At 37.6% G+C, this 53,303-nt stretch overlaps 1 protein-coding gene across 5 annotated transcripts; it reads right to left on the bottom strand.

Annotated features, from left to right (window-relative positions):
• Window positions 1–12,797: 12,797 nt before the first annotated feature.
• Window positions 12,798–50,205, bottom strand: LOC117410908 (sushi domain-containing protein 4-like). Of its 5 annotated transcripts, none has more exons than XM_059025290.1 (9): window positions 50,098–50,205; window positions 49,531–49,694; window positions 44,094–44,297; window positions 41,512–41,691; window positions 31,205–31,393; window positions 20,796–20,987; window positions 17,007–17,151; window positions 15,466–15,851; window positions 12,798–13,411 (listed from the first exon to the last, which is right to left on the bottom strand). In XM_059025290.1, exons 2-9 carry the CDS (start codon window positions 49,661–49,663, stop codon window positions 13,383–13,385), a joined length of 1,458 nt encoding a protein of 485 aa, XP_058881273.1. In that variant the 5' UTR covers window positions 49,664–49,694; window positions 50,098–50,205; the 3' UTR covers window positions 12,798–13,382. The 5 variants fall into 5 exon arrangements, with proteins under 5 accessions (XP_058881273.1, XP_058881272.1, XP_058881274.1 ...); XM_059025289.1 differs by having other exon boundaries at window positions 50,088–50,161; XM_059025291.1 differs by having other exon boundaries at window positions 41,512–41,685; window positions 50,088–50,161.
• Window positions 50,206–53,303: the final 3,098 nt, after the last annotated feature.

Below are 53,303 nucleotides of genomic sequence, written 5' to 3'. Positions count from 1 at the left end.
TTTAGGTGACTAAAGCATAATAGCAGCCAAAAAAAGAAAGATGGACATAAGGAAGTTTTTTTTACAAAAAGTCAAAGTGTAAGTAGGAAGATGTTATTAAAGTAATAAACACAATTGATAATGATTCTCATAGCAAATGTAAAAATAATTTACTAATGAAGTTAGCAGAGTCATACTTTCTCTCTAAACAGCATGCATCAATTTATCATTTTATCAGGTGAATGAAGCAGTGCAACCTGGTAAAAGCAGTACAGAGGCAGGTGAAGCAACAGGGTCGCTGGTGAGGTCTGTAATGGCTTAGTGATAATAAAAGTGAAAGTGTTAGACTCAGTTTTGAGATATATTATTGTTTGAGGCACATTGTGATATAATAGTAGGCTAATGCTGTATAGTAATACTCAGCAAATAAAGTTAGCATAGCCATATATTTTCTCTCTATATGGCATGCATCAATTTATTATTTTATCAGGTGAATGAAGCAATGCACCCAGGTAAGAGCAGCAGCACAGACACAGGAGAGGCAGGCAGAGCACGTGAGCGTGCATGTGCTCATGCTTGTAGCGCCAGGGGTATTGGTAGCTTACAGTAAGGCTGGGATAGGTTATAATTCAAGTTATTAGTAATTCTACAGCAGGGATGTCAAACCAGCTTCCAGGAGGGACACTTTATCATAGTGTTTTAAGTGTATACCAGCCAACTTCATGTCAATCAAATTGTCCTCGATTCATGTCCAGCATTCATTTCAAGCCACCAGAAGTTACCATTTAACAGCTGTCTCCTAAAAAATTTCTTCCCGGGGGGGCACGGCCGAACCCCCCTAGCGACCGCGACTCCACCCCCCTACAAAATTGTGTCCCCACCAATGTTCAAACCAAACCTACGCCCTTGGTCTACAACATTCATGGCCAGTGTGTGATTTCTGCACCGTCCTGTGGCAGGCATGCATTCAGCGCACGAAGCAAGTTCTCATACCTAGCCATGGTCATGTTTTTTTCTGTAATGTATCTGCCTACTTTTGAAAGTCTTGAGTTTATTTTAACTTCTTCTATATTTTTCCTGCTTAGCCAATCTTTGTAGCAGCCTATTAAGAGAGAATAAAGTAAAACAATAAATAAAAAATTAAAAAGACTTTTATTTTAATAATGTTTTAACTTTTTTCTGTTTCTATTTTGGTGGGCTCAAAGTCAATCAATAGTATTAAAACAGGAAGCAAAACAAAAAAAATAACCAAAATAAAAAATAACCAAAAAATAATAAAATAAGGGAATGACATTATATCAGGCCATGCTACTGGAATAACATGCTTAGAGAACCATGGGCTGTGTTGCAATTATTCCAATCTTGCATTGTGTGACATAACATATTGGTTATTTGAAACACAACCCACATCCTTAGAGCATGGTTAATAAAATACTAGTATGTATTTAGCTTTCAGTGCTCTGTACTTATTTGGAGTTAGGGGCTGTCTTAGAGCAGTCTTTGTTGTTGGGTAACCTTTGTCTTCTAGACTTCTGTTCTTTAGAGTAGCAGACCCCCAGATTGACAGTGCTAACTACTTCACGAAGAGTGAGTCTTTTTGATTGAAATTAATTTTTTTCCATTGGTCTGATTTTACCCAAACATCATCTACTATGTGAATCTAAATAATAAGGAGATGACAGCTACAAGTTATGGATGAAAAGATCAAAATCTTTGTTTGTTTTTGCACGTACTACATATTTCTGACCAAATGTGGTTGTAAAACAATTTTTAAACACATCTAAAAACATTATTAGTTATAAATTTACTGCAATCGGAAGTCTGGTTGTCTTGATTGATGAGTCTGAGATGAGTAAGATGCAACAGGCAGCATCTAACAATTGAGAAGTTAAAGTATGACAGCATACCTGACCGTCCTGCACAATATAAAGTGAACGTCCTGCTGTTTCAGTTACAGGAGATGCTGCTGCAGGCACCGCAGTGCTTAATTCCCGGGCTGTGGTGATTCCTGTGTTATGTGGGGAGGCTACATGTGATGTAAAAAGGCAACAATTGATCTATTTTGAACTATTATGAGGTATTAGGGAATACTTGCATATAATTATTTTCCCCCACCTTTTACAAACTATAACTTGTACTGCATTAGAAATGCCATTTATTAATATTAGTTTTTTTATTTGAATAATAATAATAATAATAATAATAATAATAATAATAATAATAATAATAATAATAATAATAATAATAAGCAGGGTAACTAGTATGCATTTGTAGTAACTTTAATTTATTTAACTCAGATTTTCTTTCAACTCAAAACATTTTAATGAAAAATTTTGAAAGAGAAGCTACATATTCTTTTCCAACTAGAAAATAGTTTAGCATTATTAATATATTTATGTTTTTTTTAAAGCTAAGCTTTTCAATACATTGATTATATGATTATGGAAACTACAACTTACCATTTATTTTAGAAACTAAACATTTTTGTAACGAAAGTTGTTGAAAGGCACAGATCAGGGGATGGGTATAAAAAAATATCAAAGGCCTTGAATATCCCTTGGAGCACGGTCAAGATGATTATTAAGAAGTGGAAGGTGTATGGCACCACCAAGACCCGATCAGGCCAGAACCTCCAAACTGGATGACCGAGCAAGAAGGAGATTGATCAGAGAGGCTACCAAGAGGTCAATGGCAACTTTGCAAGAGCTACAGACTATTATGGCCAAAACTGGTCAAAGTGTGCATGTGACAATATCCCAAGCACTTCACAAATCGGGCCTGTATTTTACTCAAGAAAGCCCAACCTTGAATCCCGTTTGAAGTATGCAAAAAAACACTCAGGAGATTCTGTAGCCATGTGGCAAAAAGTTTTGTGGTCTGACGAAACTAAAATGCAACTTTTTGGCCTGAATTCAAAGCGTTATGTTTTGTTATGTGTGGCACAAACCCAACACAGCGCATCACCCAAAGAACACCATCCCTACTGTGAAGCAGACTCACAGCTGTAATTGCTGCCAAAGGTGCTTCCACCAAGTATTAACTCAGGGGGGTGGAGACTTATCCAATTATGATCTTTCAGTTTTGTATTTTTAATATATAATCTTTTTCTCAATAAAAACTTTTTTCCCCTTAACAGTGTGGAGTATGGTGTTTTAGATAAGTGGAAAAAATCATCATTTAAATGCATGAAACTAAGGCACTGACACAACAAAATGTGAAAAAAGTTCAAGGGGGTGTAGACTTTCTATAGGCACTGTATGTACAAGATAATTGGTTTATAATACATATATGCAGTCAAACATGTTTAACAAATAATACAAGGATAGTACACAATGCTTTCTTATGGAATGCTATTTTTTTATTAATGTTTGTGTAACGCTATGTCTTCCCCTCTCCAATCTAAAAACTAAGTGGAAACCCAGTTTAAGAAAGCTGTACGATATCAGTAAATCGCAAAAAAAAAAAAAGAAGACCACCTTCACCACAGCCCTGACCACCACCCCTGTGCTACAGCCCGGCGCCTGGGGGTTGGATCCCTCAACCTGGGTTCCTAGACACCCGACCTTCGTGTTTGGACCTATGGTTGCTGGGCCTTATTCCCAGGGCGCGGCACCACCAGACACAGTTGGCTGCCTGGTCTACTGCTCTGCTCCCCCTGGTAGCCCAGACGTCACTGCACGGTCGCCTGGGCTCACACCTCTCCGAGGGGCTGCAGCCGACTGGTCGCCTGCCTGCGCTCCTGATGCCCCATCCAATATACAGTAGATAAAAAGACTGGCCATAACCTAACTATATACTTACTGTATCTATTACATAAACTACTGGCTTTAAATCTTGAACCCATTGTCCATACTGAAAATATCTCATTACTGTGCAGACCTTTGACTGTTAACATGACATTGTTTCTTTGGTCTACATTTATAATGTCATGTACAGTCAGCACTCAGATATCTGTTATCCAGATACACGTCAGTCTTATTTTACCACCTTTCTATTAAGAATAAAATCAATCCCCATTATATAGGGCCTATATGTAGGGCCACAGAAAATTCACTGTACTTTTTCAAGAAATTCACAAATGACAATAAACAAAAAATTCAATACATTTCACAGATTGCCACGGAAGAAGAAGAAATCGTATGCTACTTTTTATAAATCCAGTGTGGTGCACACACACACACACACACACACACACACACACAAATAATTATCTGGCCTGTGAGCAGAAAACTAGTTATTTGTTGAAGGCCAGCATCGTGCATCTTGTTGCAGTTTCAACACTTGTGGTTTGTCTTTGTGGTGTAAAAACCTGTCCATATGCAGAAACTGCATCCACAGAGTTTGGTGGAATTGACAAAAAGCAGCGTGCAATTTTTTTGCCATGTTTGGGAATCTGATTTCAGACCTCACCCACAAAATCAACAATATTGACATTTTTGTCATTTTCAGCAGCATGGTGCTTCTGAGATTCAATTTCATCTCTACAGCTTGTGAAATCAGGGATTGCATCTAGTGGCAAAGATGTGACATCCAAGACTGACACCATGATAAACATAAGATGTATTATTAGTCATAGTTCTATTATTGTTGCAGACATTTCTACGTAGTTGTCTATAGTTTCTACATGATAAAAGCTGGTGAAGAGTAAGAGTAATGTAAAATCGTGAATTTTCCATGGCCCTACCTATTTGTAACTAATTATCAAGCACTATTTTATGCAATTTTGAATACTGACTTTGGATACTGTTTTAATTTTAGAACCTTTTTTTTTATCTTTTGCTAAATTGCATTACCTTTTAAGTTGTATGCAGGTCTGTGCATGGGTGACATTTTGATTTAATTTTGCTGTTGGGTCGTTAAAGGGGAATTTTACATGCGTGCCGGATTTAAAACTGTCTTACAGTCCACGTGTCATCTATTTTTGTCCCTGTTGCAAAACATGAATGGAATTAGGCGCACAGTCAAATATTGCTCAATATTTCTTAAGCACTTCAGTGTTTGTTTGAACTATGTTCCTGAGATAACCTTTTTGACTATTTTGTAGGGTGACTCATAGTTTCTAGATTTTTGTTTATTAAGCCCTAATCAGATATCCAAGTTGGAATTACACTGTTTACCACTTTCTTCGTTTGTAATATTTTTATAATGTATAGCGTTTACCTCTCGATTCTGTGTGTTTCAAAACCACTTTGTCATATAGTAGATAGACCAATATCAGTTCCAATCTTAGTAGAGATACCAGTATCAATATGAATTATGTAGCTGAGAGCAAAATAAAATGATGCATTTGTGTTTATACAATGATAAGACTTCAGTATATAGTATACATTTACACAGTTTAAATTAGATGAATAACGGTAGACGGCATGCCACTTACTGTAATTTCTATAAGATATTCTTCATTCCCAGTATTCTTATTGGAAAGTCTAATTTTATTACTCGGCTCCTTTTTAGTACTACTCAAGAGGAAATTGTTAGCTCAATTTTTCAAAGCAGCTGTTAGTATTTTTCCAGTAGAACATAAGAATTCTCTGCAATGTGAATGGGAAGTTTGAGGATTTATAAGAGGATACACTGAAAAGTTGAACATTCATGGAGTATTCTATTTAGAAGTACAATCTGTGAATAATTGAAGTTTAAATATTTAACAGCTGAATTCAGAAATACTTAGCATCTGCTTAGCAACATGGTGTGATCTGCCAGTCATTGAGTTGTTGGATTTGAAAAAATGCAAAGTAGATTTCAAAAGGAGATCTGGTAAAATAAATGAAAAAATTAATTTCACTCTAGAGCAGGGGTTCTCAACCAGGGGTCCACAGCCCCCTAGGGGCCCTTGAGGAGGTTTCAAGGGGTCCTCCAAAACTAAACCAGAGAATGTTTTATTTTCCCTGCATGCTTATGACATGCTGAAACCTATTAGCTTGTCATAAGCTTGTGCAGAAATGAACACTTTCTCAGGTGTAATAGAGCTATTTCAGCGGGAGCATGACAGATTACAAAGCAGAGGAAAAATCGTTGGAAACACACACAATAAATACCAGATATGGATACATTTTTTTATTCAACCATCAGTATCAAAACAACAAAACCCACAGAATGATGATACAGATGATACAGGTTAAACCGTAAGGGCTGAAGAACAGCGATTAGGTGGTGTTGTGAGTAAAAAACATAAAGCCATCATTAACCCTACAAAAGTAAGAAAATAGAAAGACAGCTACTTGAATTTCGATTTTATTTGTACTGGAAGTGGAGATATACCTCAACCGCACTGTTAATATGTGCTGTCCAATGAATGTTTGAAACCCTCCAAATTACAGAGACATTTAATTACCAAGCATGAAATACTGTATATAAAAACAAGCAACATTCATGTTTTGAGCAAAAGGCTAAGAAACTCTCTTTCCCAGCCTTCTCTTTGTTTGAGCATCTCACTATCAAGTTCCCTTCTCCCATGTCCCTCACCCTTGCTGTTATCTATCATCCACCAAAGAATAACTGCTTTTATTGCTGAGTTCTCGCAATTCCTCTCCCTAATCTGCACTTCAGGTGATTTCAACATCCATGTCGATTTGCCTTCTTCCCCTCTAGTGACCGACTTTGTCACGCTCCTGGACGGTCTTGGACTCTCACAATCTGTCAACATTCCCACTCACACCTGTGGACACACCCTGGATCTGCTCATCACCGGGGGTCTTGATATCTCCAATCTCTCAGTCACAGATATCTCTCTCTCTCTGACCATTTCTTAATCACTGCCATATTAATCTTCCTGCACTTTCAACTACTACTGATACTGTTATTTCCTTCCATCCCAAAAATCTGCGAAATCTTACAATACTATCGTAACATGTCTCTTCTTCCCCTCCGACTAGTACTGTCTAGTCTTCAGTCAATGCTGTGGTGTCCCTCTACAACGCTTACTAAGATCATCGACACAGTTGCCCCGCTTACAACCAAAATAGTGAAGAAACATCGAAACTGCCCATGGTATACCCTTGAACTTTGACTGCTTAAGTCTGCCTGCCGCAAGTCTGAGCACAAATGGAGGTCGTCAGGACTAACAGTTCACCATGAGATTTGGACCGATCACCTCAGTAGCTACAGACATGCACTCACTGCTGCCAGGGTGAAGTACTTCTCAGAACTCATATCTCTGGGACACGGTAAACCAAATATTCTCTTTAAAACCACTGACCAAATCCTGCATCCTGTGCTGAAGAATAAGTGAAAGTTAGTTCTGTTCAACTATCTAATATTTTGTACTGTGCATATTATTTTTACTTGTAAATGTATGCTGTGACCAAACCTTATTTCAATTAGAATCTTGGTAACCATGGTTTTGTTGCATGTTGAATATGATAAAGGGGCTTCACTAAATTAGACGTTTCTCAATGGCATAAAAGTATTTATTTAATTTTTTTAAAAGCATAAACATCAATTTCACCCATTCTCGGGTAAATTCTTTATAAAATAAACATCGATATTAAATCGCTGATTTGGCAAAAAAAAAAAAAAAAGTTTCCAGCTGTCCGTATATTGGATGAATATGGACAGTTGGAGCCTTGTCACATATTCTAAATCACTCACATAATTTAAAGTATTGGACAGTAGACATCTTGCTTTTACAGTTACAGATATACAGCTGTAACTATGAAACTGAGTAACCAATTACCTGCAAAAAATCCCCAAATAGTAAGTAGACATGCCGATTTGGATAAAGAACAATTAAAAAGATAAATCGGTCTTTATACTCAGTCACCCCCACTTTGCCACTTAAAATAATGTATTTTTAGCAGTTTGTAAACACTACAGAAAGACACTTCTGCACATTATCCACCCCTCTCAGACACAGACCTTTTTGAAATCTGAGACGCCGTTGTATTTGTTTTTATTCCTCCCGTCTGTTCTGCTCAAACAGTTTGTCTGCACGGTCAAAAATAACTCAGTGCCGTCTCAACTCCCCCCCTCTGGTGAAATCAATAAAATTTAACTTAGTGTGTAGTTCAAAGTTATAAATGGGACTACTTTATTGGCGCAAGGATATTTAAGGCAAAAAAAATAATTCGTTTTTTTTTTATTAAACATGATTTCTGCTTTTTCTCTTCAAATCCACTGTTTGACCCGTACTATAAATTATGTACGGATGGTATGTCGGCTCTTATTGCATGCGCATATACAGACGTGCTCAAATTTGTTGGTACCCCTCCACAAAAAACGAAGAATGCACAATTTTCTCTTAAATAACTTGAAACTGACAAAAGTAATTGGCATCCACCATTGTTTATTCCATATTTAATAGAAATCAGACTTTGCTTTAGATTTTTTATTCAACATAATATTGTAAATAATAAAACAAATGAAAATGGCATGGACAAAAATGATGGGACCGCTAACCTAATATTTTGTTGCACAACCTTTAGAGGCAATCACTGCAATCAAACGTTTTCTGTAGCTCTCAATGAGACTTCTGCACCTGTTAACAGGTAGTTTGGCCCACTCTTCCTGAGCAAACTGCTCCAGCTGTCTCAGGTTTGATGGGTGCCTTCTCCAGACTGCAAGTTTCAGCTCTTTCCATAGATGTTCGATAGGATTCAGATCAGGACTCATAGAAGGCCACTTCAGAATAGTCCAATGTTTTGTTCTTATCCATTCTTGGGTGCTTTTAGCTGTGTGTTTTGGGTCATTATCCTGTTGGAAGACCCATGACCTGCGACTGAGACAGAGCTTTCTGACACTGGGCAGTACGTTTCGCTCCAGAATGCCTTGATAGTCTTGAGATTTCATTGTGCCCTGCACAGATTCAAGGCACACTGTGCCAGGCGCAGCAAAGCAGCCCCAAAACATAACCGAGCCGCCTCCATGTTTCACTGTAGGTATGGTGTTCTTTTCTTTGAAAGCTTCATTTTTTCGTCTGTGAACATAGAGCTGATGTGACTTGCCAAAAAGCTCCAGTTTTGACTCATCTGTCCAAAGGACATTCTCCCAGAAGGATTGTGGCTTGTCAATATGCATTTTAGCAAATTCCAGTCTGGCTTTTTTATGTTTTTCTGTCAAAAGTGGAGTCCTCCTGGGTCTTCTTCCATGGAGCCCACTTTCGCTCAAAAAGCGACGGATGGTGTGATCAGAAACTGACGTACCTTCACCTCGGAGTTCAGCTTGTATCTCTTTGGCAGTTATCCTTGGTTCTTTTTCTACCATTCGCAGAAGCTGCTCTAGAGTAGAGCATTGAATATGAAAAGAAGTATTCAACACTAGTTATCTCAACACTTTTTGCATATTATAAACTATAGATTTATACTGTAGGGAGCGAAGTTGAAAGGTTACATAACTGCATGACATGTTATCCCAGAATGTGATATAATGTATGAAATGTAGATAATTTAATAGCTCACTCCCTTCAGTGATATTTATTTAATACACTAATATGATGCATTAAAAACATGGATACATGTTGCTTTCAAATAAATTACTTAATTTTTCTAATTAATAATTTGTAGGAATGTTGTACAGTCAATTCTTAACCTGTCCAGCAGTGCTAACATTTTGTAATTTTAAGAGTGTGGATATTTGTTTTTACATTAGATTTTTCTCTGGTGCATTTTTTTTCCTTTTCTATTACTGTCTTACAAAAGTGTGGTACATAAATAATCGGTATAAAATCAAGAACATATCACAAACTTTCATGCTTTAGTTTTCATTCTCATTACCTTATTAATTTTAAGTGGTTCCATAGCATTCATTGTTCAAATCAAAGCATAAAAAACAGTACTTGCAGTTCAAATCATCATTATTGTGCGGAAATCTACACAATAATTCCGTCTAGGCCCGTTTCTCATGTTTTTACTTTGCTGCACATGAAAGAGACATCGTTTGCTGTATTCAAGCAAAATCAAACTGACTGACCTGGCTGAAGTGTATTCGTGTCACCGCACGAAAGTGAGTGAGACAGTAAGTTCAGGGTCAACCACTTTGATTTTGTGTGAACACAAGTGAGATACATGGCCTTGGTTGAAATGTCAGTGAGTGAAGTTCGTCCAGTTTGCGCGCAATTCCGTATCTGTTTATAAAAACAAACCAAAAAAAACTTTTGTTTTGGCCCCCCTCCCATGACTTTGGGCCCCAGGCAGGTGCCTAGTTTGCCTATGTGTTATTCCGGCCCTGACTGAAGAGTATAAACTCAAAGCACCTTACCTCAGACTTAGCAAAATAAACTTTTTTTTTTTACATTTCAATTAAGGGGACATACAAGAAATAAAAGTTTAATTTGAAGCTACTAAAGGCTGCCACACACGAGACACGATGCGATTTTTTAAATTGGGCAACAAGATGCTTTCGCAACGACATGACCTCACACAAGAAGCAACACAAAGGCGATGCAACAGGTTTGAAAACTGCCAGATCTACTGTATACAACTGTTAAAAATTGCTATTGACAAAACTATGATCAATTATTATTATTATTATTTATTAGCAGACGCCCTTATCCAGGGCGACTTACAATTGTTACAAGATATCACATTATTTTTACATACAATTACATTATTTTTTACATACAATTCCCCATTAATACAGTTGGGTTTTTACTGGAGCAATCTAGGTAAAGTACCTTGCTCAAGGGTATAGCAGCAGTGTCCCCCACTGGGGATTGAACCCACAACCCTCTGGTCAAGAGACCAGAGCCCTAACCACTACTCCACACTGCTGCCCCAATACTGGTACATATTCGACAACATGACGTGGAAATTATGAGTGTCTTCTCCGATAGTATTTCATGGCAATAAATCATACATAGCAGGCTTATCCAGTTCTTTTGAAATGGACCCCCATATATTGTCTTTCATCCCTGTATCTTTCTAATTGCAATGACCTTTGTCATAAAGCTCTGGGTATTTTTCCATGGCAAGTATTATTGTTTCCTCCGTCATTTTAGATACTGCTTCACCCTGCTAGACCACGTGCATTAAAGAGGTTCTCTGATTGGTCAATTCCCTAGTTGTCGCATTACAAAATCGCAGGATTCAATCCTATTTATTACGCGTCGCTCCAGTGTCGCCCTGGTGCTGCTCCCGCATCGCCTGTGATGTGAAAGATACTTAAAAAAAGTATAGGTTCTATTCATTTTGTCGCATCGCGTCTGGTGGGTAGCAGCCTTTACTCTTTTAAATGTTGTGATGGTTAGCAGCTGCTATTTATAAGAGTCTCAAGCGAGTTGAGGGTTTTGCAGATACAGTGTCTCTCTAAAGTATTCACCCCCCTTGGACTTTTCCACATTTTATTGTGTTACAACACGGAATCAAAATGGATTTAATTAGGAGTTTTTGCCACTGATCAACACAAAAGTCTATAATGTCAAAGTAAATAATAAAAGCTACAAATTGTTCTAAATTAATTACAAATACAAAACAGAAAATAATTGATTGCATAAGTATTCACCCCCTTGAGTCAATATTTGGTAGAGGCACCTTTGGCAGCAATTACAGCCATGAGTCTATTTAGATAAGTCTCTACAAGCTTTGCACATCTGGACAGTACAATTTTTGCCCATACTTCTTTGCAAAATTGCTCAAGCTTCGTCAAGTTGGATGGGGACCTTTGGTGAACAGCAATTTTCAACTCTTTCCACATATTCTCAATTAGATTGAGGTCCGGGCTTTGACTGGGCCACTCCAGGACATTGACCTATTTGTTTTTAAGCCACTCCAGTGTGGCTTTGGCTGTATGTTTGGGGTCATTGTCCTGCTGGAAGATTAATCTTCTCCCAAGTCCCAGGTCTCTTGCAGACTTCAGCAGGTTTTCCTCCAGGATTTCTCTGTATTTTGCTGCATCCATTTTGCCCTCTATCTTCACGAGCTTTTCAGGCCCTGACGCAGAGAAGCATCCCCATAGCATGATGCTGCCACCACCATGCTTCACGGTAGGGATGGTGTTCTCAGGATGATGTGCGGTGTTAGGCTTGTGCCAAACATAGCGCTTAGCGCTGAGGCCAAAAAGCTCTATTTTGGTCTCATCAGGCCATAGAATCTTCTTCCACTTGGTCTCAGAGTCTCCCACATGCCTTCTGGCAAACTCTAGCCGAGATTTGATGTGAGTTTTTTTCAACAATGGCTTTCTTTTTGCCACTCTCCCATAAAGGCCAGTTTTGTGAAGCACCCAGGCTATTGTTGCCTTATGCACAGTGTCTCCCAGCTCAGCCGTGGAAGACTGTAACTCCTTTAGAGTTGCCATAGGCTTCTTGGTGGCCTCCCTGACTAGGGCCCTTCTCGCCCGGATACTCCGTTTTTGAGGACGGCCTGTTCTAGACAGATTCACAGTTGTGCCATATTCTCTCCATTTCTTGATAATGGACTTTACTGTGCTCCAGGGGATATTCAATGCCTTGGAAATGTTCTTATATCCTACCCCTGATTGGTGCTTTTGAAGAACCTTATTCCATATTTGCTTTGAATGTTCCTTTGTCTTCATGATGTAGTTTTTGTTAGGAAATGTACTAAGCAACTGTGGGACCTCCCAGAGACAGGTGTATTTAACCTGAAATCATGTGAAACACCTTAATTGCACACAGGTGGACACAGATGGACTCTATTCAACTAATTATGTGACTTCTAAAGACAATTGGTTGCACCAGAGCTTATTTAGGTGCATCATAGGGGGGTGAATACTTATGCAAGCAATTATTTTCTGTTTTATATTTGTAATTAATTTAGAACAATTTGTAGATTTTATTTTTCACTTTGACATTATGGACTTCTTTTGTGTTGATCAGTGGCAAAAATTCCTAATTAAATCCAATTTGATTCCATGTTGTAACACAATAAAATGTGGAAAAGTCCAAGAGGGGTGAATACTTTTGAGAGTCACTGTATACAGTGCTTTACAGTTTTGTTGTGAAATTGAAGATTACTTTCTTTATATAAGGTTTCAATAGACATATTTATATGCAATTATTATTTTTGCACAATGTACATCCTTGGAAATGATGTCTTTAATCTCATAGGTGCGATCCTGGTATGAAAATTGTTACAAAAAAAAACAAAAGAAAAAAAAACAAACACACACACATTACTTCCAAGAATTATTTCAGATTCATGAATTGTTGAAGGTGATCCTCGTTGCATGTGCACATGTGTATTACAAATATGTTAGTTGCTTCCATTTACATCCATGCTTGATGTGCACTGTTCTTGCAGGATGGTGATATCTGTTAAATTTGTCAACCAGCATTTTTAGCAAAAGTCATGAAATGCTGCTGTTGGGAAACAAAGAAAGAGAAAAATAGCCTACAGTGAAAACTGAATAAAAAATGATGATTCCATCTGACCGCAAAAAGTGTGTTCTTAGATTTATGTCCCATAGCCTGGTATACTTTCCTTAACGCAGGCCTTTGTTTAAAGGATGAAAGATTAGCAGTCTTCTTCTACCAGTGGGATTTCTGGAAGGAAATTAATAAAGATACATTCATGTGAATTAGTACACTGTAGTTTAGGGGATTCATCATAAACAGTTTATAACACACCTATACGTGTGTTCTATATTTAAAATAGGTCCTTCAGCTGTGTTGTATTGTTATAAACTGTGTTAATAATCAACACACCTGACTACATACTTTAAGATGCTCATTAAATGGAGCTTTATTTTGAACTATATTCATTTTAAAATGTTAACAGTGACAAATCTTGATACAGTTGGGCTAAATTATTTCATTTATGAGTAAAAATAAACCCAGATGACTCAAAATAAATCAATAGTGCATTTTTTTTAAATTGTACTACTATACTACTGTTGTAATATTTCGTCTTTTTTTATTAACATTATTTTGAAACGTTCACAAAATGCTTAAGTAAATATACATTTAATTAAATTTAATTAAATACAATAATTAAATGGCTTTGGGCTATTCTCTATCAAAAAGAAAAAGCAAGCAAATGTATATCAATTAGAGATTCTTACTTGCAAATATACACTAAAAATAAAAAAGGAGTAACATTTAAAACTAGATTTTTTTCCAAAAAAGTATTTCAAGAGAGTACACTTTACATACTGAAATTGACAGATACATACATTTTATTAAGACCCATAGAATTCAAAATGCCTATAGACATGGTCTCTTGAGATAAATTATTCATACAGCTTGAAAATGGTCCATGTGAATGATCTGCTTGACCTCAAACATGACTCATGGACGGTTTCTCAGTTTGGTTGTTTATGGTGACTCCAGTTGCTGTGGAAGAGTTCACACCGAATTGATTTCAGGATGTGAACAGATCTGGCAATCTGGACTTCAGTCAAAAATCTCTGTCTGCCACCACATGGCATCACTAGAAGCCATGATTTGCAAAACAAACAACAACAAATGTTATCACCTGAAGTCTAAATTGGGGTACCTGTTTTTAAGGGGGGGGGGGCATGTGGTATAGTACAAAAAGCATATCAACAGCTGTCAGCTGTCACAATTTATTGAAGAACACACAAAAGGAATACCTGGGGAATGTCTTACTTTTTTAAAAATGTATTTATTTTTTACTGTTCATGGTGTTATTTTTGCTATAGTTAATGTTTGCTCTTTTATTTTTCTTTTGAGTTGTGTACAAGGACAGTGGTGACATCATTAAAACTTTATCCTAGGCATACATGTTTACCACAGTAAACCTGCATATACATTTTGCAGTTTTTCCTATGGCTATACTGTACATTTAATTTACCATGTTTCTTAGTATACTTTACCATATTAATTTGAGCTTTACAATACTTACCTACGCTATACTTTTATGATGTGAAACCTTTATGAGGGATGTGGCTGTAAATCTTGCAATGCAGTTTCTTAACTATGTCATACTTGCCTTTTAGCAGTCCTATCAACTGATAACACTGTAAACCAAATATTAATTTTTGCAAGTGTGCCTAACATTACAGTGCTGTTTACTAACACATGCAAACCACATGCTATGTGCTGAGTATCTTTAAATTAAAGTTGATATTAGATAATGTAGAAAGAAAACTATATGACAGAAAGCACATCTACTAATACTATTTCTAAATACTAAAGTTTTTTACCCCCTTTCTGGTTAATTAAATCAAGTTTCCATTTGTGAAGCATTTTTTAGTGGGGGTTAAAGTATTTTTCAAAGCACTGGTTAATGTAAAAAGTAACCATGTCACTGCCATATTGTTTAATTTCTGGCCATATCAATAGTACAGACAGGTAGTAGGCCCACATTAAGGGCTGTTCAGATGACTTTTGTTAAGGACTTTTTAAAGCCCATTTTGATTAACTGAATCAAGTTTGCGTTTCATGAAACCTTTTTCAACTGTTTCAGAGATTGTTTATTAGTTTCATTTTCCATTTCAAATCACGGTTTGAGAAAAGAAAATGTTCTGAAACACTCACGCTGCATTTACACAGCTGTTTTCTATGATATATTTGGTTCAATTACCGTGTTAGAGTAAGGATTTGCTTAAAATAATAATTGTCATGTAAAAACTTACCATCTGCAATGTCAATACTTGGACTTGTGGAAGCAGTGTCTGCTGTTGAAGTTATCACATTGGTTCTTTCTGAAAGGTTGTTCAATCCCCCAGGACACATGGATGAAGGACATATACTTTGAAGCTGTTCAGAAGAATCATAGAAACTCTCACAGGCTTCATATTCACTGGATTCTGGTTGTATGGCACGGCTGTTTTCAACATAACCTGGATAGGCAGGAGGACCCTGGTCCTCTGAATGTAGGGATTCCCCTTGACCAGCAGGGGGCGGGAAGCTTGGCGGCATGAAATTACTGCTGTTCACAGCTTCATCATAAGAAGGCAGCATTACTGGGATTCCAGCCACTACTACAAAATTAGGATCATTCGGACCTCGCTGTCCATCTCTGTGGGAAATATCACAAAAAAAAATTGTCGCTGAAATACTAAAAAACTTTATATAGCAGCTCTTGACCCATTGCTTATGCAATATACATGGTTGGATTAAATAAAGTTTGAATATACACATATATACCATATTCCTTCGAATTTAAGATGCACTTTAACCATTTTTTGCTTATCATAAAGCCTGTGTCTTAAATTTGAGTACAGTAGTGATGCATGTATTAAAAAAAATCGCCAACAAACAATGCGACTACCCGAGTACACAAACAGCAATGTGACAGACTGTCGAGATAAGACTAACAAAGATGTCACTGCCCAAGTACACAAGCAGCAATGTGACTTACTGCCAAGAAAAGACAAACCAAAACTACTGCCCAATCTCAAATCATACAGGCAGCCATTTTCAAAGAAGCGTTATTAGCTTCTTGAGGAATTCAAAAGAAAAGCTTTTACAATTTCAGTGTTTCTTACAAACAGACCAGCTTGGACAGATCGGAAATGCTGATCGGATCCCGTATTTTTGGACATGCCAAGCAATACCACAGTTAAACTGAAAGAAAAACAGGTGTGAGTAATCACGACTGGAAAGGAGATGCAGCACAGAACTGTAATGCTCTGTTTGACAGCATACGGCCGCAAACTGCCTCCACATGCGTAATTGAGGTTGAATATTTGTAAATACATATTTATTTGAAGTTTTATTTTTTCCTCAGATGGAAGGGGGGAAATTTGGTCTGCGTCATAAATTTGAAGGAATACGATGCATATATTTTACAGAGAGAGTTATATATTGTATTTTATAAAATGAACATGTCCACTTGCTATTTAATTTGGCTTTATAGCTATATCCACTCATGCATTTTTTTTCAAAATTCATACAACAATGTATTGTATAATATCAAGTGTGAGAGATTAGAATCCATTCAATTTATTAACAGCTATAATGCAGCTAATCTAACTAGCTGGTAGTAAGTAAGCAATTAGCATACAATGTGAAATATGATTCATAATATGTCAGTCATCACCCATCTTATTGCACTCAGGAAAGAAATTGTCTCTGTTAGCATGCATAGTAAAACTGCTTGCCTTATTAACAGTGGTAATAAATAACTCCAACCACCTCTAATCTTTTAAGATCAATGGTACAATAAACGCACCTTGACTGGCAGCGTGCCTTGAACTTTGTTTGAAATACTTTGGCTAGAATGACAAACAGTAATAATAGCAGGACGCTGGTGGCTGTGAATGCAACTACTTTCCATGTGGTCAGGAGGTTTTCCTGTGTGGCTGGCCAGGATAAATCTGTAACAGTAAAGACATTCATCAACTGGTCCGGTAGAAAGAACACTCAATGGATGTTAAAGGTCAACTTTAGTTATACAGAGAAACTTATGATGAATGCTGGTTAACTTCCTGTGAAAGGAATACACTAGGAATGTTACAAAACTAGAAAGAAACATTAGTAGGTAGATTTCATAGTCAATTGTTTTGTACTGTTGCCAGGTTTCTTTGCCTTTCAAATTGATATTGCAAATTTCACAATTGAGTACATTTAGGGGCCTTTATAACAAAGCATTATTTGTGTTATAGTCTTTAGAAAGAATCCTATGACACAAACAGCCTGATTTTCAAAAGAGGCAGAGGGAAAAACAGGTCGCAAAACACCTTTGCAACTCCAGATAAGTTGCAAAATGTATTTTCAACAGTCGTATAAGTCAGAACAGTCAAAATTTTAGGTTTCACACTTTTTTGAAAATACACTTGCATTACAGCTTTTTAAGCAATTGAAATTCATAATGGGTCCTATTTTGCAAACAAGCCTTATTTTCAAAGGTTCAAAACACCAAAATACATTCGCTAATTAAGACATGCCTCTCGTGCCTTATGTAAACGGTGACCGCTGACAGGGCTACAGAGCTGTAATCTACAATGCAGAATATCGAAGTGCTTCCAATTCTTTGACTGCAGCACGAGAGGGAAGGGATGAGGAAAAAAACGACCCTACACTAAACCCAGAACATTTCGTCCCCGTCAGACATTTCTAGATCTAACTATAAAACAAGTTATGCGTAGATACAGATTGGATATTTGCACTGTAACAGAGCTGTTTGATCTGCTTAAGTGTGATTTAGAATCACAAACAGGCCGCAGTCACGCTATACCTGTACCTGTAAGGGTTACAGTAGCCATTCATTTTCATGCAACGGGTGCCATCCAGACAACAGCTGGGGACAGATCAGGCAGCTGCCAGTCTTCTATGTCAAAAGATACTGACATGTCACAGATGCACTTTTCCGTAGGGCAAGGGTATATACTATTTCCAATTGGGGATGTAGGACAAAATAGAACCAAACACAAATATTATCAGTTGTCTGGCTTCCCAAACGTGCTAGGTGTAATAGATTGCACACATGTTGCAATATCCCCAGATTCAAGGAATGAAAACATCATCATTCTTTAACTATGCAAGTTTTATGTGATGATCAATGTTCACTTGATGTAGCTGCTAAGTAGCCTGGCTCATGCTACGACTCATTTATCATGGAGAACAGTGCCTTGTTCAGAAAATTTGAACAGGGGGCTTATAAGTGGAGGCTGGCTAATTTTAGAATATATTAAATACATAATTAACATATGACCAATCGAAAACATATGTAGCAAACGCATATTAATTTTTAACATTTTTATTATGATTTATGATGAGTAGTGGTTAGGGCTCTGGACTCCTGACCGGCGGGTCGTGGGTTCAATCCCAGGTGGGTGACACTGTTGCTGTCCCCTTGAGCAAGGTACTTTACCTAGATTGCTCCAGTAAAAACCCAACTGTATAAATGGGTAATTGTATGTAAAAATAATGTGATATCTTGTAACAACTGTAACTTGTCCTGGATAAGGGCATCTGCTAAGAAATAAATCATATTGCATGTAAAGAATATTTATATTGCATCAGCAAATACATTGTGATATTGAAATAAAACAAAGGACTTTTTTTCTATAGGCATGCTGTATTACTATTATTATTACTATATAGTCATTTAGCAGATGCTTTTATCTAAAGCAACTTAGAGACTAGGGGGTGCATCATAACTTTAGGTCCCAGAATCTTTTTTGGACTTTATTTGACCTTTTTAAGGAAGAGGTTGCGTTTATTTTTTCAGTTATATCCTTCCGTATTTTAAATTTAGCAGGGGCACCAGACCTTTCTCCAAAAACAACAGTTTTATGTGATAAAATATCATCAAGTAAAAGCTCAACTTGGGTGGCTAACAATGTATTTTTCCTCCCTCCGCCTCCAATTGTTGCTATTACATGTGTGCTGCCTCGCTGAAGTCCAGACTATAGAAATATGACTAATTAGCTTGTTAATGAACCTGAAAATCAGTTGTCGTTTCAATTAAATCAGGTCATAAGCAGGAGTCGCAAATGGCACTGCGAGTAGGAGAAAATTAAACTGTCCCTGTTGAAAATCAAGACGTATAATTAGGTAGTAAAAAAAAAAAAAACACAGTGCAAATGCATTGCGACTTCTATTTTCTCTCTAAAAATGTGCCTTCTGAAAATCAGGCTGAAAGTGTTTTGATTTCCAAAGCTATTTGCTCTATATTTTCCATTTTTTATTTTCATAATCACATTTTTTTCTAAAAAAATAAATAAAAAAACACCTTAAAACAAATTACAATTCGAAAATAATTAACAACATCCTCAGATATTACACAGCTTTGAGAATTAGCCCAAGGGGTATATTGTTAAAACGTTTATTCCAGTCTTTCATAAACTGATTTGTTTGAAAGGGGAAAAAATATCTGCCAGTTCTGCAAACCATAAACCAAACAACTAAGTAATGCAAGCCACAAAGGCACTCAACATTTTTTTTTTTAAACAGTTAAAGATTGGAGTAAACGATTTGAAAAATGTACACCCAAACGTATTTGTAAACCAGCCAAAAAGTGTGAAAAACAAAGTAATCAAAGTGAAAGGGTTCTGCATGCAGTGAAAAGCTCTTCATTTAAAACATACCTCCTGTTTACTGATTTGAAAGTTGCTGTTTTGCTGTATAAATCAGCAGATATATCATAACACTACTAAACACATATATCAGTATTAAACACATATATCAGTATTAAAAGTATGCATTTAATAAGAAATCAGGTGTTTTGCCCGTTACATTTTTACCATGGAAGCCCATTCCAATCATCATGTCTTAAAAAAATCCCTCTTAATATTACTAACAGGGCTTTCTCTTAAGTTCCTTTCACACTGGCACTCCAGGCCCTGGTTCCCAACGACCCATCTCAGGATGTGGGTCGACACGCTTTGACCCGGGTTGACCAAGACAAAATGCATTACTGCCTTTTGAAAGCCAATGAAATAACAAACAGCCACGCCTGTGTGAAGGTTTCACTTCTGCAAGGAACATTGCTGTTTAGCCATATTTCTGTTGATTGTGACACAGCATGAGCCAGACTGCAGCAGGGATGAAGAAACATTTGCTCTAATCAACATTTAGGCTGACGGTTCAATCCAGAGAAGCTTGGATGGAACTGTCCATAATAAGCTGCTTCCGGGGCACTGTGCACTTGCGTGTGTCACCCAGGTTGAAATCGTGTAGCCAACCTGCATGACACTGGGTCCTAACCGGGTAGGCTCAGAGTAGAGCATGCCAGTTAAAAGGGGCTTTAGGCTCAGACATGATACACATTTTTTTGGGTACTTACTATAGAAGTTTCAACAGGAATATAATGTACATATTTCTTTTAAAACAATAGGCATCTTCATTTTAGGTAGATGAGAGGGAATATCAGATATTACCAGTTTGTAAAGCAATTGTAAAAACATATATTCTGATAGACATATTTGTCGTAATGAGTTGCATAGTATTCGTTTTAGACGTGTGTTGTTTAGTATAATTTAAATGACAAGTTATGTACTTACATTGTTATACCTACCTAATTTAACACAATATACCTGGAGGTTAGGAAACCACTGCCCATACTGACAGGTGATATACTTGTAGTCATTAGCTAGATAGTATCCAGGGTCACAGTGGAACTCTACCACAGTACCATGATTGTATCTGTCACAGGGCTGTGGGTGGCAAATGTAGTCTCCATGTTCCACCATTGGAGGCAGGGGACAAACTGAAAATAAAAATAGTTATAAAGAACAACATGTATGTAAAATGTCTTCCTAATGTACAGTACTAAAGAACAAGGACTCTAGTACCTCTACACTGGTAGCATACATTCATTTTAAAGTAAAATAGCCATTGTCAGTACTGCTATGTAGGAACATGTTCCATAACATGGTATTGTATCCCTTTTTGAAATGCTGCAATTGGATGTTTTTAAATGGAACCATTTTTACAACAAAACAGGCCACTCATAAGGTAATACAATAACATAGGTATAAGTGCCAGTTACTCAAGACTGGTTATCCTAGAATCATTTGGTGCTTCCTCCTTCCTCCTGTTATTTTTCACACAGCAGAGTTGCAAAATGGCCAATTTATAATCATCCTGTTCTTATAATGCTTTTCAAAACCTTATATTGTCTATATAGTCAGCAAACATCCCATGTTTGTTTTTGTGCTTGCTTAACCAGTACAAATATAGCCTTGCAAGTGTTGCTTAACCAGTACAAATAGAGCCTTGCAAGTGATATCACATTATTTGTATGTAAAAATAACGTGATATCTTGTAACAATTGTAAGTCGCCCTGGATAAGGGCGTCTGCTAAGAAAATAATAATAAGTTGGCCTATATAATGCTTCTTGTCTTCTCAGAATGGTGAAAATCCATCAAATATGATAAAGCTGTACAGAGAATTGTAATGATTTTCCAATTGCTATATGCAGCACGAGTATAGCCAGCTACTGCTCATTTAGACCAACATTTGTTTGCTGTCTCTATGTTACTCTAGCCTTCATAACCAATTTCCTTTGATTCTTGCATTTGCAGTTTTGTTAAACATTTACAGTTTGTCAAACAGTCTCTCAGATGCCATAATGATAAATTACTTCTGGTTGGTTCCTCAAGTCTATTATCTGGCTAAACATGTTATTGTTTATTTTACAAAAACCAGACACTGTTCTCCCATTGTTTTCTACTGAGATCAGTGTTCTATTATTATTCAGTAACGGAACAGCAAATAAAGCACACGAATTAACAATATATGTTCCAAAACAACTGCTTACTTATCTCTTAATTATAAGTAAATAAAGTCATTAATAGAATTCTTAACATGCACTTCTCTACTGGATGGGAAAATGGCAACAGCAAACTTTGTCAAGAACAGCTATCTACAAAACAGTGTTTTTAATTGAAATCTACTTAATTTTTCTTTGAATACAGATATTTTACAGCACCTTTTAATATATTTTAGTATCTTTATATGATGTGTTGCATGGCTACGTCTTATTTTAAAAGTGCCTTCGACGTTGTAGGTCTTGCATACAGAGAATGCATGAGTCAGCACTCTTAAAATGGCATGAGGTAGCTCTGTAACACATATATATGACAGCTTTTGAGCTCAAAGTTATTTTGACCACAATGGGCAAAAAAAAATAACCTAGCAACTCCTAAAAGGTATATTGACCGTTAAAGCACTACAGCTAAAACAAACAAACAAAATACACTCTGAAACTCTTTCTGCGTTTCCCTTAAATTTTTCTAAAATTCCTTTTCCACGTGTCACGATTGCTCAGGGCACGTTTCAAACAATGGTTTATCTGTTTTTACTGCTATTCTAAAGCCTTTTGTTCCAATTGTATTTTTCCTCTTGATAATTATAGAAGTTTATGTGGAAAATAACATCATATAGTAAATTCTATGGCATGAAATGGAAATTTACAAAGAGGTTATAAAAAAAAAAACCCAGAAATGGCTGCCTGACAGTCTCTGGCACAGACCAATGTTTTATACTTAAGGTATTATTTACATTCTTTGGTAAATGACCAAATAAGTGATACTGCTTCCTTATTACATGATCCTGACAACACACAATAGTCACTAAGGTATTAGCAGATTTGAAAAAATCGTGTTGTGTAATTTATAACACTTCATGGTCAAGTGTGTACTTGTTGGGATGTTTAAAAATAAAGCAGCAAAGTTTACTGCTTAGAAGCATTTCAAGACAAACTTTTCCTGGTAAAAAATGTAATTATTTGTTTTCTTTCATTTTTATGGTTGCTAACCTAGTTTACCATATTTACATATTTTTTTAAGATTTAAACGCTGTATTAAAAAGAATACAGCAGTCTCCGCATATAGGAACACCTCCTAAGAGAACACTTTGCCTAAGGGAACACCCTTGTGGTGAAATGGATTTTTCACATTGTAAATGCTCCGCCTACAGAAAGCAACTTTGCTTAAAAGAACACCTTTTTGGCAGCGCTAGCGATTCGTTCACAACGGACATAGTACTGTTTTGTATGGAAGGCCATCTGGGTCAAAAACGCGCTCACTAACATCTTCAAATACTTCAGATGCAATCATGGAGACGCCACTGGCATACAACCTTATAGCATTAACAGAATTACGTTGCAACATTCCAGCAACATCGTTAACAGGTTGTGTCAGTGGGTATTAAGTAACAGTTTTATTTTATAACAATGCCACTGTGTTGTACACCCCCAAAGTATAAAGCAAAAGTAAACATGGATATGCAAAACGTTAGAAAATGAACAAGCAGAAGAACTAATCTGCATTGAAAAATTGAATTGCATCTACCACTGTTAATAACAAAAACAATAAAATCCACTAAAAAGCATCCAGTATAACACACCGTTTAAAAAAGACCCAGCGATTATTGGAAGTTTTACGGTGACAGAAAAAAAAAAAAAAACATAATAGGAAAAGTAAAGGCACATAAAAAACACTGTACAAACAGAAGTTTAAATATTGGAAAGGCAAGTTTAAAAAAGTATGATGGAGATGGCTTTTAAAAATATTCAAAGGCTTACATTATCTGATAACTTTTGGAAGAGCATAGAAAATGTGAGGCGACTTTTCATTGGATCATTTAGTACACATAGTACTTTCTTTAAATTCACTGGCTCTTATTTCATTTCTAAAGAACTGTTTGGCCCAAATTTGTACGTATAGTAAAAATAGTAAGTGTAGTTAACAAAATAAAACGTGTGTAGTGTATCACAGTACTACACATAGTAATTTATTTGAAATGTGTACTAAACAGCACATGTTTTTGACCCAGATGGCCTGCCATAGTTTTGTAACCTGATAACTCATCATCAAACTTGAATTCAAATGGTTTATTCAATCTTCTCAAATGTGACTTGGCACACTGATTGGTTTATCAAATCTTCCAGAACCGCCAACATATCATTGCCTCATTTTGTATTCTGATTTCCACGAGTGCACCTCATCACTACAAGCATGTAAACAAATGGCGAAACGCACCACTGTTTCTCTTGCTATAAACAGTTGGAAATAGTTTGATCTTTTTTTTTTTTTTTTTTTTTTTTTTTTTTAAAACAGATTCAGACACAAGTCGACAAGCAATTTGGTGTTTTCCGTTCTGGTGAGTTGATTCACCATTCTGTTAAATAATGTTGTGCATGTCCTACAGGTATTCATAATTAATCCAGAGCTACTGCTGCATTTTTTAACATGTGTAGGGGTGTGGTGTTTATTAAGTTTGACAGTTAGTTTATTAACTTAGAGAAAGAGTGGGAAAAAACAGGCAGAAGCTAATTTTATATTTGAATAAGTATTGCTTATTATAGTTGTACTTTTAGAATGCTACTTAAATTTACTAGCAAATGTATTCCAAACTGCAGTGAAAGGAACATTTCCTTAAAGTATGTTATAAATTTGTTGAGGTGAGGTCAAAAGGGAAGCTTATCTGTACCTTTGAGAATTTAGTGAGCCAGTCAAGCTACAAGACTAGATCCACCCCTGTTAATCACTAATTGATTGCCTGTGTTCACTATTAAATAAAACCAAAATCCTACAAGTTATATTCCACTTTTTTTGTGTGTTTTTTGCAACAGGGAGGGACAAGTAGCATTTTTCTAGCATGTTGTCCCTTGGACAACAATTTAAAAAAATTGCACACCCCTGTGTTAATATGAAGGGACTGAAAAGCATAATAACTAAAAGGATACAAAAAAATGTATGCTTTGTAAAGGGCTAAATCTTAATATTAAACAAAACAAACAGTTTAAACAAGACACTCAGAAAACAAATGGCACAGGGGCCAAAGTAAAACAGAACAAAACACAAGTAATCTTCTAGAACGAGTACCTACAAGGTCTCATTAGTGATGGGTACAAAGCCTCGCCCGCTTCGACTCGTCTCGAACCATTAGAAGCAAAAGTGTTGTGAATCAAAGGTTCAATTGGTTCACATGAAGCAATACATCACGTGACACAAACGGCAACATTTCTACGGATCCTCTGAAGCTGCAGATGCTCAGGGTATGCAGTCACGCACGCTCACAGAGTAAACTCTTGCTGACGGTATCGTTGGTGCACTATCAAAACGTTTTGATGGTATATTTACAAAAGACGACACAATCCACTAATACAACGCTTTACTTCTAATCAATAATGCTTCGTTGACGTAGGTTAGAACTGGAAGGAAGAATATACTGTTTGTCAAATTACATTTTTAAATAATTTCAATTAATCTGTTAAATTTAAAATATATAATTCATATACTGGGTACTACTATGTGAAATTGGGGGAGTTTAATTATTAATTATTATAAAAATAAATGTAATGATTATTTGAGATGTTTTCCAGAAATAATTGTTAATAAAATGTCTTTTCAAACCTTTGTCAAAGAAGTCTTGAATTCAATATTATTTCATTGTGATACTTCAACAAAATAAATATAACTTATGAATATCAAATTGCTATACTATTGAAAAAAACACCATTTTAGTGCAAGGAAGTAATCAAGCTCAATCCAGAGGTCCGGGTTCGCGTCCGCCAAGTCATATATGTAATATGCATTTTTTTTATATAAGAATATATATGGATGTATATGTAGAAATCTTTGCATTCAAGTATGTTTTACTGAAATGTAATAAAATAAACATTATTATTATGTTATGTTTCTATATATTATGCACTTTAATAGGCTTTAATTGACTTGGGGTTACGCTTCAAGTATGTTGTATGCTTAAAATAATCTAGCCATCCGAGAGACACCGATGAGACACTGAACTAATGACCCATTAATGCTATGCCTAATACTAGAATGCCTATGAATTTTGGAGAGGGGCTTCAACTGATGCAACTACGTTAGTGCGGAGCTTCAAATCATTCACAGGGTTCATTACTTCATTGAGGCTTCAAATCATACACGGGGTTCATTGCCTCATGAGGCTTCAAATCGCTCACAGGAGTGTCACGGGTGACCCCGAACCAGTTATTATGTGTAGTAAGAAATTGGATTCCTTTGCATGGAGAATTTCAGTGGCTAGGGTTCACGGCTCCTCGATTGATTCAGATTCAGTTGTATTAAGTCTGCCCATTAATAATGTAGAGCAAAATAGGTATTGTGGTGTTTGCAGAGCCGACCCGAGCTGAACCCAAGACAGAAGTGGAGTCCTGCTGGGAACGAGCTGAAACATTGGACATGGACTGGATGATTTAAAAATGAAATGTATTAATGAGATGATATGTGCTGTAACCATTAGTAATGTCTGAATAATCTTTAGTCTGTAACAAATACTGTAAAGTGCTCTCTCTGTAAGATCGTATAACAGAATCTGGTACAACTTGATACACTGGCCGGCCTTGAGCAGTCTCTTATCAAGATAGGCACAGCTCCAGAATTGAGGGCTGGAATTTCTGCTAATACTTTTTCAGCTTAAATACAGAATAATGCTATACTAATAAATACATGTTAAAATGTTTGCTTTAAATAGTATAGATTGTTGTGGTAACATATAATCATCGGTAGTGATAATTATTGTTAGTATGAAATACTATGAACAATTTTTATGTATAAGATCATAAAAATTGTTCATAGTATTGTTGTATTGTATTGTTCATAGATCATATGATTCACTTTGCTTAATATGATAGCATACCTGAAGCTGTTTTCTATTAAGATGAGCATAGTTGAAAACTGAGTCCTAATTCAATGAAAAGGATTGCTGTGTGCTTGCATTTAGGAATTATACTTTCTGAATATAAAGAAAAAGGGGTTAGGAGTAATTTTTAAGGAAAATAAGTATTTTAGAAGATACACCACAGAAAGGGAACAGAAAAGTTAAATAAATTGTTATTGCGATATTGCTGCTATGCTGCTGCTAGTAAAGAGGAGAATAGTTAACAACCATATTCTATAAGGAGTAAAATACTTAGTTAGGCTCTGAGTTAAAAAGATAATGCAGCATAAAAAGATGTTGTGTTTAAAATACAAAATAAAAAGATTGAAAAAATATTAAAGAATAACTTTATAAGCAAAAGATAGGCTTTGGAAAAGTAAACTCTGTGTAACCTGCTTTATCGAACTTTCTACAAGCCTGCCCTTGGAGGGATCAGTGCTTGAGGCCAAGAGGTCTTCATTGGCAAGAGAAGCGGGGATTCTCTTATCAGGAATTTACGGTGTCAAGGCTAGAAGTATTCTTCAATTTAGAAGAAGGAAGGACAGAATAGAAATGGTCTAATTCCAAAATACATTAAGATAGTTAGTTGCCGGGCGGAACAAGCACGTAAGATACAGGTGTAAGGAAAGTTCTAGGGAACATTAATCACTATTAAACTTGGCAAGAAAAGAGGTGTCTCCAGCAAGCTGGTTTTAGCCAGTATGTGTATAGCTGAAAAATACACCTGGATGTCAATTAAGTTCAAGCTACCAGGGGCCCATAGGAGAATAACATTACAGCTTTACAGCTCAGTAAAATAGTTAGGTTTTCCATAAGGAGAAAACTCTACACTAAAAAGATATAAGATGGAAGTTCCCTATAATACCTGCTAAACACACACCTGTAAGGAAAGAAGGAAACTAATTTGAGAGTGAGATGACATGAGAGAATATATTTTTGAAAGCCAAGTTCATGTAATCAATTATAATCATTATAACTATAACTGCTGTATTATGATATAACTATTGGTGTTGCATATATTCAAACACCACTCTTTTTTATAATACACACAATTATTGGTGCTGCATATATTTAAACACCACTCCTTTTTATAATGCACCCATATTAAGTAGTGAATCAAGGTAGCAAGGTTTTTGTGAACTCTGCTTCACCTAACTTTTCAGATGAAGGAGGGGGACCAAGAATGAGTGGATGAGATCATGGGGCAGTATTGATTTGGTGGCATGTGACTCTAAGTGAGTCTGAAGAGTTGGTTGATTTCCTTAGAGATTACTGTTCGCCAAGCGATAACGACTGTCCATATAGATTGATGATTGGGTCTAATTGGGGCCTCCCATTGCTTTCAATGGGACGAAAATTGTATAAAAACCCTGAGCCGATCACACTGAGACCACCACAATCAAGACTCAGTTTGGCAGAGCTACGTGGTCCATCCTTTGCAGGTCTTCACAAGGCAGTCCTTCTCTTTTGTTCATGCTACTCTCCCTTATAATAGAAGGTAAGTATATTAATGGTAATATTGTATCTTGCATGTATTGGTTATATTGCTATGAGGTTTTGAAACTATGTTTTAGTATTGAGAGTGTTATATTGAATGTGCTAAAATATAGCAGTGGGTGCTTGTAGGCTTTGTGCTTAGCTTGCCCGAGGGCTGCACTAAATACATATAATTGTATTATGTTATTGAAGTATTAATGCTGAGCTTGTAATAAACTTAGGATTGCTAATTATTATTACAGGTTTCTGGGTTTTGGTGGTATGCTACTAAACCAATATTAAAGGCATTTTAATAAACCGAAGGAGCGCTGATGTTGCTCTGATTCGTAAAACTTCAAATGAATGAGTCTGCGTGATTTTCTTGATTAAATAAAAGGTTTTAAGGACACACCGCTCGTCCAGTGCTCGAACATAATCCACTAGGAGTTTTAAACATCTCTGTCCTCCTCAAACATCTCCCCTGAGTTAAGAGTGTGTGCAGAGCAAATAATACAATGAAAAGAGAACGTGAAAAGTGAAAACATGACAGGAGCTCATTGAGGCCTCGGATCAGTCACATGATTCAGTGATTCATTCAAATGACCATTGCTTCATGTGAAGCAAACAAATTACGTAAACCGCCTCGAACCATCTGAAGCAAACAGTGTTCCGCATGAAGCAACACATCACATGATCTGACTGAAACAGAATCAATACAATGCTTCGTTGAAATATAGCCTAGATTACTCCTGGAAGGAAGCATTTATTATTTCTTTCTCTTTTTTTCAATTTGTTTATTTAAAAAAAATATATATCAGCAAATATGAATATTTTAGTTTTGCATTTTGGAAAATGTAATTATTATTATTATTTAAAATCTAAAACAAGTTCTCTACACGCACACTTCCTCACAGGAGCAGGGATTCGATCCTGCACTTGACAAGCATTTCTAATTACACGACTTACTAACTTGTTGTGCCACCGGGAAACTGGCTAACAAATGAAATATCAAAGATCTTACTTGTTTCAACACTAATTTCCCAGCCGAGTACATCAGGTCAGATATGCCTCCCTTTCTAAAGCAACATTATCGTGTTTTCGATTGTACAACAATTTTACATTTCAAGTATGATAATGCGTATGCGTGACTGGCTTTTTTGTTGGGTAATCACATGTGTGGTTGATATATAACCAGATAATAGAGAAATTATAAAATGAAACTTCATTTTGTAAGTCACAAATGACACTGACAGAGCCTGTAAAAAGCGTGCTTTACAGTGTCTTTCGTGTACATTAGGCTACAGATCATTATTTCTAAATGCCAAGTTCCAGGCAATAGCAGCCTGTGTGTAACTCGTATGTTCAAGTTCAAGTATGTTCAATGACGTGGCTCTACCAATAGATGTCACTATGGAGCACAAAGCGCTTCAAGTGATTCGGCTCAGTGAATCTTTTATGAAGCAAATGGTTCAGTGACTCAAGAGGCTTCACTTTTCCCACCACTAGGTCTCATAGTTGGTAGCAATTGTCTTTCTTGTACTCACAGTATTGTTTCACCTTCCTCCTCTTAGCCCTCTCCCCTGAGAGAGACGCTCTCCTGGCTTTTATAGTTTGTGGCTGGAGCCCAATTAATCAATAATTAACAATTACTCAATTAAAGCTCCAGCCACATTCTCACATGTATTTTGGCAGGGAGGAATTTAACCCCCTCCCTGCCGATCCAAAACACACAAAATGCAAACTCATATTAATAATAAAAGGAACAAATACATATGTACATAAAAACAGTAATAAATCATAACAGTACAAAAATATAAATTAATAAGGGGCAGGCACCCCGTCACAGTACATTTAGCCACAATTCTGTTTTAAATCCTCCATGTCTTAATTGTAATACAGCTTTAAATCCCGCTAACAAGCCTCCATCCTGATTGTAATCTCGTTTTAAATCTCGCAAGCAGAGTCTCCAATATAAATGTAGGAATGTGCTGTCACTCAGTAGTTGGGGCGGGTTTAAAACATTCAGAACTAATAAATGATAGATACAAGTCAGGAAGGTGGGATATTGCCCAGCAGCACAGGGAAATGTATTTATTATTATTTTTGTAGTAGGTTTTATTTTTTTAAACTGTGTTTTCCGGTGTTTATTGGCTATCCACCGATTTAATTTTTTTGAATCTGGGGTGTTTTATCGGGTTTTATCGGTTAAAACCGAAAATCAGAAGCCTTAATTATAAAGCACCATCATTTTAGGGGGTCACCCATAAATAGCAATAATTTGAAACAGCGAATAAATTATATCACATAAAAAAAAAGAACATACCGAATAAAAGTTCTCCAAACCTAAAGCCCCCTTGCCTCCTTATTTATTCTTATTTGGTCAAAGAAGCTTGCCAGGGCTAACTTTAACATATCGCAGTTGTTCATAAAGTTTTAAGTCAATTTTCTCAGCTTTTTAACACGAGAAGGCTATTTACCGACCCTTCTCAGACACCATATTTTGGCCGCAGACTTTCTATAGGTGGCCAGAACATGCATGGTGCAGTACGTGTGTGCTACATTACATTACAAGGGACGGAACATTTGGAGTTTCAAAACTGCATGTAAACCAGGGCACTGTTTATGGTAAAGGATCACATATCTGCTGGCTTCAGTTGTGACTAGAGAGCCAACCTGAGCAAGAAGAATGTGACCCCTACAGATGATTTAAGGCCCCGCTGGTTCACCAGTACAAAGGTTTGTGCCACTGTCTTGTTAACAGTATTCATTAATCAGTATATGTTTTGTTACTATGTTACCTTCGACATCAAGGCACCTCGGTGGGCTCTCAGACCAGATCAGGTTATACATGCATTCCAGGATCTCTGCCCCAAACAGGTCGTATCCAGGAAAGCACTGGTAGTGCACAACAGTTCTCTCCGGGACTGAGAACTCGGTTTCAGATATGTTAATGTAGCTGTGAGGAGGAACTAAAGGCCTCAAACATCCTACAGAGGAAGACTTAGTGTTAGTCAACCGCATTTGTATCATCACTGACCACCACCAAATGCATATTTCATAATATGTCAAAGTTGTGTCTGGTACATGAAGTAACAGTTTCACAACCACAGTCTCTTGCACAATAACAGCGTAATAGAAAAGATAAAAGCCCTCTAATAATGAAAACGATTTTCCGGTTTACCACTGGGATATTGACTTAAATCTCAAACCCCTAATATGTTCTATTCTGAAACCATATTATTACCAGTAGCTTAAAATATCATTTTAATTTTTTGATTTTATTTTTATTTACAAATGGTGTTTGCAAACATTCAGAGTGGTTTTGGGTGATCTTTCAACTCTTCCACGGAGAGCTGTTAAGTGTCTGACACTTAGGGTTCTCCAGAATAGCTTGAAGCCAGATAAATGTGAATTTAGATAAAAATAATAACTCAATAATGGAGGAAATGTAACAAAGTACTACAAATTATAGTAGAAGCTACTTACTCTTTAAGGTTCTGTACACTACCTCCCCATTATTAAATAAATAAACAATTAAATAAAAACTATTTCACTCAGGTTTTTTTTTTTTTATATATATATATACAGCCTGGAATTCTGGTGCTTTAAAAGAATACTTAAGAATACTTAACAGGGCTGACTTAAAATGTTCCTTGGGCTTTTGTATCATTATTTATGCTCTAGACATCCAGGATCACAAATTAAACATAAACACATTGTGTGTCTAACAGCAAAATAAATGGGGAAATTCCTGAGATTTTGTCAGTATATTCAAAACATGCCTGTGTTCTTTTGTGTATTTTTTTCTTCTCAATATAGCTGTATAGAACAAAAGTGCATAAATAAATAAATAAATAAATTTTAAGAAATTGCACGTCTCAGCACAGGCATTTAGCTGAAAAGGCAATTGTGCAATAGAGAGCTAATACAAAACGTATAATCCTCAGATCAATCACAATGTCTTTTTTTTTTATAGAGATAGGTTAAGCACATGACAATTTTGGTATATTCAAAAGTTAACATGCTAATGAAGTATAAATGAAATTTATAATTAAAGTTCGGGAGGAGGGTCAGACACCAATCTCCGCATCACCAAATTGAATCATTCAATTTACACATTAGCTAATTTAAATTGTTGGCACTATAAATACCCTCTTCACTTATCTCTCAGTTGCGTTTTGATTTCATAGAAACCCACCACCTCCCCATCTCCACCTTTCTTAAAAACAGTTTTTATGTTTTATCAAATGGGGGTCTCAGCCTCGTCCAGTCGGCCAGGCAGCGAACCCTCAAACCAAGTTAGGTTTGATGCCAAATGAATGTGTATATACAGCATACTTTCTGTTAAATCGCATACTCCGCATTCTCTACAATAAATATTTGTACTAAAACATTTTGTGATTGGTGTTTGTCCCGAACTACTGAACTACATATATTGCATGGGTGAGGACAAAAGGTGTATATTGACTGGGTCTGGGGAAAAGCCAGAACAGGTGTAACTCGGAACTGTGCCTTAAAAGACTCCAGGTTGCAAATTTCAAACTCCTGGTCCTTGTAACTTAATAAAGACTATATCTACCTGGGAAAATGGGCCATGCAACGGTCCAGATAAGCTACGCAGTTGCTGTTTTTACACATTAAAAAAATAAAATAAAATAAATAAATAAATAAATAAATCAGAAATAGGCATAAAAATACACAGCAATTTTGCTGCACAGCTTGTCTGCCTTCTCTCCCGCCTCCCCTAAAACTGCCACTAACAACTACATCTCCCAGAATACAATGTTTTCAGTTACTAGGAAACTGTACACAAAGAAAAACCAACCCAACAAACATTATCCAATCTCTGGCTAGCCCTGTTGTCTTTGCAGCCAATCAGAGTAAGAATAAGGAAAATTGGAAGCTACACAGATTGAAGCGTAAACACCCCAGTCCAGCTACAAATCCGACTGGAACCATCGTCAGAGGCAACTGCTAAAAAAAGGTGCCTATAATAAACTAACTATTTTATAACTTATTAATGCATTTCCTTATTTTATTTATGTGTAGCTTATATTGAAGTTTTAGCATGTTCACCGAGTTTAAGAACTTAATGCTAAAATACAAGTAACGTAATTAATTTGCAGAGTCAGTGTAATACCTCCAAAAAAATGCGCTGAGCCGATAAAGAACCTTGTAGAACACACACGTGGCTGTACAGTAGTTCAACGTAACATTGCAGTTAACATGGAAGGCTCTTTTTTAATGCCTACCCCATTACCATTAAAGATTGTACATTATTTATCGAGATTACTCATGACTTGAAAATACATTTTACTCTCTTCGTGTTAAAATTAGAGGGTAAGTTACTCCCAGACCCAAAGTCTTATCTGGAGTGCTGGGGCCATGGAAGTATAAAATCCCTTTTCCACATATGTTAATCATTTATATATGAAAAAACAGCTAAAGTGAACAGGAATCATCACCTTGTCCCACGATAATGGCATATTCTTTATATACTATGGTGTAGCAGTCAGTGTAGTGTGTGTGGGTGTGTGGAGAATATTGTGTGGCAGGCAATTCCTCCCTGCAAAATCACGTGGGGATGTGGCTGGAGCCATAAATTGAATAAATGATTAATGATTAATAAGGATCCAGCCACAGGTGTATAAAAAGGGTGATCACAGGTGTTAGACGGGAGCGACGGTGAAGGTACGGTGCTGTGTTTGTTTTGTATTTGTGAATAAAATGTGCGTAAGCGTCTAAACTGCAGCATTCTGGTCTCTGAGTCTCATTGCCAACACTACCCGGTCATATATGGGTACGTATGTATCTATTGGGGAAAAAATAGTCAAAGATTTGGGGCAATGCATTGCCCCATATTTAACTATTTTTCTTAAGAGATATTAGTCCATACTGTACAATACATTTGGCATTACGTTGCGGCACAGCATTTTTCATACAGAAAAAAATATCCTTAATGGAGCACTATATAGGGCTGTGTCTGTCATCTTTTTACCATTGGCTGTATGTGTGTTAAACACAGTGCCCCAAAACTTCAACTATTTTTTCTAATAGTTATTGGTCCACTCTATCTAGGAAATGAGAAATTATTGTGGGGCAATATGTTTTTTTATATAGAAGTTACACCGTTAAAGAGCCGTGTCTGTGACTGAGTGAGAGGCTGCAGTGCTGACTGTTGCGTCAGACTTCTTTGAACTCTGCAGCACTAGGGAAAAGCCAGAACGACAATATTAAATGACCTTGGGGCAACGTGTTCTTCATATGGAAATGACAACCTTAATGAACCACTATATACAGTTGTGGCTGACGTCATTTCAGTAATTAATAAAAGTATGTAAATTGCATTGCCCTAACCCTAAACCAACTATTTTTCCTAAAAGATATGAGTCTATCATATACGAAACATGTGGCATTGTCTTGGGGCAAGGCGTTCTTTACATATTATTATTTGTTTATTTAGCAGACGCCTTTATCCAAGGCGACTTACAGAGACTAGGGCGTGTGAAGTATGCATCAGCTGCAGAGTCACTTACAACTACATCTCATCTGAAAGACGGAGCACAAGGAGGTTAAGTGACTTGCTCAGGATCACACAATGAGTCAGTGGCTGAGGTGGGATTTGTACCAGGGACCTCCTGGTTACAAGCCCTTTTCTTTAACCACTGGACCACACAGCCTCCTACATAGACAGGCCAGCCATAATTAACTAATATATACAGGTCTATTATTATTATTAATTCTGAGAGTCACTTTCATCATTGTCACTTATTAGCAGTTTATTACGCTCAAGCTCCTCATCTTCCTCAGCTTCAATGGCAATGATAGAGACCCGGTGTTTACTTACAATATTTGCCAGCAGACCCGGCGCGTATTGGAGACAGGCGATTATTTGAGACCTGGCAATTATTTGAAGTTTTACAGTATGCAGTATAAGGAGTGTCCTCTTCTGGTGCTGCTTGATAGTGCATGTGCAGCAATGTGCTTGTTATTTAGTATGAACATTAACAGCAATATGCAAGCCATGTGAACTTGTGCCTTGCTAAATGAAGACCAGATGTATAGAAATATTCTGTATTACAGACTCTTCACAGTGGGATATTCAGCACTGAAAATAAGTGATGTGGTCCAATTCATCACATTACACTTCATTGATTAACTGTAACAAGTCACACAAGATCTGTGCAGCCGCCTCCATTGTGCTACATGCATGTTCAAGGTGAGGGTGGGAATGTAAGGGGGTCTGTGTTGGCTTAATAGACAGATGATCAGTTGAATGCCAGCAGAATGATAGTGCTCATTTAACAGAACAGGGATCCTACATATTGTAAGGATATCGTAATGTTAGCAATACCATCTTTTCCAGAGTGCACCGCAAGCATACCCTGGTGGCACCACTCTCTTAGGGAGCAGGTGTGGAGTTCAGTTATATAGCAGCCATATCGTTGGGCTGTTTTATTACACTAACAAACCCATTTCCCTTTTGACCTAACCTGGATTCAAACCCTGACTTTCACAGGTGTAATAAATCGGCAGTAAACTTTGGCTAAAGATGGTCCTCATAAGGTTTTGTCACAATTGGACAAGGTTTACATAGACATGCCCGTCTCCACTATATCCCCCTGTGATAAGCATTCCCAGAGGAGGCTAATTATTTAAAAATATTGTCCAAAAGCACCACCTCCTGGTTTACATTTAATTAAAAAAAAATAGAAATAGGTTGAAATAACACACTCCTTTAGCTTTTCAATTTGGAAATGGAAGCAAAAATACATTTCCAATAAATACTTGTATAATTTTGGAGTCTTGACCGGAGGGTCATGGGTTCAATCCCAGGTGGGGGGGACACTGCTGCTGTACCCTTGAGCAAGGTACTTTACCTAGATTGCTCCAGTAAAAACCGAACTGTATAAATGGGTAATGTATGTAAAAAATAATGTGTAAAAAATAATGTAATTATATGTAAAAATAATGTGATATCTTGTAACAATTGTAAGTCGCCCTGGATAAGGGTGTCTGCTAAGAAATAAAATAATAAGAGATTGAAGTAATGGAGCGCTATAGGGCTGCACTGGCATCTTTTTATTGCTGTATTTAGGTGCATAAAACACATTGCCCCAGATCTTTGACCAATTCTTTCTAATAGATGTTAGTGGTCAATATGTGGAAAATATTAAATGACCTTGGGGCAACGCGTTCTTCATATAGAAATGACAGCCTTAATGGACCACTATATACAGTTGTGGCTGACGTCATTTCAGTAATTAATAAAAGTATGTAAATTGCATTGCCCTAACCCTAATCCTAACCCTAACCCAACTATTTTTCCTAAAAGATATGAGTCTATCTTATACGAAAAATGTGGCATTGTCTTGGGGCAAGGTGTTCTTTACATATTATTATTATTTCGCAGATGCCTTTATCCAAGGCGACTTACAGAGACTAGGGTGTGTGAACTATGCATCAGCTGCAGAGTCACTTACAACTACGTCTCACCTGAAAGACAGAGCACAAGGAGGGTAAGTGACTTGCGCAGGGTCACACAATGAGTCAGTGGCTGAGGTGGGATTTGTACCAGGGACCTCGTGGTTACAAGCCCATTTCTTTAACCACTGGACCACACAGCCTCCTACATAGACAAGCCAGCCATAATTAACTAATATATACAGGTCTATTATTATTAATTCTGAGACTCATCGCTGTCACTTATTAGCAGTTCATTACGCTCAAGCTCCTCATCTTCCTCAACTTCAATGGCAATGACAGAGATGTCTATGTAGTATAAAAAACAATAGATTATGGTGGGACAAGATGGTCTTCGTTGACAAAACAAACTGTAGCAGGGCTGAGGCCTGCCCCTGTAAAATAATATATATGTTGAGTTTATAAATAAAATAGTTTGGTTGGGTTTGTAAATAAAATGTTTAACTTTTGTAAAACAAAAGTTGCCATCCAGCACACAGTTTGTTTTCACAAAAGTTACACATTTTATTTACAACCCCAACCAAACTATTTTATTTATAAACACAACACAAATATAGTATTTTTTACAGTGACAGGCCTCAGCCCTGCCATACAGCCTTAATTTAAAAAAACTGTATATTGCCTGAAGGGAAATAACGCAGATTAATTATTTATTTATGCATGTAAAACATGCATACTCCAAACTTTAGTTGCTTTTTCAAAAAGATATGACTCTACAATATAGGTTTGAAAATAAATGTATACCAGAAAAGCCTATTTTTAGACTTTATTCAAATGCTACAGTAGTGAATTTGAGGCTTCAGACAGCAGTGCTGTCAGCAAGAGCTCAGAATTCCACCTGTTCCGGCTTTTCCCCAGTGGCATATTGACTGGTGAGATTGCCTATTAGATATTTAAAATGTAAAACATTTACACAGGTTTATATTTGAAATGTCTTACACTGTTATATTTAGGAATAACATGAAGAGACTGGCAGGACAGGGGCTATTATGGCAGGGCTGGGGTTGGAATCCCCTCCCTGTTAAAACATTTGTGGAATGTGGGCAGGTGCTAATTGATTCATTGATAAATTACACCTGCACATGTGGTATAAAAAGAGGAGCAGAGCAGTAGCTCCAGTGGAGCGTCAGTTTAAGGACTGAGCACCAGGCTGTGCACACTGGACCTACTGTAGCGTTTGCTTGGGTGCTTTATTGTGTACTTTGGTTTGTTTAACTATTTTGTTTGTTTATTTTTGCTAATAATAAAAGTGTGCGTAAACAGCTTTTTAGGGGCTCCCGAGTGGTGCATCCAGTAATGACATTCTGCGTGGAGTACAGGATGTGCCCTATAGCATGGAGATCGCAGGTTCAAATCCAGGCTATGTCACTGCCAACCGTGACTGGGGGCTTCTAGGGGGTGGCGCATAATTGGCCGAGCGACACTCGCGTAGGGAGGGCTTAGGTTGGCAGGGTAATCCACAGTTAACCGCACACCAGCGACCCCTGTGGCCGACAGGGCGCCTGCGGTTCTGCAGTCGAGCCATCATATCTGTGTTGTCCTCCGGCACTATAGGTCTGGTGGCCTCACTGTGGATCCGCAGTGCAAAAAATGACGGATTGGCAGAATCACGTTTCAAGGGATGCGTGTTCCAGCCTCCATTTCCCAGAGTCGCCAGGGGGTTGCAGTGGTGAACCGGGATACAAATAATAATTGGGCATTCCAAATTGGGGAGAAAATTGGGGTAAAAAACCATGATATACAAACATGGTCACCAGTCCAAAGTGAGTGCTGCAATGCTCATGGTGCAAATACAATATATCATGAAACAAAGTTCAGTGTTGTCCATTTGTATGCTGGCCTGCAGCAACGGATCATGTTAGCCATCTAATAACAACAAGCAAGTATAATTAAATACGACAAAACAAACAAAACACTCACGATAGACAATACAGTTGTTCTTCCGGTTCAGCGTTAACCATAACAAAGGAACAGATCACTTCGCTACGTCCCCTTTTATACCGTCAATCATGACCCCTTGGTTAATGGTTGCAACCGCTCCTCCAATCTGTGGCTGCCACATGGTTTCCCTTCCGGGTCGATGATTTTGTGTACCATAGCTCCGCCCCTTTTCTAGATGGCCGACTTCTGCCTAACCCTGGGAATTCATTGTCTGGCTATCCAGTCCAGGGCACTCTGTTCCCTTTACACAGCGCCCTCACAGGTTGGGAGAGAGATTTATCACCAAGAATCATTCTGTCTCTGTTACACAATGCTAATAATTATGAGTAAACAATACGATAGTTAAACGATCGTGTTTGTAAAGACGGCATTTATGCAGTTTAAACAAATACGTATAGTTAAGAAGAAACATGTTTATCGTAAAATATATGAATGTTTTATTTTAAAAGTATGAATGTTAAATAGTTTATTTTTGTATAAAATGATTCCAGGTGTAAATGTTTGTTGAATAATTAATCCCGTTAGGAGTAGGCGTGGCTGGAGATTATTTAATGCTGTGTCTTTCCTTAGGAGAGGAGAGAGGATTATTATGTCAGTCAGTGTATTTACAAACTGCTAGTCGGTGAGCATCAGTTGTCTTTTGCAAAATTTGTGTGCAGTACCCAGTGCCAAAATAAACATTTATACCTGTGAAAGCTAACACAGTGATCGTTTCCTGCGTGGGAAAGAACTATGTGTTCCTGTGAAAATAATGTGATGGAGGGTGGGGATAAGCTTGTGCCTTTCACCCCATTACATAAATCAATATAAGAATATATGGGAGGAGAGCTATAATGCGGGGTAGTTTTACCTTTTGGGAAGGGACTGAAGTTACCATTTCCACAAATCAGACCAACTTTTACTGAAACCGCACAGAAATAATAGAAGGGAAGAAACCATGTATTTTCTATTATTAATTCAAACATCTTGCCCAGATATTTACGTATTTATAAGCATACAGAATTATACAAGCCTTTGTTGTTGTGGGTAGTCTATAGGCTAGATTGCTCTTACATTTTAGAATAATAGTAAGTCAATGCATGTCGTATAATATATATATATATATATATATATATATATATATATATATATATATATACACACACACACACACACACACACACATATTAGGACTGGGACGAACACAGGATTTTCATGTTCAGATATTTGCTCATAATTTAAATATTCGTTTGGATATTCGTTCGTTTTTCAAAAAGTAATAAAACCCATTATATTGCTCTGAACGCAGACAGAGACAGCATAGCAGCAGGGGCAGGGGGTGTGGCCGTGGCCCTGTGTGTGTGCCTTTATTTTACAGCAAGACCTTACAACATGTAACACATTAAAACAGAAAAATATCCCAAGAGTAAAGAATAAGTTATGTAGGACTTACTTTACCCCAGTGAATTAACTATAAAACAAAGGATGCCAAATAGCAGTTCAAGTTTAAACGGTTTTGTTTATTCCTGAAATAAATAGTACATAAAGGTGACAACGCATTTTATTTATTTTTCCTTGCCATTGCCGTTTCTTCACATTAAACAGTGGCCATCGACATGTTTTTATAAAGTAATAACATGAGGTTTACTTGTGCCTTTTTGTAGCTGAACAAGCAAATGGGGTTGAATACTTATGCAACTGTGATTAATCTGTTTTTTCCCTGTAGATCTTTCTTATTTATATTCTATATGCATTTTTTTTACTTTATCAATATGGAGTAGTTTGTGTAGATTCTACATGTAAAGTCTAATTTGAAAGCGTCGTGGACTGCTCAGGTGCCAACAAAATGTGAAAACTTTGCAGGGGGTGAATACTTCTGCAAACCACTGAATATTCTTAATTTCAATTTACTAAATTGAAATAAAATGTAAAACTTAAATCTACTCTATCTATATTTAACTGCATTTAAGTATGGGAGACTGGGATGGCTCCAATAATTAAAGATAAGAAAAGGATGAAAATGAATTTACTGAAGATATGATGTTTATTAGTTACTGATTTGCAGTTGTGTTCAAATGAGGACTAAAGTATGAAATACTGTATTTAAATCCTCATTAACCTGGACGTATTGTAACATTTCATATCAATAGTATTAATATTTGCTGCTCTTAAGTCTAAAATGTTACATCTGCATGACAAATCATGGATATGTTCTGATAAATCCTACATAGCGTTGTGATTTTTAAAATTATGTATTTAAGTTGCAGGGTACAGTGCTGTTGTCCCTCTAATTACAGAAGTTTGTGTTCAGAACAGTAAATGGCTCCCCTGTGTGGCAAGTTTTTAAACTGCAGTTTTTTTGTTTTTTTTATTTTATGCATCGTTAGCATTAAATACACACTGTTATAATAGTGATTTGATACTTTTTGAAACGATAGCTATAAGGATAGTGGTAGTGTTTTTAAAATGTAATTTTTTTTCTGTTTTGAATTTTTTTTCCAAAAACATCTACTCATCCATTTTTGCTGTAGTCTGTCAAAATAATGGTTTAGTGTTTCAAGGTACAGTGTAGGTATAAACATAATGCAGCAGTATAGCACTGTATCAAAGTCAAATTACAACCATGCCAAGATGTTTCTGCTTGACAAGAACCACTACATTAATAACTACAGAAATGTTCCCCATCCAAACAATACAGCACCTTGACAAATGGGCAGAGTATCCCAGGTTCCATCATCTTGGCAGACTGAGACCATTTTATCCATGTCAGGATAGTGGATCTGGAATCCTTCGTGGCAGATGATTATCAATTTATCTCCAGGTCTGTAGGTCTTGTTATAAATTTCAGCATCTTCAATATATGGAATTAGACAATCTGTAACTTGAAATAGGACAGTCAAACACTTGTTCCAAAAGCATAAACTGTTTAAATATGATAACAAATCTATTCATAAATGTATATTCTAATTGAAGATCGAATCTAAATAAGGCTGTAAAAGTTTAAATGTGTAAAAACTGAAAGACAACTGTAGACAGAAACGGTTAAAGCAATACTGGCTGGTATTTCAGACCCTGATTAGCACCCATCTTTGACAACCTAAGTAGGTAAGTGTGGCAGTGTGCTCCGCCCCTGAGTGTATTTTGTGTTATATTTTGCCTGTGGTGTGTTAATGTTGGCTGTTAGGTGAGTAGTGAACGGGAGAGAGCGGAGGAGTAAAATAAAGTAAAATAATAATACTAATAATAATTCATAACAATTGTTATTGCGTGCTGGTAGGACCAGCACGATACTGGTTTGTCTATTATGACTCACCGTGTTTGTTTGTCTGTTTGTCCACTGTTTGTTTGGTGTTAGTCCATTTTGTTTGTCTGTTTATTTTGGCCTCAAGAGCCGTGTGCTCTTTTTGTTTAAAACCTTTTACATTGTTCACCATTAAACAGAGCAACAGCACAATTCACATTTCACCTCGCAGTACTGTGTGTTTCCACCGGGTCCGACGTCACCACTACAGCCTGCTTGTCACAGTAAGGTACAGTATATCTTAGGTGAAGATGTTTGTTAATTGGGTTAAACATTTAAGGAGGGGACTATTTTACTGACTTAGCATTCTTTCTTTTTGTACAAGAACAACAGAACCAAAAAGTATGTATTTTAATTGCAAATGGCAGCATTTGGATAGATGTGATTGATTGTGCAAACAATTCCATAGTACTGCAGACCAACATGGAAAAGAGAGCTGCTCTATATAGGTGGTAGTTTGCAAACTGCATTTAGGTATTTGATTAACCCTTTGCGGTCCTATGTTGGACCTGGTCCGACATTACAATTATTCCTATCCGGTCCAATGCTGGACCCTGTCCGATATCATCAAAAAAACGCAAAAAAAGGGTTTCTTTCGTTTTTTCTCTGGAAAAAACAGAGAAAACCATTAAATGGCCAAGTGGGAGCGACAGGAGCCGAGACAAGCCGGAAAAAAAGGGCGTATCTCATGAATAGTCATACTTGCCCCTGACATCAGATAACGGCGGCCATAAGGAAACAAGCTGGCTGTTATTGCATGAGTGCTTGGAGAATATCACAGACATTTGCAGAGCTTTTTTCAGATGTTATAGTAATAAAATAATGACTTGGCTAGCACTATTGAGGCGTTTGGTGATAAAACGAGTGATCAGGAGATGATTGATCGGTATGCACAACTATTATTATTATTTATTTCTTAGCATATGTGAAAGCTATAGCGAACGAAAGGGTGGGGCGGGGCTGGAGATGCCTAGTGAGTGCTTTGTTGATATGCAGGGTCTTTAAAACCCGTTTGACTGTGGGAAAAAAAGCACGTCTAAAATTAACTGCGCGTGTGAAAATAAATTGGACCTTACACGCCTGACACGCACTTAATAAATGGACTGCAAAGGGTTAAAATGCTTCTTGGGCATTAGTCAGCACTGGTCTATGTGCAAGGCAGCCTGCAAGGAGGCAGGTACACTTAATCATGATTGGATTGCAATAGGTGGGGCCGGCATCTATCCAGTATGGGTTACTGTCAAAAGCCCCATTGTAGCAAGGATATGGGACCGCAAAATAGAAAATCAAATCTCACAGAAAGTAGTGTGGGGGGTACACTCCCATCTCAGCCAGAGCTTGCTCTATTAGGACGCGCCAGTGACATGCTGAACCATTATCCTAGCTAGTCCCTGGGCATTAAAGATCCTATAGGACATCTTTCAAAGAATGGCAATTCTAGGTGGTAATTGGTATGGATATGTTCTCACCAAATTCAATAAAACCTCCCCTACCCTGACTAATTCTAAGACCCGTAATTCTGATTTCTCCTCCCTTTTCCCTTGTTCACCACTGTAAGGAAGAGTATCTTCCCATTTGGTCCTACCAGGTTACAGAAAGAATCTGATATTTGAATAATATTACTTTCATAATAGGTAGCACTTGACAAGACATGCTCACTTTTTTGTCAGAAATGCGTCATGGATTTATAATAAATGCATGACAAGGAGAATATCAGCATAAAAGCTATTTAAATTACTCATAGTACATAGTAATGTTATTTTCATACATGTATATGCCAAAAGCTTTAAAGTCTTGCACTCAGTGTTCTATGTCGCTTTTTATAATCTGAAACTTTGTGTTTACTACACAACCTTGTAATGCAAAAAAGGCAATTATGTTGGCTTATGAGGTCCAAAAGAAAACATTTCCCTGGCTACTGCACCATACTTCAGTCACATGTATGAGAAAAAGCAAAGTGATCCATTTCAGTACTTTCTCACCTTCAGGTAGGCACACTGGTTTATGACTTGGTTTCCAGCCCGTGGAGCCATTCTGGTATTGAATGCAGACCATCTTCAATGAGCCTTTTAGCCTATACCCTTCCAGGCAGTTAAAGTGTGCAGCAGCCTTTTCAAAGAACACACCTGAGCTCGGTGTCCTGTTTCCATGTTCAGGGAACCCGGGATCGATGCAGAACTGCTGATCTGGAAAGCCAAAAAAAAAAAAAACTTACACTGTTCTTTTATTTTCATTTAAAAGATTAAGCATCGGAATTTTCATGAAATGCATTTTTATTGGCTGTAAATCAAGGATGTCACTTTAAAAGTTCTTACTGTATCTTTCAAAGTAATCAAACAAATAATTTAATAATGTCCGCAAAACAAGTAATGTAATCAAAATCTCAAATCATTTAAGCATGATCTCATTTTAAATGTAGAATTCAACAGATTAAAGTAATAAAAGGTGCTTAAAATGTGACCATGCTTGTTTAGTTTTACATGGGACAGTGAAAAAATAAAACACATTTTAAGTGGTTCAAATGTACTTTAGTGGAAAACCCAATAAAATCATACAGCTGAAGGCCATAATTCACATTGGACCTTCTACAAAGACATGTGCTAAGTTCATAAATTTTACAAGAGATTGGGATTCAGATCCTGAGAGAACTACATTTGTGTCTCAGTATCCAGAGTCTTTGTTTAAATAAACCACCCAACAAATTTGAAATATGCCCTTTAACACCTGGCTTTGAAATTGTGATCCATTACTCGGATCCATACATTAACATTATCCTAAACTACTGTGGGTCACTACGCTAACAAGTTTGTTCTATTTCCATAGCTTAATTTAGCTTGCCAATTCAACACAGCACTAATACAGACACCAGAGGTGGACTTGAACATCATCTGATTAACTGAATGCTTTCAATATTAAAGGTTTGAGCAACAGTGCAGCACAAAGCCATTATATTTCTACTGCTTTGCACTAGCCTAGGGGTCTCGTCAGCCCATGTAATAGTGGTGGTTTGATTTAAGCCAGGCAGCTATTAAAAAAAAAAAAAAAAATGGCATTTTTTTATTATGGAGAAAAGAAAATCACACTATAAAATACTTGTCATGTGACTTGCAGTTAATTTTCAAGGTCACCAAGGTGACCACAATGCAATGGAGAGATTTGCGAGGCTGTGTGGTCCAGTGGTTAAAGAAAAGGGCTTGTAACCAGGAGGTCCCTGGTTCAAATCCCGGCTCAACCACTGACTCATTGTGTGACCCTGAGCAAGTCCCTTAACCTCCTTGTGCTCTGTCTTTTGGGTGAGACGTAATTGTAAGTGATTCTGCAGCTGATGCATAGTTCACACACCCTAGTCTCTGTAAGTTGCCTTGTCTGCTAAATAAACAAAAGAATCAAAAAAGCTTTTCATTTGTTATGTAATATTTTGTAATGTTTTTCAGATTAAGGAAAATAATCCATGAGTTGTTCGTGTTGTACAGTTATTAACAGCAGGTTAATCAGAACCACAATCCAAAATGCAGTGGCTATGCTACCTTTTCACTTCCACAGCCAAACAGCAATCCTTGCAATGCTATTAGTACCAGTAGTTTTAAGTTTGGACCTAAAAACTAACAAAGAGCTTAATTTCAACCACTTTAATCTATTCAGTTAAACCATTAGGATTGCTGTTTATCATAGAGTGAATATGTTTAAGACGGCTTCATCAGCAAATTAGAAAACAGAATTGTATGTCCACAAAAGTGGAAGAAATAAACTGAGTGTTTGACTCTCCTATTTCAAGTGTTTTAAAAAGGATTTACTTCATGGAGTGTCTTGTTTATTTGTTTTCAACTGCCCCCAGACTGTATTATACCCAATAGAAGTAAGTGATTTTGAAGGATGATCGTAGAATGAATACTCTGTTAAGACGACGAACTTGCTCAAGCAGTATCCTTCCAAGGGTGACCATTCCCCCCGCTTCCCAATCACCTGTTTCAGTAATTAATGGTTTTACCCGCTGGAACGAAGGAACTTTGAATTGGTCAGCTTGTGCCTCGAATGTATCAAACAGCATGCAAATCCAATGAATTTATTAACACATGGATAGAGAACATTTCAATTGAAAGCTGTGCAGCAAACACTTTTTCACTCATCCTTCACAGCTAAATTACAATGACTTATTGAATAAGAAACATGTGCCAATACATTATTTTGTTTACATCTATGCCTAAGTAACACAGACATGTTAAAAATGCTGACACAGTTAAACGTTACGGTCCTGACAGATTCAACATTACACACAAATCAACAAACTGCAGTGGGATTTAACTGTTTATACTGCAGTGAACAGTTCCTAGGTGAATTTCTGTTATTTAACAGCAATAATCACACCTGAAAAACAGATGTTGCCCTATTTATACTGCAAAATAACTAGAGTAACTAGCATAGTACATCCTACGCTATGGCAAAAGCATACCACAGGACTGTAATTAACCAGCTGCAACCCATTCATTTGTGCAAGGCTTAAGACAGATGGAGGTGGGGAACACGTCTCCTTTTTTCCAATGGAAAAGTCTTTCTGAGCATGTGGTGTTGTGTTTAGAAATGGCACCCAGTGGGCGAGAGGCTTAAACTGTTACATCATTACCAATTGTGAGTCAACTCCTTTGGTGCAGTAGTCTGATGTTTAGCTTGGTGGTTAAATTCAGTCATTTGAATAAAGATATTACTATTGACAGGAATGTTTGTATTGATATTGTGATTAATCAATATATTTAATAGGAGTGTAATGGCACACTAATGGTATGTTACGATACGTATTGTGATATGCTGATCACAATACATTATGTATCACAGTACATGGTCCTGATGGGCTTGTATGATGCATAATGATATCACATGATCGTCTATTGATAGACAATTTTGTTAAAAGTAAAAATTAGATAAGGAGAGTATGTAGTCATACTAACTATAAAACACACATATTCTTCATTCAAGAACCATTTAACCATATATTTTTTCAGGAGCCTATAGTATCTCCAGAGCTTGCTCCCTCTAATTTTCTGTTCACACAATGTACCATTTATTTCTATAAGGAATTTCCTCCTTGCGGCTGAATAATATTGACATTGGCATCAGACACATACTTACCTCTCGCCTACTCAGCTTGCTCTTTAGTTGAATGGCAAGACGTTTGTCTTTGAACTGTATGATTTGCGTTTTGCGTCCAGTCCTTGCCTTGTCATTCAATTCAATGGGCCAAGATGCCAATTCATTACACAGTGCACCAGCATGAACTGGATAAACTATGATGTTATTTCGAGAAATGTTCTTTCTCTGCACAGATAAAATATTTCCAGCCGATTTATGATCCATGATGTGTAAATACAAATATTAAAACTGTCCGGGTTATTTATTTATTTCTCTTACAAACTTTTAGCTACATTTTAGAGAGTTTAACAAGAAAAAAGTGATAGTTCTATAGGAAATAAGACTGACAAAAATGGAACATGAACCAGCAAATTCACAAAAGACCATAACACATAACTCACCAACTAAAGATCTTCTGTAAAAATAGCGTACTGTGTACAGCAATGTTGCATGATAAACACATTTTTTAAAGTTACCACTGTGACAGAGCTGCTCAGATAGCCCATGAATGTAGAATTCAGGTGTATACTGGTAGATACAAGATTTCTGGAACTAACAGCTCTGTAAAATATGGTCCCCCCAAGTTTTTCCTCTTTTCTTTCAATTTAAGCAAGAAAAACTCTTGTGCCAATAAGTCTCTCTACAATCTTCTGAACCTATTGGCCACCTTTATGCAAAAAGGTTCTGGTATCCAAAAAGCCTTCCAGCCCTTAGGCATCAGATCATGCAGCACGTGTTTTCTGTGCATTGCGCTTGTGTGGCTCACCAATGTTACCCCATTTGGTTCAAATAGTGTTTAAGTTTACTGTACACCAATAGACCTTTACTGCCTGTTCTGGGTCTGTCATTTCCCATTGGGTTTGGCAATTCCCTAAGGAAACACATATTTTTGTTTAATTCTAAATTGCTCTTGAAAATGTAAAATAATTCCTGTATTTGCTGTTTAAAAGTTAGAAAACAATGAGCAGTTAAAAAAAATCAGCAAAGCATTGGTCTGTCATGAAGACAGAGTGATCTTCCACTGCCCTGTCACAAATAGAACAAAACCTGATATAAGAAACCCATGTATTCATCTACTTTATACAAAATGGATATAGTTTATAAGAAACTCAAGGAAAAAGCTTCAGCCTTGTCACTTTCCTATAGTTTTATCACAGAATGTAATTATAGATACTTTCTTTTCATGAGGCTTCAATCAAATTTGGAAAAAATGACTGATACTAGGAGGGGAATTTCAAATATAAACACATTTGAGTACTCAAGCACTACACAATTCTGAGAACTCAAGTACTTGAATGTTTCCTGGTTGTAACGAGAATCAAGCAAACAATTTATGAGACGTTTATTTTGCCTAGCACTTGAAGTGTGTTTGCCCAACACATCAAATCATGGCAACGTGCACAGGCTTGCAAATATGCTCAAATGTAAATGATTAATTTCAGTGTTTTGGAAGAGTGTTTTGTTTTAACAAGTAGGGCTTATACTTGTCTCGTTGTACCATCATTATGAAGCAGATTCAAATGATCAAATCAGTCCAACACATTGTTCACACATCACAAGCTTTCACAAAAACAAACCTCCTGACAAGAAAACACACTGTATAAGAAAATAATTCATTAAAACTTGAGTAAATATGATCTATGGGCCCATATTTTCAAAGTGCTTCCTCCATTCTTTAATTATGTCCTATTTTTTGAAAGGAGAAAGAAAACAGGCTAATGTTAAACAATGAACGTCTTGAGAGTGCTGAAGAGAACCTGAAATATTTAACTTAGTTGTTTGGTTTTAGCTTTGTAAAAATGAACAGGCGTTTTACTTGTTTGAAAAAATAGTTAACTAAAGACTGGAGTAAACACTTTGAAAATATGGTCCATAGTGTCAAGAAATGCAAAAGAATTGCATCATAAAACTGCACAACGCAACTCTGTGGAAGTTGTGTTTTGGTGAGGTCTCTGGCTAGTATAGCTGTATCAAAACATTAAACGTACTCAAAGTAAAGTAAATGTTTCCGTGTATAATTTTGGAAACAAGAAAGCAAATTAGCTCAACTGTCATTGCACAGTCAAAATAGTAAAACGAGAACTTCAGTTTTGCCCACTAATGTTAACATTTTTTATGTTAACAGACTATAATTCACGTGGGTTGTTCAGATTCATTTTGCTGGGTAACTATGACTGTGGATAACACATTTGATAATAATAATAATAATAATAATAATAATAATAATAATAATAATAATAATAATAATAATAATAATATAACTTCACACATTTAAATGATAAACTGACAACGTACCTACGGTGAAGTCTGCAGTGCACAGTAATAATAGCTGTAGATGAAGCCATAAGATCAAATGCAACAGTCTCGATTGGGATCTGTAGCAGGGGCATATTAACGGATCTACACACTTCATTACATGATGATGCATCTTTTATCAGCAAACATCAGCTCGCAGTGGTCTGAAATAAGAAGGTATTACAGATAATATTAATCTGGACAGGCACTATATAAACCTAGCATCAGTATCTTATGAGCATCACTTAAAAATGATGTCTTTAAAAATCATAACAATTTAGTAATAATGATACAAAAAATAACAAAAAACCCATACATTTTATTTAAGAAATAAATGCACATGCATTAACTGTTTCCATGCATGTACATTTTATGTTTTTTCCAAGGCCTAGAATATGTTACATTATTTTACTACGTACTACCACATTCCATAACAACAACCTGCCAGCAACATTACTTGATATACATTTATGTAAAATTGCATGGTTATTTATTTAATTGACATATCTAAATGGTAACAGCTGTAGTTATTTATATTATACTTTAACGTCCCATACCGTTGCTTACCTGCAAATGTCATGCATGAATAAAAAAAATCTGCTTTCCTCCTCCTACCCTGCAGATGCATGGGGTCGATCTTCGAGACTAGGCTGATTTCCATTGAACCGGTAGATAACACGTACGCGCTCAGTGTGCGGGTGCACGAGCAGGGGACGCGCAGTCCCTTGATAATCTTCTCCAAGTAGCCACGTGAATGCATGTGGAGTGGGCTATATATAAGGCAATGCCACCCGGGTCAAAAAGGCGTTATTTAAGTGGTTGCCAACCATGGTTCTGTGGACCCCCTGTGTCTGCTGGTTTTCATTACAACTGAGCTCTCAATTACTTAACTAGACCCTTAATCGAACCGATGGTCTGTTAATTAGACCTTTTTAACAGTTGCAGATTTCAAGTTAGCTATAACATTTGATAAGTAACTTGAACTCTGCAACTGTTAAGATCTGAAAATAATTTAAAAAAATGTCTAATTAAGCAAATTATCAGGTCAATTAAGGGTCTACTTAAGTAATTGACAGCTCAGTTGAAATGAAAACCAGCACACGGGAGGTCCTCAGGACCAGGGTTGGGAACCATTGATTTAAGGTGCGTTTTTGCGCTATGACCAGGTCATCAGGTTGTGTGTTTTCGCGATGCGGTCACTGGACCAGTGAACCGAGTTTGTGGCACGGTTCCTGGTTGTAACCAGAGGTATTGTGGGATAGAGGTTTCCTGTCAAGATTATCCAAGGCAACTTACAGAGACTAGGGTGTGTGAACTATGATCAACTGGGCAGCAGGGAATGGGCGAAATTGTAGATGAACATGGACCCAGTAGCAAGGGTGCTATGGAAGACGGACGCGGGGAGAGCACCGGACGGAGCTACAAATTCTTGCCGCTGCCATCCCACTCCCCCATTAACACCAACCACACTGCTCGGAACCCAACAACGGAGAAGCGGAATAGAAACTTCTGCCACTGCACAGCCACCCGTCCTCTCAACAACCCCAGGGCAGACCATGACAGCGTTTCTACTACCTGACACAACGATACCCAGAACTATCAGCGGAACCGAGGAAACCACTGCCCCTCCCACCGCAGCCATCGCTGGACCCAGACTGAAGCTACCCCGCTTCACCGGTCAGACCTCCCTGGATGCCTTCCTAGCCCAGTTTGAGCTAGCTGCGGAGAGACATGACTGGAACCTCCCCACCAGAGCTGCCTACCTGTCATAATCCCTGGAGGGTGCTGCATCTGAGATCCTATTGTATCTAAACCAGATCTGAAAGAGCCAACTATGGAGCCCTTTTAATGGCTCTAAAGAGACTATTCACGGAGGACCCCTCCTACCTGCTGCTACAGGACCAACTGCGCAACCGGAAATGCGTAACTGGGGAGCGACTGGGAGCGTTGGGAGCAGACATCGTCCGCCTGGCCCAGAAAGCCTACCCAGGTGAGGATGACCGCTTCACCCAACGTATCGCGCTGGATGCCTTCCTGCGCAGCCTGGAGCCCACAAAGCTACGCCACCAAGTCTGGCTAGCCACCCCGGTCACCCTGTACGCGGCCATCGAGAGAGCTAGGGTCATTGAAGCATTATGTATTGGTATAAAACTTCTGACAGACATATCTATGACATTAGTCAGTGTTATATACATAACCAACCTGTCAAAGGTTGCTTAACCAGGACCCCTTTCAATTCAAAGATGACCACCAAAACAATTCTTTTGGAATATGCCTGCTTGTCAGGTATTTACTGACCATTTTATATCAAATCAGACCCACAGTTGGTGTCTGCCCAGTTCTGGGTGTCAGAGGGTGCCTTTCGCCTGGCTGAGGAGATCCATGCGTAGCAGGATCTCCCAGGGCTGGCCTCGCAGCAGCAGGCAGAGGTTTGAAAAACAGATTCTCCTGGGCCATTTGGGGGCCACCAGGAGAACTGTTGCCTCGTCTCTCGTGACCTTCTCAAGGAAGGCAGGGGGCAGCGGTGTAGGCGGGAAAGCATACAAAAGCGCTTTGGGCCATATGTGTGTTACGGTGTCGACATCTAGTGGAACATGGGAGGCAATGGGTTTTCTCTGCCGTGGCAAAGAGATCGACGGGGCTTCCCCAAGCATTCTCAAATGCACTGCACCACCTGAGGGTGCAGTTGTCATTCTGACGGGTGAGCACCCTCCCTGGAGAGGAGGTTCACTGTCCAGCTCACCACTCCCGGGAGGTGTACAGCCCAGAGGGACAGGAATTGTCTCGTGCCCAGATCAGTAGCCGAAAGGCTATGCGGTGTAACCCCGGGGACCTCCCTGGTGGTTCACGTACGCAACTACTGACACCATGTCCGTGTGACAAGGACATGTTGGTTGCGGAGCACAGGGAGGAAAGGTTGAACCGCTTTCAGCTCAAGCGCGTTTATGTGCAGGGATGTCCAGCGACCCAACCAAGATCCGCAGACTCCTCTACCTGCCCAGACCGCCCCCCAACTGGAGTTGGATTCATCTGTCGTCACCACAGTTGTAAATCACTCCCATCCTTACGCCTTCACTCAGGTGTGTCAGCCGATGGTGTCTGTCGCGCTTGGGGTGTAGCCGAAAGGCAATGAGCCATGCTTGAAGCGGGCGCATGTGAATTAACCCCAGTTGGATGGCTGTCGAAGCTGTGGCCATCAGACCTAGTAATTTTTGGCACAGCACCAATTGTACTGTGGAACCTTTTTGAAACAGGGCCAGACAGTTGCGAATGGCAGCTACTCTGTCGTCTGACAGGTAGGCTCGCATCATGAGAGAATCCAGCCAGAGAACCAAGTAGACTGTACACTGCACCGGTATTAATTGGATTTTTGCATCGTTGAGGGTGAAACCCAGCCTCGACAGATGCTCCGTCACAATCGCTGTGTGGGCCACTGCTCCTTCCTGGGACTGGAAACAAATCAACCAGTCGTCCAGGTAGTTAATCACTCTGATCCCTTGCAGCCGACTTTAAAAATGTGCGTGGCGAGCACACAGGCGTCTGAGGTGCAATTGCACCAGTATTGCAGCTGGTGTTGTGCAAACAGGTAGGTCTGAGGCCACAAGCCTTCAGGGCCCCTGTTGGGGCTGCTGGGGTGGAGGCTGCCTTGGAGGCTTCCTGGGGCGGTTCCATTGGAACTGTCTCCCTGGGCGCTGTTGTGCTGGGGCCCCACATCTGGCGTTTCCCCGTCCTCGCTGACGGCCCTTTGGATAAGCTGCCACGGAGGCCTGGAG

Source organism: Acipenser ruthenus, chromosome 6, assembly GCF_902713425.1.
Source record: "Acipenser ruthenus chromosome 6, fAciRut3.2 maternal haplotype, whole genome shotgun sequence".
NCBI classification, from domain to species: Eukaryota; Metazoa; Chordata; class Actinopteri; order Acipenseriformes; family Acipenseridae; genus Acipenser; species Acipenser ruthenus.
This window is presented reverse-complemented; position numbering and strand designations above follow the sequence as displayed.

Excerpts from the sequence above, each read along its gene's own strand:
- LOC117410908 (XM_059025290.1), bottom strand. The coding sequence starts at position 49,663 with ATGCATCATCATGTAATGAAGTGTGTAGATCCGTTAATATGCCCCTGC. Across the intron at positions 17,152-20,795 it reads GGTATATTGTGTTAAATTAG|ATTTATCCTGGCCAGCCACA; the intron begins GTAGGTATAACA and ends TTACTGTTACAG. Across the intron at positions 15,852-17,006 it reads AAGGCACGCTGCCAGTCAAG|AGATGGACAGCGAGGTCCGA; the intron begins GTGCGTTTATTG and ends TATTTCCCACAG.